General features: G+C 43.7%; 1 protein-coding gene across 1 annotated transcript; it reads left to right on the forward strand.

The window, feature by feature from the left end:
- The first annotated feature begins 20,807 nt into the window (after window positions 1–20,807).
- On the forward strand, window positions 20,808–49,331 carry LOC137374519 (T-cell surface antigen CD2-like). Its single transcript, XM_068040726.1, has 5 exons — window positions 20,808–20,955; window positions 22,207–22,521; window positions 32,483–32,728; window positions 34,344–34,469; window positions 48,549–49,331. Exons 1-5 carry the CDS (start codon window positions 20,895–20,897, stop codon window positions 48,920–48,922), a joined length of 1,122 nt encoding a protein of 373 aa, XP_067896827.1. The 5' UTR covers window positions 20,808–20,894; the 3' UTR covers window positions 48,923–49,331.
- The last annotated feature ends 22,758 nt before the right edge of the window (window positions 49,332–72,089 follow it).

The following is a 72,089-nucleotide window of genomic DNA, read 5'->3' on the forward strand; positions in this document are numbered from 1 at the left end:
TGTGCTGTACTGTTCTATGTTCTATGTTCTATGTTCTAACACCCAGCTCTACCTCACAACCACCTCACTCGACTCCTCCATTGCTGCTAAATTATCAGACTGCTTCCCTGACATCCGTAACTGGATGAGCAGAACTTTCCTTCAATTAAATATTGCGAAGACTGAAGCCATTGTTTTTGCTTCCCCCCTCCAAACTCTGTTCCCTAGCTACTGATTCCATCCCTCTCCCTGGCAACAGTCTGAGACTAAATCAATCTGTTTGCAATCTTGGTGTCATATTTGACCCTGAGCTGAGCTTCCGACCACATATTTATGTCATCACTAAGACAGCTTCTTTCGACCTCCGTAACATTGCCTAACTTCACCCTTCCCCAGCTCATCTGCTGCTGCAACCCTCATTCATGCCTTTGTTACCTCCAGACTTGACTATTCCATTGCACCCCTGGCTGGTCTCCCACATTCTATTCTCCATAAACTTGAGGTCATCCAAAACTCTGCTGCCCATGTCTTAACACATACCAGGTCCTGTTCGCCTGACACCTCTGTGCTCGCTGATTTACATTGGTTCCCAGTCAAGCAACATCTTGATTTTAAAATTCTCATGCTTATTTTCAAATCTCTTCATGGCCTTGCCCCTCCCTATCTCTATAATCTCCTTCAGCTCCATAACCCTCTGAGATATCTGCCCTCGTCTATTTCTGGATTCTTGAGCATTCTTGATCTTAATCGCTCCACTATTGGTGGCTGTGCCTTCAGCTGCCTCGGCCCTAAGCTCTGGAATTTCCTTCCTAAACTTCTCTGCCTCTCCACCTGACTTGCTTCCTTTAAGACATTCATTAAAACCTACCACTTTGTACAAGCTTTTGGACATCTGACCTAAAATCTCCTTATGTGGCTTGGTATCATACTTTGTTTTATAATGCTCATGTGAAGTACCTTGGGAAATTTTATTATGTTCCAGGTGCTATAGAAATCCAAGTTATTGCTACTGTTGTTGCTTGGAGTATCAGTTATGCCCATTTTTATTCTGACGTATTATACTTTATATTTGTTTGTTTAAAGTTTCATCTGCCATTGTCCTTTTTAATTGAACACACAATTTAGGGTGATACTTCAATGCAGTCATGAGGGAGTGTTGCATTGTTTAAGGTGATGTTTTCAGATGAGCCAATGAGCAGATGCCCCTCCATCCTCTTCAAGTGGATGTAAAGGATCCTATGGTACCAGTTAAGGAAGAGTAGGACATTCTGTCAATGTCCTGGACAACAGTCCTCCCTCAACCAGCACCATCAAAAGTAGTTCAATCGGTCACTATTTGCTATTTATACACAAATTGGCTGATTTTTCTATCATTACGCTTCACATCCATTGAATTACATTTTGAAGTGCTTTGGGATCTCCTGCAGATGTCATAAGATGCTACATAAATGCAAATTAGTTTGTCCCAAGGAGTGGATAGCCAAGTATATAATTCTTGTAAATCTATTGTTTGTTCTTGCTATCACTCATCCGTTTTCTCACTGCTCAAAATATCTACCTTGCAGTTTATAGTCTAAGCTAGAGTGTGATTTTCAAGTTGTAGAAGTCACATAGTGACAGGTGATATACTGATAAGACAATATAGAGTGATAAGGATTTTCTATTCAATTCTGGGCTCAGTGCATTTACTTTCCCACCCACTCCCCATATCGCTTGATTCCCCGAGTGAACAAAAATCTGTCTATCTCAGCCTTAAATATATTCAATGATGGAACATCTATAGCCCTGTGGGGTAGAGAATTCCAAAGATTCACAAACCTTTGAGTGAAGAAATTTCTCCTCATCTCAGTCCTAAGTCATTGGCCCCTTATCCCGAGACTGTGCCCCTGTGTTCTAGATTCCTGAGCCAGGGGAAATAACCTCTCAGTGTCTACCCTGCCAAGCCCCCTCAGAATCTTGTATATTTCAATGAGATCACTTCTCATTCTTCTAAACTCCAGAGAATATAAGCCCAATTTACTCAGCCTCTCATCAAAGGACAACCCTTTCATCCCAGCAAACAATCCAGTGAACATTTGCTGTACCGCCTCCAATGCACGTATATTGTTCCTTAGATATGGAAACCAAACCTGCACACAGTACTCAAGGTGTGGTCTCACCAAAGCCCTGTACAATTGTTGCAAGACTTCTTTATTCTTGTACTCCAATTCCCTTTCAATAAAGGCCAACATGCCATTTATCTTCCTCATTCCTTGCTGCGCCTGCATGCTAACTTTCAGTGCTCCTCGTACGAGTACACCTGAGTCCCTCTGAACATCAACATTTACAAGTTTCACGCCTGTTAAAAAAATTCTACTTTTCTATTCTTACCACCAAAGTGAATAACCTCACACTTCCCCACATTATTCTCCATCTGCCACCTTGTTGCCCAGTCACTTACCCTGTCCTTATCTCTTTGCAGCCTCTTTGTGTTCTCCCCACAGCTTACGTTCGCACCTACTTTGTATCATCAGCAAGCTTAGATACATTATTCTCAATCACTTTGTCTAAGTCATTTATATAGATTGTAAATAGCTGAGGTCCCAGCACTGATCCTTGCAGCACTCCACTAGTCACAGTCTGGCAATTTGAAAATGCCCTGTTTATCCCTACTCTCTGCTTCCTGTCCATTAACCAATCCTCCATCCATATTAATATTACCCCCAACTCCATGAGCTCTTATCTTGCGTATTAAACTTTTGTGTGAAACCATATCAAATACCTTCTGAAATCCAAGTATACTACATCTTTATCTACTCTACATCCACAAAAAACTCTAATGAATTTGTCAAATCTGATTTCCCTTTCGTAAAACCATGTTGACTTTCTCTGATCATACTATGATTTTCTAAGTGCATTTGAATCTTAGGAATCCAGGGCTTAACTATGGGAGTGGACTGTCCAAGTAAAATATCTAGTATAAAAACCTCCAGAAAATAATGGTTTAATTTTGGAAAATGGTAATCATTGATTCACGTTTTGCAAAAAATAATTTTATTTCACTGTATTTTTTTTACAGCTATGGATCACAGAAGATTACTTATAAAAGTAGGCATTAAAATGAAATGAGAACAGTGCACCAAAGTGAACAGAGAAACAAAGAGAAGAAAAGAATGACTTGAACAAGCACCCAGCCTGTACGGTTTTCAAGTATCCGGCTACCTGCCATTTTTTCCTTGTGGAGTTAAACACAGCCAAGCCAATAATCCATATTTCATTACAACTGAACAGTACCATCCTCTAGATCAATTTGAGTGATAGAACTTTTGTCTGTTTTGCAAATTAGCTTTATCCTGTTCATTTAATTAAGTTCCTGTTTCCAGAGCTCAGTGGTTTGAAAGATAAATGAAAATCTCTGTATACAGTATGAAATTAATATCGCAGAATTTTCTTTAGCCATTGAACGCTTTCTCTGAGGACATGGCTGTCCCGTACTTTTCCATGTCTAAGTAGCCTGATTTCCCTCTGTGTCCATTTGTATGCACATTTGGCTGTTGATCTGCCCCCAAGCCCATTACTTTGATATCCCTTTTTCCCTCTTCACTTGACCACTCTTAGACCCATTTCTCCCTTCTTGGGTATTTTGCCCCGTCCAATCTCTATCCCAATCTATCACTATGTCTGTGTCTCTTGTGCTGTTATCCTAGGCGTGGATTGAACTTGGATAAACCCTTGGCCACACTTTGTGCCTCTCTCAGCATTCTCCAAAAGTCTCAATGTGGCACCCATCACTGCATCCTTGTAAGTAGCAATCCCAAATGCCTCATCCTCCTCTCTAGTCGATCTTCCTGAAGTCTAACCTCCTCAACCACCATCCCCTCCCAATCACCCAAATCACGAAAGCCTCTTTGGACTCTATAAACAGATCAACAATTGCTGCTCTTCTCTGCATTTCCCTTTTGAACGTTTGTTCAGTAATAAACAAGGACTTTCCATGCACAACCATATAGTGGATAATTGCAATGGCATTATGGCTTTTACGGATACTTGGCTTGAGTGGATCCCTACTGAAACCTTCATTCCTGGTTATACTTTCCACTTCTGGCCCACCCAAACCGTTGGAATGGCAGTGTAGGTTTTGTCAGCAAATTACACCTTAACCTATTCTCCATTCTCCTCCGGTACCTTTGCCTTTTTGAGCATCTTGCCTTGTCCCATATTCTTATCTCTCTTTTACAATGCTATTGCTGCACCGTCCTCCAAGCCCCACCCTGAATTTGAGATATCTTCCCTTCTTTTCTCTCTCGGCCTCTACGCTAAGCAGTTCCTCATCTTCGGTGATTTAAATCTCCATCTCAACTCTCTCTGCACCATTCCAGCCTCACCATCAGCAACAAGTGCGAGGAGCTAATGAACTACTTTGTCACTAAGGTTAATACCATCTGTTCAGTTGCCTCTGCTGCATTCCTTCCTTTTACCACAATGCCAAACCCCAAGGCTCCCTCTGCCTAGAAATGGTCCTGCATATTTTGATTTACTTTGGTATCTCTCCTAATGCCATGTTTAAGCTCATCTGGTCCATAAGACTTGCTGCCAGCTTTCTTGATCCTATTCTCACACTAATCTGATGACCAAACATGCTAGCTGACATTGTAAATTGTCCCTCTCCTCAGATACACCTCTTTTTTAAAACTGCCATCGTCCCCTTTGTTCTTACAAATTACCATCCCATCTCCTATCTCCTCTACTTCTCCAAATTCCTTGAGAATGTTGTCACCTCCAAAATCTGTAGCCATCTTTGTCCGAAACTCTAAGTGGCCGCGACATTCAGATCTATAGTGCCACTGGAGATGGTGCTAAGGAAGCCAATCACACTCCTCGTGGAGCGCGTTGCACCATTGACATTTCTGACATGGCCTATGTGCCGCACCATCTTGATAAGGGAATTCACACAGGTGTACCCTGTGAGCACCAGAAGCAAATAAACTGGTATGATCATGCCAACCCTGTTAGCTGATGTGACACCCATTTTCCAAATTTGGACCATGGAGGTCCATTCAACAAATTTGCAAGTCACTTAATAAAGATCAAGCATTCAGCTGCAAGAGGAGCCCTGCATTAACATTATTTAAAGGGCCACCACTTGAAGGTAAGGTAATTTTGAAGAACCTCTGCTATGCAATGTGTCTGAAAGTACTCTTGAGTGTTTCTGGAGGTGTTGTAGTGGGTTCCTGGATTTAACAGGGAGTGTTGCTGTATCCTGACAGGGAGGGTAGAGTATTTGGTGACCTGTCCACACTAAGGCTGCAACAGTTATTGGGGCTGGAGTTCCAGTGTCTCTGGGTCTGCAACGTGACAGAGAGAGAGAGAGAGAGAGCAAAAGCTGTGGAGAGGGCAAGCTCTACGCAATACCCTCTGCCAACTTGGAGACTGATGCCTCCATGTCCTTTACAGGAGATTGTCTGGAATGCCAGCCAATGCATCCAATATCTCTGTGTGCATGCTCATCAGCATTCTCCTGTATGCGGCCCCATCGAGGTCCTCATCTGATCCCTCTGCAGCAGAACTCATGTGCAATCTCGCCCTCCAGTGAGCTGGCAAACAAGCTTCCTTTACCTCTGACCTGGCTGCAATCATGCCTGGTGACTCATCACATGCTGATCCCAACTCTATATTTGCCTCCAGGTATGTGCAGTGCCAATATCTGAGTTGGTGTCTGGAAGTGTCAGCTCAAGTGATAGGGCCTCTTCATCAGTGCTGTGCAGTTGTTTTCTGTCTTCTTTCTGGCTGTGCTGTTGCTCGGCAGGCAACAGTTCCTGGATGTTTAAAAGCAGAAAATTAGAAGAGGAAGGTTGGGGTGAGGGGGGTGGGATGGGGAAGCACAAGTGTGGGGTGGAAAGCAAGCAGTTTGCTCACCATGCTGAGTATCACAATGAGGGTGAACCGAGTGTTGAGAAGGGGCTTAGGCAAGGTGCATACCATCATTCTGAATGTTCTTAGTGATGCCAGATGCCACGGGCTCTGTCGCAGCCAGCCCCATGATGTAGAGAACTATCTCCTCTATAGAGTTCAGGAGGTGCAGCTGTCCTTGTCCTCTGCCAACTTTGCTCCCTCCTATTGTGTACCACCTTGTCCTGCAAGAGAGAGGGCAGAATATCAGTGATTGTGTTGCACTGTGTTTGGGTGATGTGCCTATCATAGCTGAATAGTTGGAGATATGTGGAGGCAGTGAGAGGTGGGTGTGAGGCTGGCAGCATTGATAGGTTGTGTAGGTGAAGTGGGGTATCTTGATATTATGCGCGAGTCCTGAGTGCCATGGATTGCTGCTGGGTGAGTAATCGGGGCGCGGTACATTGAGCATCATGAGAGACTGGTGGACCATTGAGTATAAGATGCCATGTGAAGATGCATTCACTGGCCTTGACCAGTCGTGTGAGGTCATTTGACCTCTCGTGGCAGGTCCTCGGGAATTGATCTCCCTTGCCAACTGCTCCCAATCGTTTCTGAGGGTTGTCCTTGAGGGCCTCCTGGCCCCCCAGGAACCATGGCATCTCTCCTCCACCACTAATGCCTCCAGCATTGTCTCTGTGACCTTGGAGCGCTCTTTCTGCTCTGGTGTTCTATTTTCTTTGTTTAGAATTGCAGCAATAATGTTCACCAGAAGCTTCCTGTAATTCAGTGCAGCTTCCCTTTAAAAGACAGACTGCCTTTAAGAACTGAGGTTTGGCTGCACCACGTGCTTTCGGTGAAGCTGCTCAACTCCCTGCTGAGTGCAGAGGCAGCTAGGAGTATGACAGACCCTTGGTCCTATTCTACAATCCGGTAAATGTGGTGTCAGCACCAAATTTACATGCTGCCTACTTCCATCAGAACTAATGTGGGGAGGTCGTGAATTGTGATTCCTGGATCTAAAAAATGGCACAAACCAATTTTTATCTGTCCGTGTTTTAATCTTTCCAATCAGCTTTCTTCCCCTACCATAACATTGAAACAACCTTAATTAAAGTTACAAATGTGACCATGGTGCAGTTGCCTCCTTGTCCTCCTCTAACTCAATGCAGCATTTGACATGGTCGACATCGTTCAATGTATCTTCTCCATTGTCCAGCCTATTGGGAGTGCCCTTGCTTTATTCCAGTCTTACCTATCCAATCGTAGGTAGAGCATCAACAGACATGGTTTCTCGCAGACCCTTCACACCATTACGTCTTGACTTCCTTAATGACTTATCCTTGGTCACGTCCTCTTTTCCCACTTAACATTGCCCCTTAGTGACATCATTGGAAGACATGGCAGCAGGTTCCACATGTATGCTGACAACACCCAGCTGTGCTTCTCCACCATGTCTCTCGGCCCTTCCACTGCCTCTGTGATTTCAGAATGCTTGGCTGACATCCAGTCCTGCTACAATTTCCTCCAGTTAAACATTGGAAGACTGATGCCTCTGGTCTTCGACTCCTATCACAAAATCCATTCTCTTGCCACCGATTCAATCCTCCTCCCTTGCTACTGTCTCAGAGTTTGCTGCCTCGGTGTTCTATTTGACTCCGTGTTGAGGTTCTCACCTCATGGATTTGATTTTAACTCCTGGGTGGGAACACAGCAAAGCTCCGCCTGGCGCACAAGGAACCAAATAAAATTTGAAAACTTACCTTGCCATATGAATTTATTCCAACAGGTTTGGCCTGGCAAGGCAGTCAGCACTATTCCCTCCCTGCTCAGACCCTAGGTTAAAATTGCAGCCTTGACCCCAAAGACATTATTGGCATATTTAAAGAGGATCCTGCTGACTTTGGGTTGATGTCTTTGCTACGTACAACTTAAAATTACAGCCAGCAGGAAAGAAGTGGGTAAATCTCTGGCTCCATTTGGAAATGTCACATCACATTTATCATGGGACTCTGCGTTTCTCCGATTTCCTTCATCCCAGCGATGCCTTCACCACTCTAGGCCCTAAGTTATGGAATTACCACCCTGAACCTCTCTGCATCCCTACCTTCCTTCCCTCCTTTAAAACAATATTTGAAATCTATTTCTTTGACCAAGCTCTGATCACCTGTTCTAATACCTCCTTATGTGGCTTGGTGTCAAATTTTGTCCAGTATTGCTCCTGTGAAGCACCTTTTTACAATGCTAATGACACTATATAAGTACAAGTTGCTTTTGTGATGTCATCTTTCAGGACAATAAACTTGCTGTTTTTTCTTTCTCCCCAGATAAACAATTCTTCATGAAAACAATGCCCTTTAGTTACTTGTCCTCTTATAGTGTACATGTGTACATTAATGATATAGATGTGAATATAGGAGGTATGATCAGTAAGTTCGCAGATGACACAAAAATTGGTAGTGTCGTAAATAGTGAGGAGGAAAGCCTTAGATTACAGGATGATATAGATGGGCTGGTAAGATGGGCGGAGCAGTGGCAAATGGAATTTAATCCTGAGAAGTGTGAGGTGATGCGTTTTGGGATGGTAGGACCCTAGGAAGTACAGAGGGTCAGAGGGACCTTGGTGCACTTGTCCCTAGATCACGGAAGGCAGTAACACAGGTAGATAAGGTAGTTAGGAAGACATATGGGATAATTGCCTTTATTAGCCGAGGCATAGAATAGAAGAACAGGGAGGTTATGATGGAGCTGTATAAAACGTTAGTTAGACCACAGCTGGAGTAGTGTACAGTTCGGGGCACCACACTATAGGAAGGATGTGATTGCACTGGAGAGGGTGCAGAGGGGATTCAACAGGATGTTGCCTGGGCTGGGGAATTTCAGCTATGAAGAGAGACTGAAAAGGCTAGGGTTGTTTTCCTTAGAGCAGAGAAGGCTGAGGGGGACCTGATTGAGGTATACAAAATTATGAGGGGCATTGATAGGTTAGGTAGGAAGAAACATTTTCCCTTAGTGGAGGGGTCAACAACCAGGGGGCATAGATTTAATGTAAGGGGCAGGAGGTTTAGAGGGGATTTGAGGAAAAAAAATTTCACCCAGAGGGTGATTGGAATCTGGAACGCACAGTCTGAAGAGGTGGTAGAAGCAGAAACACTCACAACATTTAAGAAGTATTTAGATGAGCACTTGAAACACCATGGCATACAAAGCTGCGGGCCAAGTGCTGGAAAATTGGATGAGCATGGTTCGGTGCTTGATGGCACAGACACAATGGGCCGAAGGGCCTGTTTCTGTCCTGTATAACTCTATGACTCTGATGTCACTGTGAGCCAAAAAAGCTAGAAAGTTACACTTCTATGTCCTGAACATGTCACAAGATGAAACCTCCACTTAATCCAAATTAGGTTGAAAAATATTTTATTAAATATATGTCCTTTGATTAATATTGAATTTATTTGTTCAGTTTATCACTGAACCTTGCCCTGGTTTTACCAGATCTTTGCTATGTAAATAAACCTATTGCTCATTATAATCCACAGCAACGTACCCAATGTAATTTTGAAAGTCTGTAGATGTTACTCATCTGCAACACCCTGCATTTATTTTCTTGATTATTACCTTCTTCATTCTCTTTCATTCTTCATTTTCCAACAATGGATGCACATTAGTTATTAAATAATGTGCACTTTCTGCCTCTAGCAAATAAACATGAGATATATACCAGTTACTTGGTTCTTTCCTCTACTTAAGGTGGTGACCTATGTTGTAGTAAAGCACCATGCCCTCTTGCACCTCATGCGAGTAGACAGTCCTGAAGTGTGAGTCTAGATAATGAGTGTTGGCAGACTATTCAACTGTGAGGACATCACAGTAGAGGCTGGTCCAGTCCTCACCCAATACCAACACATACTCACGTTATTACACAGAAGTAGGGGTTTGTCCAACAGAAAGGAGAACCACAAGAGGTTTCAAGAAGATGCAGAGAAGTCTGAGGTAATACATTACCAACAAAAAAATGGAATGGAAGTACATATTCAATGAAAAGATTCTGAACGCGGTTTTGTGTCCCAGGCTTCATTTGAATTTGGCAGGTGAGCTACAGACACAAAACATACTTCCAGATGTAGCTTACCACTCTTCGATTCAGGATTGTTGGCCTACTGGGAGGCCAGCAGAGGTCTGAGGTAGCTTCTTAGAATGAGGTGAGGTGGGTTGGGGGGGGTGGGGGGTGGGGGAGCGGGTGGTAGTTGGTGGGGAGGCAGGGGCTCGATTCCTGCTCCTTCCAGATCCAAAAAACAAGTTGAAAACAGTTTCTGCTCATTTCCTGATCAGAACTAATTTGCGCATGCGGCCGAAAACGTCATCGCGCACTGCAACGTCTGCTCGCCGCTCTCTCCCCACTTCACCCCTCCCCCACCTACCTGTCGGTCACTCGCTCCCCACCTCACTACTTCTGCCCCCACGGCCGCTCCCTCCCTGCTTCAGCTCCCTGCTCCCTCCCACGATTGCCACCTCTCTTCCTTGCACGTGGGAAGTGGAGGTGTGAGAGAATGACAAGATAGACATGGGAGGGGAAGGAGTGGTGAGCAGAGAAGCGCGATGGCAGGAGGGTGCGGGGTACTGTTGGGGATGGGATGGAGGCAGCAATTGCAGCCACTGTGAGCATTTGGGTTTTATTTGTTTTCGTTTTTGTGATAAATTGAACAGAGCCATCTTTACTACTGGCATTTGCCAAAAATATGCAGGCAGTGACGTTTCAGTGCATGAGGCTGCATTTGCGCATGTGCAAGTACTGTGCCACCATGTGGTTGTGTTGGCAAATGCAGCCTTCGTAACATCTCTTATGGGGAAGTTATTGGCATGTACAATTAAGGATAGAGTGACTGAGCATTTAGAGAAATTTGAGCTGATTTCAGATAGACAACATGGATTTGTAAAGGGTAGGTCATGTCTAATTTTTTGAGGAAGTAACTAAAGTAATAGTCAGGGGACTGACTATGCTTATAATTTACATGGACTATCAGAAGGCATTCGATAAGGTTCCACAGCAAAGACTGGTAGTTAAAATTAAAGCTCATGAAACTGAAGGCAAATTATTGACCTAGTTAGTAGATTGGTTAGGCAGTAGAAGGCAGTAGAAGCGCATCAACACTAGCAGAATTTCTCATCCACAGCTGTTACGCAAGTTTCTAAATTCACTTGAAAAAGCCCTCCAAAACACTCCCACAGGGGATGCAGGGACCAAGTGGGCCCACATCAGAGACTCCATCCATGACTCAGCAATGACCACCGATGGCAATTGTGTGAAGCGGAATGCAGACTGGTTTTATTCTCACATTGAAGAGCTGGAACCTGTCATAGCCGCTAAGCGCATTGCACTGCTGAACTACAAGAAAGCCCCCAGCGAGTTAACATCCGTAGCACTTAAAGCAGCCGGAAGTGCTGCACAAAGAACAGCCAGGTGCTGCGCAAATGACTACTGGCAACACCTATGCAGTCATATCCAGCTGGCCTCTGACACAGGAAATATCAGAGGGATGTATGATGGCATTAAGAGAGCTTTTGGGCCAACCGTCAAGAAGATTGCCCCCCTCAAATCTAAATCAGGGGACACAATCACTGACCAACGCAAACAAATGGACCGCTGGGTGGAACACTACCTAGAACCATACTCCAGGGAAAATTTTGTCACTGAGACCGCCCTCAGTGCAACCCTGTCTCTGCCAGTCATGGATGAGCTGGACGAACAGCCAACAAAATTGGAACTCAGTGATGCCATTGATTCACTAGCCAGCGGAAAAGCCCCTGGGAAGGACGGCATTACCCCTGAAACCATCAAGAGTGCCAAGCCTGCTATACTTTCAGCTCTGCACGAACTGCTTTGCCTGTGCTGGGATGAGGGAGCAGTACCACAGGACATGCGCGATGCCAATATCATCACCCTCTATAAGAACAAGGGTGACCGTGGTGACTGCAACAACTACCGTGGAATCTCCCTACTCAGCATAGTGGGGAAGGTCTTCGCTCGTGTCGCTTTAAACAGACTCCAGAAGCTGGCTGAGCGTGTCTATCCTGAGGCACAGTGTGGCTTTCGAGCAGAGAGATCCACCATTGACATGCTGTTCTCCCTTCGCCAGCTACATGAGAAATGCCGTGAACAACAGATGCCCCTCTACGTTGCTTTCATTGATCTCACCAAAGCCTTTGACCTCGTCAGCAGAAGTGGTCTCTTCAGACTACATTGAAAAGATTGGATGCCCACCAAAGCGACTAAGTATCATCACCTCATTCCATTACAATATGAAAGGCACAATTCAGCATAGCGGCGCCTCATCAGACCCCTTTCCAATCCTGTGGCGTGAAACAGGGCTGTGTTCTCGCACCTACACTGTTTGGGATCTTCTTCTCCCTGCTGCTCTCACATGCGTTCAAGTCTTCAGAAGAAGGAATTTTCCTCCACTCAAGATCAGGTGGCAGGTTATTCAACCTTGCCCGTCTAAAAGCGAAGACCACACATCATGGGACAGGACGTCAGAAATGCCTCATCCATCAATATCAGCGACCACACTCTGGAAGTGGTTCAAGAGTTCACCTACCTAGGCTCAACTATCACCAGTAACCTGTCTCTCGATGCAGAATTAAACAAGCGCATGGGAAAGGCTTCCTCTGCTATGTCCAGACTGGCCAAGAGAGTGTGGGAAAATGGCGCACTGACACAGAACACAAATGTCCAAGTGTATCAAGCCTGTGTCCTCAGTACCTTGCTCTACGGCAGCGAGGCCTGGACAACGTACGTCAGCCAAGAGTGATGTCTCAATTCATTCCATCTTCGCTGCCTCCGGAGAATCCTTGGCATCAGGTGGCAGGACCGTATCCCCAACACAGAAGTCCTCGAGGTGGCCAACATCCCCAGCATATACACCCTACTAAGCCAGCAGCGCCTGAGATGGCTTGGCCATGTGAGCCGCATGGAAGATGGCTGGATCCCCAAGGACACATTGTACAGCGAGCTCGTCACTGGTACCAGACCCACCGGCCGTCCATGGCTCCGCTTTAAAGACGTCTGCAAACGCGACATGAAGTCCTGTGACATTGATCACAAGTCGTGGGAGTCAGTTGCCAGCGATCGCCAGAGCTGGCAGGCAACCATAAAGATGGGGCTAAAGGGTGGCGAGTCGAAGAGACTTAGCAGTTGGCAGGAAAAAAGACAGAAGCGCAAGGAGAGAGCCAACTGTGAAACAGCCCCGACAACCAATTTTATCTGCAGCACCTGTGGAAGAGACTGTCACTCTAGAATTGGCCTTTATAGCCACTCCAGGCGCTGCTCCACAAACCACTGACCACCTCCAGGCACTTACCCATTGTCTCTCGAGACAAGGAGGCCAAAGACAGACAGAAGACAGAGTAGAGATGTACTCAAATTTGAAGGAGATGACTAGTGGTGTACCACAAGGATCAATGCTGGGGCCTCAACTATTCAATATATTTATAGACAGCCATATATCCAAGTTGTCTAACAACACAAAGTTTGGTGGTATCACGGGTAGTGTAGATGGGAACATAAAATTACAATGAAGCATTGACAGGTTAAGTAAGTAGACAAAACTATGGCAGGTGGATTTCAACGCGGTTAAGTGTGAAGTCATCCATTTTGGAGCAAAAAGGATAGATGTGTACGATTTAAATAGTGAAAAGCTAGTATTAGAGGTCCAAAGTGATTTAGGGGTCCATGTAAACAGATCATAAAAATGCATTAGTCAGGTAGAAAAAATAATCAAGAATGCGAATGGAATTTTGACTTTTATAACTCAAGGGCTAGAACATAATAGGGAGAAAGTTTTGCTACAATTATTCAATTCCCTGTTTAGACCACATCTGGAGTACTGTGCATAGTTCTGGGCACCACACCCGAGCAAGGATCTGCTGGTCTTGGAAGGAGTGTAGATTCACCCGAGGGTTAGATTATGAGGAGATAATATATAAACAAAGTTTGTATTCCGTGGTATATTGCAAGTTAGGGGGTAATTTGTGTGAAGTCTTTAGGATTTTGAAAGGAATTGACAGTGGACCAAATGGTTTTCTTCTGTGCTGTAAATACCTGATTAATTAAATAACGATTGAGATGATTTCCTACCTCTTTGACCCAGGAATATTGTGAGGAATATTTGCGTCCCTAATGCCACCTCAGCTGAAATTAACTAACCCCATAGACCCGGGATCGAAATGAATAAAAAAAGAACTTCACATAGAATCTACAGCAAAAGAAACAAGCCATTCAGCCCAATTGGTTTATGCCAGTGTCTGTCCTCCACACAAGCCTCCTCCCATTCTAATTACCCCTTTCCACCCTGCCCCCATATCCTTCTGTTCATTTCTCCCTCATGCAAAGGACCCATTGTTTCTTCATTGTCGAACCTGAAAATATATCAGTTAAGAGAAAGAATTCTTCTGGATTTTAATCACAGCTGCCCAGAGCAGACAGCTGTTATGTTGCAGCAAATAGTTTTCAGCTTGTGTGGTCCTCCTCTGGTCAGAACAATAGGGTTTGCTTCAAAGAAGAGAAACAAGTTCTACTGCTTCACCATCTCCAATCTGCTGAGGAACAGGTTGCCCTTGGATATCCAACGCTCTTTCTTTAAATGAGATGAGATCACATCTTCCTGCTGGGCCAGCTCCACTTGCATTTTTCTCCCTCTAGTTGTCCACTGCTTTTTCCTACAGTGACATTACTACATGGGCAAGGAATGCAGCTACCTAGTGTGTGATGATGAAAACTGGCAGTGTTGCGATGTCTGGCATTTGGAGTATGAGGCATGTCTGGCAGGAAGGATCTAGGCAAGGTATCATTTAGCTGCATGTGATGAAGGAAGGACTGTGTGCTGTGAGACACGATGGATGGTGCACACAGTAGATGATATTAGAATGGGATGGTGGAGAACGTCACAAGAAAAGGTTGTGTATAAAGTGCTATAATATGCTTTTGCTAATAGATGTAGATCATAAATAAAAAACCTTACATCTGCCTATCCTATCATGCTGCCCCCCACCCCCCCCCCCACCGCTCCAACTCGCCAACCCCCTTAAGATCATTGCACTTCTTTTGACACTACAGCCTAATATAATGTACTGTGGCTCTCGCCTGCTGTCATGCCCTTCAAACTGTTGCTCTTGGCTCCTTTTGATCATGCCAAGGGAAAAGGATTTCCCCCTATGATCCACTCCTGAGAGTGCCCTATTCCTTGCTAATTGTTGTTCCAGGCATAGAGGAAATATGCATGAGACTGCCATAGTGACCCCTACCATAAGCTAAGCTGGAACTGAACTATTCTAGAGCCAAAAAGGCAATGCTCTACTAACTCAGGTAATGAATGTAGGCCTGAAACAGGCAGTGAAGGTAACACTGCTCCTTTAAGGTGAAACAAGTCCTGATAACCTACACTACAAACTGCCAATTCCTGTGCCCATGGCTGTGTGCCAAATGCATGTACCAAATTCCCAGTTCATGTAAATCTTGGGGAGGTCAGTAAATAACTATATCCTGCAGTACTTCCCATTAAACGCATCTCTGGCACACAACACTATAGTTGCACTCAATTGTGGTCTCCCAGCAAACCTGGCCATATAATTATAAATGAGAGAATAAAAATTGCTGTATGTTTGTTTGGTATGCTGCCACCTTAGTTTGTCTAGCTTAGAGAGATTCTTTAGTCTAGAGTAATTAGAACATGAACATTTATTACATGATAACTATGTACAGCTTCACACGAGTCTGTGTGATTCCTCCAAAGCCATGCTGCATCTGTCTTGAAGTCTCCCTCACAAGCAATTTCGTACATCATCATGGTAGGGGGTATTCTTTACACTCTCTCAAGATTAACCCTTTCAGACCCTTATCCTACAAAAATGTGTGTAGAAATGTAAAAGATGTTCATCTCTGCTGCGCTTTCTGTTGGGGAGATGTAAACAAGTTCAACATTGGCTGCTTACAGTAAGACTTCATGTTAGTGAATACACAACAGGGACACTGTTTTATCTCAATAAAATATGTATTTCACATTCTCAGGAAGATCATAGCTTGGTTTAAAACCATCAATTATTTGATAACTTTCTTTGAACTACAGATTGTTAATAAGGGTTCACCTTACCTGGTATTGCTCATTGCATAAACAAACACGTTATATCCATTTTGTGTATTAACCTTTTAAAGGCTGCTGATGAGTTGTTCTTTTGAATAAAGGTTAAATCTTGGTCATGTTTCCCTGTTCAGGTTCACGTTAAAAATCACAAGGCACTATCAAAAGAATAGGGAGTTCTTCTGTTTCCTGGCAAAATTCTTCCCTCAACCACCATCAAAATCAAATTAACTGTTTATTTCTCTCATTTTGTGTGACTTTACAGTGTGCAAAACAGCTGCCATTTTTACCTATGCAACTGTTCGTAAGTGGTCCCCTTTCCTTAGGTACCCACCCCTCACCTCAAAAAGCCTTGACAGTTTGTGCAAACTACCACACCATCTCCAATCTCCCCTTCCTCTGCAAAATTGTAGAACCTGTCGCCTCTCAAATCCATTCCCACCTTTCCCACAACCCCATGTCTGTACCTCTCCAAAAAGCTTTTTGCCCATGCCAAAGCACCGAAACACTCGAATCAAAGTCACAGATGACATAATATATGGTCCTATAGTTTCTCCCACCTTTACTTTGAATATGTAACTCAGTGATTATCCTCCTTTCTTTTGGACTTGTTGTGAGCATATGTGTAAAATAACTTCTGGAACTGTCATTGAGTCCCGAATGTTAATGAGGCTGACCTTTGGATACTTGAGGATGAGCAAAAGGGAGAAAATTGCTGGGTGCCCATGGGGGGAAAGATTAGAAAATGTCTTCCGTGCCATGTGGAAGGAAGTGACAGTGGCCACTTCACTCACTCACAGACTGGAGAGCAATGCTACTGGTCAGGCCACATTTAATGGTCATTATTCATAGGAATAGAGGTCTTTTCATCACTGGCATGATTTTATTCCCTGAAACGTTCAGTGAAATTTAAATTTTGAAGGATGACTGTATCATGACAACTTCCAGCATATTTTGCATTCACCTACAGAATAAAGGCCTGCTCAGATCTGCAATTGAAATCCGACCCGAGTCCAACAGAACCACATCCGACCCGAGCCCGACCCGGCCCGAGTCCTTCCATTTTTTCCCGCACCCAACCCAACCTGACCACCGGAATGAAGTTGATTATAGTATATTATAGGGCGGCACAGTGGCGCAGTGGTTAGCACCGCAGCTTCACAGCTCCAGGGACCCGGGTTCAATTCCGGGTACTGCCTGTGTGGAGTTTGCAAGTTCTCCCTGTGTCTGCGTGGGTTTTCTCCGGGTGCTCCGGTTTCCTCCCACAAGCCAAAAGACTTGCAGGTTGATAGGTAAATTGGCCATTATAAAATTGTCACTAGTATAGGTAGGTGGTAGGGAAATATAGGGACAGGTGGGGATGTTTGGTAGGAATATGGGATTAGTGTAGGATTAGTATAAATGGGTGGTTGATGTTCGGCACAGACTCGGTGGGCCGAAGGGCCTGTTTCAGTGCTGTATCTCTAATCTAAAAAAATATTAAAGAGATTGTGCTCTACCTTGGAAGGAATCGCTCACTGCAGACTAGCGTGGAGCCCGGATGCACCTTTCCTGCCTTGACGTCCTGGCTGTCACTGTGTCCGACCTGGCCCGACCCGACACGAGCCCGAATGCCGGACCCGGAAGAGCGGCCCGACCCGACCGGAACCCGACACATGTCGTCGGGCCTGGTCGGGTATCCATGCTCTACTACAAAATCCTTTACAAGTTGCCACACATAATCTGCACGTGCAGGAATGGAACCTCTAACAGTGTGAACAGTCCTGCTACTGCAAGTTTGAAAAAGTAGACATATACAAAAGATATGATAATCGGTTCATATGTCAAAGGGATGAGAATGCATTGTTATAGCCACTGGGTGGTGCTATCATATAGGTAGATATTGGGCAGTGTGCATTAACGCCAGCATGTAAGGGAGATGGGTTTTGGTTATGGGAGTGAACTGTAAAGGTTTTCACACAAATCTGAATTTGGAACAATTAGTAATTGGAAATTTTGTAAAAGTCATATTGACTGATGTGAGTTTACTTTGAAAGTTGTAAAATCCACTCATTAAACAAAGGTTAAACCATAAAGGATTGATCAGATGCAAGTCAAAATATTTTTGCAGAAGTTGAGCACAGCTGAAAATATCAGTCAGTGTGTCATTGGGGCTTCACTGATTGGTTGGAGTTTATTTTTAATTCAATTATGTGTTATGGTTGTCACTGGCAAAGCCTGCATTTATTGCTCATCCATATTGCCCTTGAGAAGGTGGTGGGGAACCAACTGAGGGACTTGCTCGGCAATTTCAGAAGGCAGTTATGAATCAATGACATTGCTATGGGTCAGGAGTCACACATAGATCAGACCAGTTAAGGATGGCAGATTTTCTCCCCGAAGGAACATAAATGAACCACATGGATTTTAATGACTATCTGTTAGTCATTTGGTCACCACTGTTGACACTAGCTTTTCAGTCCAGATTTATTTAATTAATTAAATTTAAATTTCCCCAATAATAGGGTGGGATTTGAACTCTTATCTCCAAATCACTAGGCCAGGCCTGGCTGAATTACTAGCCCCAGAACATAACATAACCACTACACAACTGTTCCCATATCAAATTGATTAACCAATGCGATGATGATCATCTATGTTTTTGCAGCTTTTGAGGCTTTTATGGAAATCAGAAGAGTAAATATCCAGACCAAGAGCCTGCCAGCCTGGCCTCAGACACTGTGACTCAGCTTGTGGTGAGACGCAGGTAATCAGAGTAGCTACAAAAGTGTGCTGAGTTTGCAAGTTCTCCCTGTGACCGCGTGGGCTTCCGCCGGGTGCTCCGGTTTCCTCCCATAGCCAATGGTAAATTGGCCATTGTAAATTGCTCCGAGTGTAGGTAGGTGGTAGGAGAATTGAGGAAATTAATAAAATTATACAGTATACCAACAAATGCGACAAGTGACATATATTCCTTTAGATTCAACACATGCACACGCATTCTTTTTAAAAGAATAAAAATATTTTTTTGCCTCAACTGTAATATTCCCTTGTTAGGTATTCATTTCCACCACTACCTTTACCTATGTAAATGTTTCCTTTCCAGAGGTTTTTAATAGATCTATTTTAAAATGTAAATTTGTTTTGCAACTTTAACTTACTTAAGTACATGAGACATTAATAAAAGGATGAAGTTTATCTTATGTAGTAGGGAATATGGGATTAATGTAGGATTAGTATAAATGGGTGGTTGATGGTCAGTACGGACTTGGTGGGCCGAAGGGCCTGTTTCAGTGCTGTAACTCTCTATGACTCTAAAAAAAAGGACACATTTGTTTTACTGAAGATAAACTTCATCCTTAATCATAAGGTCTGAAGTGGGGATGTTAATTGATGATTGCACATTGTTCAGCAGCATTCACAACTCCTCAGATACCGAAGTAGTCCGTGTAGAAATACAGCAAGTCCTGGACAATGTTTGGACTGATACCACACAAGTGCTGGGCAATGACCATCTCCAACAAGTGAGAATCCAACCATCTCCCCTTGACATTCAATGGCATTCTGATCACTGAATTCCCCACTATCAACATCCTGGGGGCTACCATTGACCAGAAACTGAACTGGAGTAGCCATATAAATACTGTGGCGATAAGAGCAGGTCAGAGGCGAGGAATCCTGCAGTGAATAACTCACCTTTGGACTTCCCAAAGCCTGTCCACCATCTACAAGGCACAAGTCAGGAGTGTGATGGAATACTCTCCACTTGTCTGGATGGCTGCAGCTTCAACAACACTCAAGAAGCTCGACACCATCCAGGACAAAGTAGCCCACTTGATTGTTTATGGATGGGGTGCCATTCACTCCCTCCACCACCGATGCACAGTGGCAGCAGTGTGTACCATCTACAAAATGCACTGCAACAATGCACCGAGGCTCCTTAGACAGCACCTTCCAAACCCACAACCTCTACCACCTAGAAGGCCAAAGGCAGCAAATGCATGGGAACACTACCATCTGCAAGTTCCCCTCCAAGCCACACACCACCCTGACTTGGAACTATATCACCTTTCCTTCACTGTTACTGAGTCAAAATCCTGGAACACCCTTCCTAACAGCACTGTGGGTGTACCTACCCCACATGGATTACAGCAGTTCAAGAAGTCAGCTCCCCACCACCTTCTAAAGGGCAATTAGGGATGGTCAATAGCGACACCCACATCCACGAATGAATTAAAAAAAATACAGATGCAGTTGAGGGACTTAGCAAAGTATCGGAGAGCTATAGCGGAGTGTCACCAGCATACATGTGAAATCTGATCTATGCCTGTGGATGATGTTGCTAAGTGGCATGAGGAAGAGAAGGGGCCAAGGATTAATCTCTGGGAAACTCAGACTATAGTAAAAGGCTGGTAAGAAAAGCATTGGTGAAATTATTCCCTTCCTTACCTGTCCTAGCTGTCTGCTGCAATCTTCCCTTTCCCTTCTGTTGAGCACTGCTTATCAGAGTTCCCCATCACAATCTTCTCCTCTATCCAGTGCTACCAATCATAAACTATCCCTCCCCACTCCTCCTGCCCAGAACTGCCTGCCAAACTCCACTTCTGCAAAGAACTGTATGCTACAATCCTCCCCTCTTGCCCAATGCTGCTCTGTCACAGTCTATTCCAATATTCCATCCTACCCTGCTGCCTAATGTTCTCTGTATAATTCTTCCTTCTTATACAGAGCTACCAGCCCTTCCCTTCCACTCAGAACTGCCAATCACAGCCATTCCCTTCCACTCAGAGCTGCCTATCATATTCCTTTGTCTACCATTCTCCTCCCACCCAGAGCTGAATTACTTACATCAGCTTCTTCTTTGTAGAAGAACATTTTGTTTAAATACACAGTTTCTGTTCTCAATTACTGCTAAGCAGTCAAAAATCAGTCAAAATGCTTTATCATCAAAAATGTTCACCACAGTTCCACATAATTTTTCTACTAGCTACATCAGGTAAGAATATTTGAATTTAAATACATTTTTAACCTTATGTATTAAATTCTATGGGGGTAATTTTAACTTTGGCTAAGTGGAAAACAAGTGATTTCAGTTCAGTTAAACATTTTACATCCTACCCGATTTTCCTTTCCATTTGAGTCAATGGGCAGCCAATTTGATATGAACTGTTTTATGCAATTACCAAAAAATTAAAATTACCCCCATACATTTAATTTCCAAAGGAAATCTGGAAATAGAAGTCATTAATGAAATTTGGTGCAGTTGTAAAATGGACAGATAAATTTGCTATTGCATTAGCTGTTGCTGTGAATATTGATTATGTCTACTTAAACATTTCTGTTATATCTTTTGTTGTAATTATGTTTTATGATTCATTCTAAGTATGCACTCAATATACAAAGATGTATAAGCTGGACACATAATTATTCATTCCTAATATAAACTCTTTCATATACAATCTTTCATTCAAAAGCTTGGATAAATTACTTCTAAGTCGAGATTATTATAATTACAATTTGTACTTCTCAACAGTAATTAATAAAACATCACTGATTCAGTGCTGCCGACTTATACTGCTTGTAGGTGCCAACTGAGCATCAATTTCAGGATATTATATTGAAAAATTGTCATTTAATTTCTCAGTGTAAATATTATAAATTACATTTGTACATTTCTTGAGAGGGAAGTAACCTAAGTCTCTTTTGGGTCATGTTTTCCACATGACACAGATGACTTAAAGTTTGGAATCATCAGTCCTCTGCGGCAAGTCTAATAACGTGATACTTGATCTCAGCAGATCTGTGGTAATTGTAGGCCACTGTTGATAATTCATCATGGAGGGGTGGAACTGTCAATGGAGTCTGGGAATTTTCTCAATCAGCTCCAGATGAGTCTCCTTAGCCCTAGCTGGAAAAGCATTGGGAACTTACCAGTGCTCTCTGCTGTCTTGACTGTGAGGATTGAGCTGGTTAAAACTCCAGCAGTAATCCTGCGCACATCTGCGTTCTCTAAACCTTGCACCTGCCAACCTATTTCAAAGTCCTTTGGGCATCCTTACATTACCTATGTTTTTCATGTGAACGAGTCTGCACTCCATATCAGGCCAACAGAAACTCCACCCTTGTGGATTTCTCAGTAGCTTGGATTGGGGACTCCATCTTAATGATAGGTTTCTGTGCATGTTAGAGACACAGTTGACCAAAAACATTTTAATACATTCAAACTGTTTTATTCTTTAATCTACAGGACTGTTTCTTACAGAAAGCAGTGATGATACAAAGGATCTTTATGGTGAACTTGGGCATTCAGTAATTTTACACGTTCAGAATCAAGGCTCCAACAATTACCATGAAGTTAAGTGGTATAAAAATGGCACATTAATTGCACGATACAGGAATGGTTTTAAGTCCTATGATAAAGATAATTCTAGATTTGTTTTTCCAAATGGGTCTTTGACATTTAACACCAGCAAAACAACCGACGAAGGAAAGTATAGTTTTGAAATATATAACAAAGAGGGAAAACAGCTATCAAATCAACAATTTAAATTAAATTTACTTGGTGAGTTTATTTCTTTTAAGCTTTTCTTTCTTAGAGTCCAGCCCAAAGCTTTGGACAAAATTCACTGGGTAATGGTAGGGGACTACAAGTCCTTTGGGATAAAGGATTTATTTCCAGTTAGTTAGGGCATTGTAAAATTGGGGACTAACTCTCCGATTCAGAATTAGCCATGCGCTGTGCAAGTTCCAACTCCCTCTGAATCCTGAAGCAACTTCCGTAACATTAGCCTGTCAACATGCATTTGTGCACAGAGTGCATGGTGTTAATGTTTTGCATTATATCAATTGTTCCATGCACATGCATGATGGTGGAGATTTGGTACTACAAGACTTATAGGCAGAAAGAGTGCAGGATAACAGAATTGGCATTGTCTGAATCATGTCCATGGGGTTGCAAATTAACCTAATAAGTAAATATAACACTGTCATTGTAATGCTGATAGATGCTTGTTTGATACTGGTACAGGTTGAGGATTGACATGATATTGTAACAGTTTGATGCTGTTCTGGTAAAGGTCTGGAATTGGCACTGGTACAGATATATGTCTGATATTGAAATCACTCTTGTATTGGTGCTCGACTTGTATTGTAACTGACTTGTTACTGTCCTGATATTGGTTTGGTACTGGTACATTGGTACTGGTGCATACAGCCCCTCTGTAATATTGGACTTGTACTCGTATGTTTTTGTTATATTGGATGGTGAGGCCCTGGAACTGGAGCATTCCAGTTCAGTGTTACAAGCAAAATATGTATTTTGAACCATTTAAACTACACTCTTTAAAAAAAGAGTCTATGCATGCTTTGCATTCACAATACAATGCAGACCGTTGTGATGTTCATCATGTCATTACACAACAAATTATAAGACATTGAATCTTAAACCAGCAAACTTCAGCTGGTTTCAAGGCAAACAAGAACCAAAATTGAAGGAACACGTGTTTCTTTTGAATCGGTTTGCACCAAATTGCAAGCAGTTACTACAAACCAGGAGCAAAAGTTCAAAGCTGCTTTGTCCTGTAATGTAAAATGTAATTGGAAAAATCAGATGCTACACGAGTACCAGTCCAGAACTCATACTAATTACCTGTTGGTGTTCATCTGTTCTATATTATGTTAGCTGACTATCTGAGTGATTCTTTATTGGAATATTTTTTAGTGAATTCTACCAAGACATTTCTTTCAACTCAATGTATGGTTGCCCAGTAGTTTTTAAATCATTGAAAATGTTACAGTTGCATTTCTTTGCACCGTCTCAAAGAACCATATTTTCCCATTTAGCCTAGATATAACAGTAATGAAAATAAAGATGTAAAGTCCTTCAGAAATGCAAGGTGAATGCATCCTTTTTACATTAGTAACATTTCCAGTATGGTCAGTAGGATTTATAGATTGGCTTTTATTATTTTTTTTCTAATTTATTTTTACAACACTGGATTTTGTTCAGAAATCTTTTTACACCGAAAGTTCCCCGCACGCTCATTGGGCTGTTGCCAGCTTCTTCTTGGTCAGATTTCATACCACTTTGCAAGTTTGTCTGTCAGTTAAGATCTATGAAACAAATAAGGGAGACATTTTTCAAGACACCTGCTGTCAGTGGGAACCCGTAGGCTGCAGGTGGTTTATCAGAAAATCACATGTGCACTGCACATTTCCATACATTGATTTCAAGTGCTCACAGTAAACTCTAGAATTAGTAAAAAGAATGCTGGAAATGTGAAATAAAAACAGAAAATGCTTGAATTGAACAGCTTTTGAATCAAAGTCTGAGGAAAAAGGATTGTCTCATGTTCTGATGAAAAGTTATACCTGAAATAAATCCTTATCATTCTCTTTTTTGAGTGTAAAACAGACCTACCTTGTACTTCCAATTTGCAAAGTCTAAAGCTGTAGTTTATATACAACATGGACTTTCAAATTTCCCCTGTATTACCTTCATATGTTAATACATAAATCACAGGAAATGCATACTGCAGACTTACAGTCATCACAAAAAATCTGCAATACTGATGGGAAGCAGCTGTCAGAGAATAAAACCTGGATCAAAGAGTTCATGTTATTTGCTCGAATCACAAAACTGAAATAGTTGATCATGATAAACATAAGAAGCCTGGGAATAAATTAATTCCATTAGCTTACCTTCTATTATTTGCTGTTGTATGTGATATGTACTGCAATATCGGGTGAAGTTTAGCTTATGTTTCCCTATTATATGAATTGATCACCGAGCACTTGTTAGTTTGCTTGCCTCATTCATACTGAAAGCATGAGGATAATAGATGTCATAATTCACTTATTCATTTGTTCTTATAAATTTTATGTATTGACTTAATAGATTATTGATAGTGGAGTTGTAAAATTAGGGATTTTGTCACAAAGACCAACTAAAAGTGTGGAATTCTTCTTGAAGTTCACTTTTAGCTGTAACATGTACGAAGTGATACTGTGACATTTTGTTGAGAATTATGTTTTACATTGTGCTGGGCTTTTGCTTTCATTGTAGAAGTTTTCTGATGACACTGAAATATCGAAACAGCTTCAAGTTATGTAAGCACATGCCTTTTAATTGCCCCACAAACTATAGATTTCTACCATGTCTTCACACTAATGATTCAAAACCTTGACAGATGTGATGCACTTTATATTGTTTTAGTTGTGTTTGGGTTAAAATAATGAAGTTTATTCTAAATAATTTTATTTAGGATATAAGTAACTGAGGTTTACACCTCAGTTCCCCTCCCTCCCAGAACCACAACAGGGTTCCCCTTGTCCTCACTTTCCAACCCACCAGTCTCCAAATCCAAAGGATCATCCTCCGCCATTTCCGCCACATTCAGTGTGATGCCATTACCAAATGCATCTTCCCCTCCCCTCACCTCTGCTGCCAGTATTCCGAAGGGATCATTCCCTCTGCGACACCCTGGTCCACTCTTCCATTACCCCCACCACCTCGTTCCCTTCCCACAGCCCCTTCCTATGCAATCGCAGGAGGTTTAATACCTGCCCATTTACCTCCTCTCTCCTCACTATCCAAGGCCCCAACACTCCTTTCAGGTGAAACAGCGATTTACTTGTACTTCTTTCAATTTAGTATACTGTATTCGCTGCTCACAATGTGGTCTCCTCTACACTGGGGAGACCAAACGCAGATTGGGTGACCGCTTTGCGGAGCACCTCCGTTCAGTCCGAATGCAGGACCCCGAGCTTCTGGTTGCTGGCCATTTCAACACACCCCTGTGCTCTCATGCCCACATCTCTGTCCTGGGATTGCTGCAGTGTTCCAGTGAACATCAACGCAAGCTTGAGGAACAGCATCTTGTTTACCGATTAGGCACGCTACAGCCTGCTGGACTGAACATTGAGTTCAATAATTTCAGAGCATGACAGGTCCCCCCTTTTTATTTTTAGTTATTTTTACTTTTTAAAATTTTTTATTTGTTTATTTTATTTTAGTTTGTTTCTACTGTGCCTATCCACTATTTTTTTCATGTTTGTACTTGGATCCAGGCTGGTTCATTTTTCTGTCAATTAACGCCCTCTCTGCACTAAAGCTTTGTCTTTTACCACACCATTAACATATTGTCTGCCTTTGCTCTATGACCTTCTGGTCAGTTATTCTCTGTGACCTTGTCCTTCCAACACCTCTCTTTTGTTATATCTTGCCGCACCCCTGCTTTATTTGCTTAAAACCTGCTATATTTCTAATATTTGCCAGTTCTGATGAAGGGTCACTGACCTGAAATGCTAACTCTGCTTCTCTCTCCACAGATGCTGCCAGACCTGCTGAGTATTTCCAGCATTTCTTGTTTTTATTTGAGGTTTACCCTAAATGCTATATTATAATAGTTAGCTTCTATAGCTAAAAGTGCCTAGTATCCTTTTGAAACATGTATGATCCTGAGGGGACTTGACAGGGTTGATGTTGAAAGGATGTTTCCTCTTGTGGGAGAGACTAAAACTAGGGGGCATGGTTTAAAAATAAGGGGTCTGCCATTTAAGACTGAGATGAGGAGAAATTTTTTCATTCAGTGGGTTGTGAGTCTGTGGATCTCTCTTCCCCAGAGAGTGGTGGAGGCAGAATCATTGAATGTTTTTAAGGCACAGGTGGACAAATTTTTAGCAAACAAAAGAGTCAAATGGTATTGGGGGTAAGCAGGAAAGTGGAGTTGTGCCCACAAACAGATCAGCCATGATCTTATAGAATGGCGGAGGGGCCGAAGAGCCTGCTCCTGCTTCTAGTTCATATGTTTGTATGTAGAATTTATTGTGCATATAATTATGGAAAGATGAGTTGTTGTGTAATCCAACTCAACAAGACAATATGAGACTATATTTGGAATTACATAGAAATTATGACATAGAAGCATGCTGTTCAGCCCAACCACTCCATATTGGTGTTTATTCTCCACATGAGCAGTAGGACTAATCTCATGTTCCCACATTGTTCCCATAATCACTACATCTCCTTTTCTTCATGTCATCTATCTAATTTACTGTTGAAAGATAACATGGTGTCTGCCATGCTACCTTCCATTTCTGCCTTCTTAGGTACTTCCCCATCCCCTCACCTCCCTAATCTAACCCTTCACTACTCTTCATCTTTCCAACGCTCCTACTATCTTCACAGGGTTGAATCCCTCTTGAATAAGTCCATAGCTACTCTTTGTATTTCTCTTGCCATTCTCAAAGAGCCTGTTGAGGGACCCTGTTGCTAACTCCTTACAAGCGTCCCAAATGCCCATCCTCCTTTCTTGCTGACATTCTACATAACATATCCATTTGGGCAAACTTTGCCAATCTCCTTCCTGTCAAGTTCACCCCATCCCCTCTCTGCCTTTTGGCCTCAACCATAGGAAAAGGAGTAGGCCGTTCAGTCGCTCAAATCTGTTCCACCATTCAATTAGATCATGGAGGATTCAAGAGTCCAATGTAGGTGCACAGTAGCCTCAGTTGATAGTCTAAAAATAATGTGGCACCAGTGGAGACCTAACTGCACTGATCTTCACTTTTCTTCCAGAAAATCCATTCATGTGCAAACGAGGTCCTTGACATTATTGACATTATTTTGAACAATTGCATTGATATCCTGGCTTTCCAACTGAGATATTCTCCCTTCTTTCTTCCCACAGCAAATCCTCAATCTTCATCTCAGCTCCCCTTGCCCTCGCTCCTCTGAATACACTGGCCTCCTATCTTTCCTAAACCTCTCCCTTCATACAAGCTGGCTGACACAGATTTATGGCTACCTCCTCAACCTTGCCATCTCTAGGGTCTGCTCTATTCCCTTGGTCTTGGTCACAGATAGGCCATCTTTGAACACTTCTTCATATCTGTCATGCTCAGTAATGGCATGTCCTATTCATAGCTTTAAACACGGACAGTATTCAGTATAGAATCTTCTGGAACTGAGTTTTCTTTTTTTTTAAATGAACCACAATGGACATTAAAAGGGTACATGAGAAAGCTGACCAGGGTCAGGTGACTTATGCAATTTCAGACCGGACTCAGAAGTATCTCAAGCATCTGGAATGTTCCTAATTGAATGACTATGGGTGGAGTGCCTCCTTCGAATGGACATACCAAGACGAAACAATTTGTGGAATTCCCATCTCCACCTCTGACCCAAAACTCAATATCTATCGACTCCAGACTCACTGCCTCTGAGCTCGAAACTTAACAAAGAGAGCTGTAAGAAAACAGTTGAATCATAAGTAGGTGCGAATGGCCACCATCCATCCCCACTGTATAACAATGGCTTCGACCTTCAAATCATTCTGGGTGGACAATAGAAGTATTGATCAGATGGCCACCTGATTGAAACTAATCACAAATAAAGAATCTTATTAATCCAATGACCAAGGAGAAATTAGTGAGGGTTAGATTTTATGGGTCCCCTGAGAGAAGATCAGAGGCGGAGGGGGCCCATAAAATCATGATGTGTGGCGGGGGTGGAGGGCCTTTTGCTGCCCCGTCACCAAGCAACTTTGCCGGGGGTGGGATAAGCCAACAGAGGCCTTCCTGTCCAGAGGCCAATTGAGGCCCTTAAGTAGCCAATTAATGGCTACTTAAGGGCCTCTTCCCACTGCTGCTGGGACCTAACCAGCAGCTTGGGGGTGCCTTTGCCATGCGGGGAGGGCGCCTTGTAAATGAGGCTCATTCCCTGTGGGCTTGAGAGGTGGGTCCCTCCCCTGTGAGTAATTTGTAGCCCATAGTGGACCACTGCTGGCAAAACCTCCATCTCCATGGACCCCTCTCCCCCTGGACCATGTCCATCTTCCCACCCCCCCTTGTCAGGGCCTTCCGGACTGGTCCCAGCGACTCCGCCTCACTTACTTGAGGTCTGGGGTTCCAGCGCTGGGCCTGGGTCCAAGATGTCTGTAGTACTAGCAATGGCCACTGGTGATGCTGCCTATACTGCTGAGGTGCAGGCCCTGTGGTTGGCTGGCAGCTCTTGGAGGTGGGATCCCCTTCTTTAAAGGGACAGGGATCCTGGCGCGGGACACTTAGGCAGCAAAACGACAGAAGATAACTCCGGGGTGGTGGGGGGAGGCTGGTGTGGGGTGCATGAAAAGGCTGAGGCAGGGTTTCCCCTGCCTTTTTGGCTCAGCGTCGGGAGGCCCACCTCCTCCACAAAATCCAAGTTTTCAAACAACAACTGGAGAGACAGCAATAAAAACAGAATACCTATGCCTTACAACTGGAGACTGTCGCATCCTAAGGTCTCCAAGCCTGTTCCTTTTCAAGCCCATCAGTACTGAAAACTGACTTCCTGGTAATGAGACTACAAGCAACTAACTTTGTGACTTGCTGAAAATCCACCTCTTTGAGAGAATACTGCAACGACTTCAATATACAACTCCGGCTCTCGAATCCATCTAACTACACTTCAGGATTGAAAACACCTTCTTCACTGGGCCCGCAACGCATGCCTTTTCCCCAAAACTTATGAACTATTCCTTTGCTTGTAACTTGTAAAGTGCACTATCCTCCTTAATGCTTTTCTTTCTCGAAACAGTATTCCTCATCACAGGTATTCCCCTATCCCTTTCAACCCCACTTCTATCTGCATATATCACTGGAAAATCTCTCTCCAAGTCACTTCAATTTCATTGAGTATTGTGTACTCTACAGCCTACGATAGAACATGCATGCTAGCAAAGGGAAAGTGAAACTGAAACAGAATAAAGAAGTCTTTATGTTGAACAGCTAGCTACTTCTGTTTCAATATCTGCCTCACATATCTTATACCAATCGCAGCTAAACCTCACTCCAGTCCCGAGGACATCAGACCAACTGCTTAACCTTTGGCCCTCAATTTGGAACGATGCTTCTGTAGCTGTTAACCTGATCCACCACTCAACGACCTCCACTTTTGATGCCCTTATCCCCAGCAAAACCTTTGCTATCTCTCTCTCTCTCTCTCTCTCATTGTGGTCATTTCCCCCAGCCTAGTCCTGAACCCTAGTTCCCTAGTTTCAAAACAATCACCCCTTATAACCTCTCCAAGATTATCTTGTCCATGAGACCTACCTCCATCTCGCTTGGTCCCATTCTGACTAAATCCGAATTCCTCTTCTTGCCCCTATGTTAGTTGACATTGCAAATGATTCCTGTCCCCTTCCTTTGAAACAACCAAATCAAAAAACCCACTTTGTTCTTTCTGTTGTTGCAAACTACTGCCCCATTAACAACCTCCCTTTCCTCTCAAAAGTTCTTGATCATGTTGTTGCCTCCTAAATCTGTGGCTATCTTTCACACATCTCCATGCTTCAATCTCTCCATCAGCTTTCTGACCCTGCCATAGCACCAAAACAACCCTAACTAGTTAGACTTGCTCAGTGACTGTGACCATGTTGCATTATTCCTCTTCATCATCCTTGTTCTATCTGCAGTTTTTACATGATCAACTACACAATCCTCCTCCATTGTCCAGCTCAGTGTGGCTGCCCATGTTTGGTTCCAGTTGAATTATTTCCAACAATAGTTTCCTTGCCTGCCCTGCTCTCTGACTTCCTAAGTCTCCCAAAGATTTTATCCTTGGCCTCCTCATTTACACATTGTTGCTTGGCAGCATCATCTGCAGCCATAGGGTCAGATTCTATAATTTTGCTGATTACACCCAGTTGTACCTCTCTGCACCATATCCCTTTACCCCTTTCTGTGTCCATTGTCAGACGGTTTGTCTGACAATCAGTCTTGATGAGCTGCACTGTTCCTCAGTTAAACATTTGGAAGACTGAAGACATCATCCTCAATCCCTCTCTCCGATCCCACACCTTTGCAATTGATTCCATCCCCATCCATCATTTCAGACATATGAACATAGGAACAGGAGCAGGCCATTCAACCCATTGAGCCTGCCCCGCCATTTAATATGATCATCCACTTCAATGCCTTTTTCCCACACTAGCCCCAAATCCCTTTATGTCATTTGTATTTAGAAATCTGTCAATCTCTGCTTTAAACATACTCAATGACTGAGCTTCCACAGCACACTGGGGTAGAGAATTCCAAAGATTCACCCTCTGAGTAAAGAAATTTCTCCTCATCTCTGTCCTAAGTGGCTTCCCCCTTATTTTGAAATTGTGTCCCCTCATTCTAGACTCCCCAACCAGGGAAACATCCTCTGAACCAGACTGTTCACAACATTGGCATGCTATCATATCGCAAGCTGAGCTTCTGACCTCATATCCTCTATTTCTTTCACCTCCATCGCATTGTCCACTTTCACCCTTACAACAACCCATTTGCCGCTGAAACTCTCATCCTTGCCTTTGCCACCCAATGTTTCCAATGCACGTCTAGCATGCCTCCCCTCCTCCACTCTCGATAACCATTAGATAATTCAAAATGTTGCTGCCTAATTCCTATCCTGGGCCTCTGTGCTTCCTGACCTAAGTTAGTTCTGGTTGCATTTTAAAGTTCTTATCCTTGTGTTTAAATCTCTTCATGCTCTTGTCCCTCCCTATTTACATATCCTACTGCAGCCCTCTAATACCATCCCTGTTCCTCTGACTCTGGCCTTTTATGCAATTCCCCCCAAACTCCATTCACGCCGTCATTGACGGCCATGCCTTTAGTTGTCTCCCTAATTCCCTTAGCCTCTCTACCTCCAATTCCTCCTTTAAGGCTCTCCTCAAAACTCACAAAAAATTTTGGCCACCCTTATAATATCTGCTTCTTTGGCTTCTCATTCATTTATTTCTGATTATGCTTCAGTAAAGGTGTTAAGTAAATGGAACTTATTGCTGCTCTTTCTTTGTAGAAAGTTTACAGATAAGACAAATTAAGACGGAGATAAGTTTAACAGCATTTATATTAACTAAGCACGCGTTACTGTAAACATATTTTCCTTTATTATCCTCCTCCATGAAGAAAAGAGCCAATGCTGGGTTAGCCAGGATACATAATTACACTTTCCATAAACTGAGCCCATCCAAAGCTCTGCTGCCCATATCCTAATTCTCGCCAAGTCCCCTTGACCCATTCCCCTTGTGTTCACTGAAGTACATTGGCTCCTGGTTCGACAACTTCTTTATTTTAAAATTTTCATTCTTGTTTTCAAATCTGTCTAAGGCCTTGATCCCCCCCATAACTCTGTAATCTCCTCCAGCCCTACAACCCTCCGAATTCTTTGTACTCCTCCAATTCTGGCCTCTTGCGCATCCCGATTTTAATTGCTCCACCGTTGGGGAGGTGCTATGCTCTGGAATTCCCTCCCTAAAACTCTTCACCTCTTTACCCTTCTTTAAGACGCTCCTCAAAATCTACCTCTTTGACCAAGCTTGTGGTCACCTGTCCTAATATCTCCTTATGTGTCTCAGTGTCAAACTTTATTTGATAATGCTGCTGTGAAGTGCCTTGAGGTGTTTTACCGCATTACAGGTGCTTTATAAATAAAAGTTAACATTATTCTAGTTGTAGATTACTTGTTTAATATGTAAACTTTCTTTTTCTTTCAGAGAAAGTCTCAGAGCCAGTTTTGGACATTAGATGTAACTCTCCAAAAAAAGTCAATATAACCTGCTATGTGAAGAATGGAACAAGAATCACCTTGAAATTACTTGGTGACTCACTAAATGAAGCAGTCAAAGATCCATATTTCAACATTATACTTCCCTTCAAAAAGGCTGGAAATAGGATGTATTCCTGTAATGCTAGCAACGAGATTAGTAATAGCCATATTTCAAAAATGGCTAACTGTGCAGGTAAATATAGATTAATGCTTTATAGTGACAGCAGTTTTGTTCTCATCTTAATCTTTGTGATTACTGTCTGATAATGGAAAATTGAGGGACCTGATTTCTAAACATTCAACTTCACTTGTTCATCACAGGATTGAGTTAATCTGGGATGGTTCCTGATCAGTAAATCCAGATTAAATTGATTTCATAATCTTCCAAATAAGTAACTCTGGACTAAATTGGAAATGTGATACACCAGATTGAATTGATGTGAAATGTATCTTATTAAATCTAAAATCAATTGATCTGAAACTCCGGATCGATAAATCAGGGTAGATTTTCAATTTACCGCCCGGGTGTAAAATTGACATTGATGATGTGCTCCTCACTGTAGAAACGGCCTGATTTTCATTTCCATTGAGGTGCTCACCACCACCTTCTCAAGAGCAATTAGGGATGGGCAATAAATGCTGACCTTGCCAACAAGCCCACAACCTGTAAAAGAATAAAAAAGCTGGAAATGGAAATCAAGCAGTTTCTGTAATGGGCAGCTGGCTTCATGTCTAAAAAAATCAATCGAAATTCCATTTGAAATCCCTGGTCACATAACCTGTTGTCAGTAAAGACAGGCAGTTCATAATTCTCACATTAGGGTTTGCATCTAATCAATCTGTTAATGTTCGTTTTGCAGCTTTCAATCTACATTGGTTTGATACCAAAATTCATAGAGGATTATTTTGTAAATCGATTTGCTTTCTCAGTCTGTTTCTCCTTAGTTTATTTTCCACCATTCACTATACCTTCCTGATAGAAAGGGCAGGGCTTTCTCCTGTGGTGAATGATGGGCATGCATTCGGGTTCTATCATCACTCACTGGGGTCAATTTTAACTTTATGTGGTTGACCAATCAGCTATTCCAGTGGCAAAGAGTCTGCCACCATTTTATGGCCCGTACCTCATTTGAATTCATGCGCCCTGATGCAGCTTGCCGCTCTTCCACGTCAGGAATGTTAGTCTGTTGTGGCAGTGAATTGGGTGGGGGTGGAGGGGGGCGGCCAGGCATGATTCCAAGGTGGGCGAGGACAGGCCTTTGGTATTTCTGTAGAGCTAGGAGGAGAACTCCTGCTCCTTCCAGCTCTAAAAAAAAAATTCCTCATGGGCAGAGTATTTACATCACAAGCTCCAGGCACATATCCCTTAAAATTATAACCAGGTTCCTAACTACATCATTAGGATCCTGATATGTGTGGGAAAGTAGTCTACAGGCAGGTATTCCAGCTGCCCAGCAGTAGGCCTTTATGAAAGTTACATTGGGCTGATTGTTGGGGTTAACAGGATGCTATGGTTACGAATCCCAGTTTTAGGCCCTTACTACTCCGTTAATACTAATTATCCCATGTCAAAATGGGCCCACTAGTACTAGATGTTCGAATAAAAATAAGCCATTTCATATATTTTTAATGTGGTTTATAACAATAGATATTCCTATATTAACAGTATATTATCTACACTCACTATAATTTCAGATCTTAATCTTATTGCAATTCTGGTATTTCTGTCATGGGATACTTGTTAAATTTTTACTGTGTGGCTTTGCAGACATCACTTATGTTTTCATTCATGCCTTTTTTATTTACAGATGGTAAACTTCTATCCATTGATTATAATACAATTATGATAATAGCGGGAGGAACAGCACTGCTAATCATCCTAATAATCCTAGTGATTTATTGCGTTCGAAGATGTTATCGACAGCAAAGAGAAGGTAAGTAATATTATGGCTCTGTTGAGGACCAAGTATGTACAACTTACCTAGAAAAACAGCAAATATTGGATCAATTTCTTCAAAAAACTACCACATCTCCAAAAAGGCTGATAACTCAAAATTGGCCCTGATTATAACACCTCATCGCACAGGGAATGGAACATGGGCCTGTAATTGAGATGTAAGCAGGCAAGTGATGTATATTCTGTCACACTCTAGATGGTGGAGAAGCTTTAAAAGGTCTGACGGTGAGCCATCCATCTCAGAATACCCAGCCTCTAACCAGAAAACAAGGTACTGGGGTTGTGATGATTGCTATGCAACAGCCACGACCATCACCCTGTTTGTCAGGTGTGATTAAACCAACTCAAGGGCTTTCATTGGACACCATTTTGTCTCATATATGGTGGAATGCTGTCTTGATGTTAAGGGCAGCGAGCTACGTTACTGCCGAATTGAATTGCTTGGCTGCTCCTTCCAGTAGCTGCAGCAATGTGTTGAGTTAATCGGGGAACTTTATGAGTAAAGCTGGTTTTTAATTCTTTTTATGTAATGAGAGAATTAAAGAAGCCCATACTAAACTACGTTACAGATAGACATGCTGCATTTTTTCACGCGCTGATCAGCCAGCTGCTACATATCCTATGCAGCTCCTGCCATATCTCAAAACCATGATCCCTGTATCATTAACACTTTAGGATTCTGTGGGACGTCACAGCTTACCTGAATGTGCAGCCAGGAAGGACAGGAGTGCTCCTCCTGGCTCCATATTCAAACTGAAGGCCGCTGCTGGCCCATGCTTGCCCTACTCCCAATTGCGTCCCACCCTCCTCCCAGACATATCCTCTGTGATCAGCCAGCAATCCAGCAGGCCGAGCTCCCTTCCCTTCATGGCCAGTGATCTTCCTCGGAGGCTGCAGCTGCCTCCTGCTGCTCACTCGTAGTAAATAAATAAGGCCAGAGGATGAATTTTGCATGGTTATGCTATCTTATATTCATTCATGGCATGTGAGTATCGTTGACAAGGCCAGCCCTTATTGCTTATCCCTAATTGCCCTTGGAAAGGTGAAGAGAGCTGCCTTCTTGAACTCTTGAGGTCTATATGGTGTAGGTACATCCAGAGTGCAATTAGGGAGGGAGTTCCAGGTTTTTGACCCAAGACAGTGAAGGAACGGTGATATAATTCCAAGTCAGGATTGTGTGTGGCTTGGAGGGGAACTTGCAGGTGGTGATGTTCCCATGCATCCGCTGCCCTTGTCCTTCTAGACGGTAAAGGTTGTGGATTTGGAAGATGCTGTCGAAGGATGCTTGGCAAGTTGCTGCAATGCATCTTGCAGATGGTATGCACTGCTGCCACTGTGCGCCACTGGTGAAGGGAGTGAATGTTGAAGGATGAGGTGTCAATCAAGCAGGCTGTTTTGTCCTGGATAGTGTCAAGCTTCTTGAGTGTTGTTGGAGCTGTACTCATCCAGGCAAGAGGAGAGTATTCTATCACACTCCTGACTTGTGCCTTGTAGATGGCAGACAGGCATTGGGGAGTCAGCAGGTGAGTTACCTGGTGCGGACATCCCAGCCTCTGACCTGCTCTTGTAGCCACAGTATTTATGTGGCTAGTCCAGTTAGATTTCAGGCTAATGTCCTGCAGCAATGTTCTAGGGCTGAGATGCTTGGCCTCCAACAACCACAACTATCTTCCTTTGTGCTAGGTATGACTCCAAACCAGTGGAGAGTTTTCTGCCCATTTCCATTGTCTTCAATTTCGCTCGGGCTCCTTGATGCCACACTCAGTTAAATGCTGCCTTGATATCACTCCCAGCTCATGTCTGGAATTCAGCTCTTCTGTCTATGTTTGGACCAAGGTAGTAATGAGATCAGGAGCCAAGTGGTCCTGGTGAAACCCAAACTGAGCATCGGTAAGCAGGTCGTTGCTGAGTAAGTGTTGCTTGAAAGCACTGCCAATGATACTCTCTATCACTTTGCTGATGATTGAGAGTAGACTGATGGGATGGTAATTGGCCAGATTGGATTAGTCTTACTTTTTGTAGGCATGACATACCTAGGCAATTTTCCACATTGCCGGGTTGATGATAGTGTTGTAGCTGTACTGGAACAACTTGGCTAGAGGCTCGGCTAGTTCTGGAGCACAAATCTTCAATACTACTGCTGGGATGTTGTCAGGGCACATACCCTTTGCAGTATCCAGTGCCTTCAGATGTTTCTTGATATCACGTGGAGTGAATTAAATTGGCTGAAGACTTTCCTTAAATTCATTCTTGGGATATGAGCACCGCTGGCAAGGCCAGAATTTATTGCCCATTCTTTATTGCCGTTAAACTGAATGGCTTGCTGAGCCATTTGACAGGGAAGTTAAGAGTCAAACACATTGCTGTGGGTCTGGAGTCACAAATCAGCCAGACCAGGTAAGGACAGCAGATTTCCTCCCCTGAAGGACATTAGTGAACTAGATGGGTTTCTTACGACAATCAGGTAGTTTCATGATGAGACAGGCATCTTATTCCCCATTTCTTAATTTTAAAAAATTCCCCTCAGCTGTCATGGTGGGATTTGAACACACACGACCAACCCATGAACTCTTGTCTCTAGATGCCTAGTTGACCAGCATTACCACTATGCTACTGCCCCCAACTACCATCTGCAATGCTGGGGATCTCAGGAGGAGGTCAAAATGGATCATCCACTTGGCACTTCTGGCTGAAGATGGTTGCAACTGTTTCCGCCTTGTCTTTTGCACTGACCTGCTGTACTCTCCCATCATTGAGGATGGGGATATTTGTGGAGCCCCCTTCTCCAGTTAGTTGCTTAATTGTCGACCACTTTTCACAACTGGATGTGGCAGGACTGCAGATCTTTGATCTGATCTATTGGTTGTGGGATCGCTTTGCTGTGTCTATCGCATGCTACTTCCGCTGTTTACCATGCATGTAGCTTCACTTGGTTGACACCTCATTTTTAGGTATGCCTGGTGCTGCTCTTGGCATACTTTCCTATATTCCTCATTGAATCAGATTGTGAATGAATACAATTCTTCTGCTGCTGATGGCTACAGCACCTCATTAATGCCCGGTTTTGAGCTACCAGATCTGTTCTGAATCTATTCCACACAAAGGGCTGGATTTTGTTCTCCTACACCCTCCACCTCCACATTACAGTCCCATGGCAGGGCGGCTTGAAGATGGGTCCAGATCAGGCCTGCCACAGACCCCGCCGCTGGGCAACAGGACCTCAATTAAAATACTCAAATCAATAAAATGAATGAATTAACATGCACTTACCTACGATCTTGAGGGCCTTCTTTGGCACTGCCGCCAGCACTCCCACGCCTTCAAATCCCTGTCTGGATTAATGCAGCATCACACTGGTGGGGAGGGAGGAGTAGGTACGATTTTCAGTGCGGGGGTGGGGGGGTGTGGTGGGGAGGAAGGCTTCAAATAAACGTAGTGAGTGTAGGGGATGGTGGGAATGGTTGAACTTTAAACTTTGTGCAGTTTTGGGAGGAAGGTCAGAAGTAAAAGGTAGTGTTTTGCAGGGGGGAAATGGCAAATAGTTAATGTAATTGTTATGGGGGAGGTGGGAAAGGGGCGTTAGCAATTTATTTATTTAATTTTGAGGGGGTTACTTCTTTAAAAATTTTAATCAGGCACAGGGCTGGCTACCCTTTAAAAATGGCACCAGCACCTGCGCACAGGGAGCTGACGCTATTTCCAGGTACAAACAGCCTGCCCCCTCCACATGACTCGGGGGGAGAGGAGAGGCAGGTCGCCTCGGCTACTTAAATAAGCTGTCGTGTGGGAGATTGTGGCAGCTCTTTGACATGCAGCCCGCATGGGCAGCCACCACTTATTGTGCTCGCAGCTGAGATTGGTGGCAGGCTGTTAAAATCCAGCCCAATATGATGGAGAGTATCCTCAGTGTGAAGACAGGACTTTGTCTTCACAGGACTGTGCAATGGTCACACCTACCAATACTGTCATGGACAGAGACATCTGCAACAGGTAGATTAGTGAGAGCAAGATCAAGTAGATTTTGTCCTCTTGTTGGTTCTCTCACCACCTGCCGTAGGCCCAGTCTGGCATTTATATCCTTAAGGACTTTGCCAATCCAGTAAGTATTGGTGCTACTGAGCCACTCTTGGTGATAGACATTGAAGTCCCCCACCCAGAGTACATTCTGTGCCCTTGTTCCCTTCATTGCTTCCTCCAAGAGCTGATTCATCAGCAGAATGAGGGCAGTAGATGGTAATCAGCATGAGGTTTTCTTGCTCATGTTTTACCTGATGCCATGAGACTTCTGGAATCAATGTTGAGGACTTCCAGGACCATTTCTTCCTGACTGTACACCAGGGAGCTGCCATCTCTCGTGGGTCTATCCTGCTGGTGGGACAGGACATTCCCTGCAATGGTGATGGTGGTTTCTGGGATATTGTCTGTGAGGTATGATTCAGTGAGTATGACTGTATCAGGCTGTTGCTTGACTATTCTGTGGGACAGCTCTCCCAACTTGTCACAAATCCCCAGATGTTAGTAAGGAGGACTTTGGAGGATAGACTGGTCAGGGTGTGCTGTTTTCATTTCCAGTGCCTGGGTTGATATGGGTGGTCTGTCCAGTTTCATTCCTTTTTAACTTTGCTGTAGCAGTTTGATACAATTGAGTGGCTTGTTAGGCCATTTCAGAGGGCAGTTAAGATACATTGAGACCCATTAAGACCCATTTCTGTGGGTCTGGAGTCACATGTAGGCCAGACTAGGTAAGGATGGCATATTCCCTTTCCTAAAGGACATGATTATACCATATGGGTTTTTATGATAATCGTTAATTTCATGGTTCTGCTGTTGGTCTTTTTATTCATGTGCTCCCAGGTCGTGCCCACATCTAATTTCTAAGCCATCTTCTTTATCTCAAGGATCACCTACTTCCACATCTCTAACATCACCTGTCTCTGGCCCTGCCTTGGCCTTTGTTACCTTTAAGCTCAATTATTTCAACGCTCACCGGGCTGACCTTCCATTCTCCACCCTCCATAAGCTACAACTGATTCAAAACTGCTGTCCACATCCATAGACAATCCTGAAGTATGTTTGGGCTTGCTTAATACCTACATTCAGAGCTAATATTGAATGCCTTGAGGATGTATCAGTGGTATGAGGCAGACTGACTACTGATTCACCTTCCTCAAGGGCAATTAGGGATGGGTAATAAATGCTGGTCTAGCCAGCGACGCCCACATCCCATGAATGAAAAAAAAGCACAAGCAGTTGGATAGAAACTGCAATTTATTGAGAAAGAGGAAAAGCAGGTTAGTTATAAACTGTTACAGATCCGGTCACATGCCATAGTGCTGACCACTCAACCCGACCTTACTGAACATCATTTTATTAATCATCCAAACCAGGCTCCACTTTGTGAACAGCCAGATACAGTACATCTAAAATAGGCAGTTGCACATTGCTGAACCTGCTTTTAATTATAAATAGTGTGCAAAGAGACAATAAGCTAGAGGAACAGGTGGGGTAAGTGTGTGTATATGTGTGTGTGTCCCTTTATTGAGGTGTGAAAAAGGGTGCCACAGTGGTTAGCACAGCAGCCTCACAGCTCCAGTGACCTGTGTTCGATTCTGGGTACTGCCTGTGCGGAGTTTGCAAGTTCTCCCTGTGACCGCGTGGGTTTCCGCTGGGTGCTCTAGTTTCCTCCCACAGCCAAAGACTTGCAGGTTGATAGGTAAATTGGCCATTGTAAATTGCCCCTAGTGTAGGTAGGTGGTGGGAATATGGGATTAATGTAGGATTAGTATAAATGGGTGGTTGTTGGTCAGCACAGACTTGGTGGGCTGAAGGGCCTGTTTCAGTGCTGTATCTCTCTATCTATCTTAAAAAAAAGGAAATCATCAGAGAATGAACATTCTTGTTCACCGCAAACAAGAAAGAAATATTGGGGGACTCATCAATAACAATGAGGCAAACCATATCATAAGATATTGAGTAAAGACTATCCCCTATGCCTAATTATCTAGTGTACAAGGGAGCAAGCACATGTACTTACTATGATAGCATTAATACACTCTTTGCCTTTGTCCCAGAACAGCTTTCTTATTACACACCTTCCCTTTTGTTCTCTTCCCCCCAGCAACTTCCACCCCCTTCACTTGCTTAAAACCTAATTATTTTCTAACCTTTGCCAGTTCTGATGAAAGATCACAGACCAGAAACATTAACTCTGCTTCTCTCTCCACAGATGCTTCCCGACCTGCTGAGTATTTCCAGCACTTTCTGTTTTTAGTGTGTGTGTGTCCTAATATGTCTTCCTTTTTCCTCAACCAAGGATTCCCCTCCACTATGGTTGACAGGGTTCTCAACCGCGTCCGGCCCATTTCCCGCACCTCTACCCTCACCCCTTCCCCTCCCAGAACCGTGACAGGATTCCCCTTGTCCTCACTTTCCACCCCATCAGCCTCCACATCCAAAGGATCATCTTCTGCCATGTCCAGCGTGATGCCACTACCAAATGCACCTTCCCCTCCCCTCCCCTGTCAACATTCCGAAGGGATTGCTCCCTCCGCGACACCCTCATACACTCTTCCATTGCCCTCACCATTGCTCCTTCCCACGGCACCTTTCCCTGCAATCGCAGGAGGTGTAATACCTGCCCGTTTACCTCCTCTCTCCTCACTATCCAAGGCCCCAAACACCTCTTTCAGGTGAAGCAGTGATTTACTTGTACTTCTTTCAATTTAGTATATTGTATTCATTGCTCACAATGTGGTCTCCTCTACACTGGGGAGACTAAACGCAGACTGAGTGAACGCTTTGCGGAACGCCTTCGCTCAGTCCGAAAGCATGACTCCGAGCTTCTGGTTGCTGGCCATTTCAACACTCCCCTGATCTCATGCCCACATCTCTGTCCTGGTGATTTCTGCAGTGTTCCAGTGAATATCAACGCAAGCTCAAGGAACAGCCTCTCATTTACTGATTAAGCACGCTGCAGCCTGCTGGACTGAACACTGAGTTCAATAATTTCGGAGCATGATGGGCCCCCTTTTTATTTTTATTTTTAGTTCTTTTTTCTCTTTTATTTGTTTATTTTATTTTAGTTTGTTTAGTTTATTTATACTGTGCCTACCCACTGTTTTTTTTTTCATGTTTGTGCATTGGGCCAGGGCTGTTCATTTTTCTGTCAATTAACACCCTCTCTGCACTAATGCTTTGTATTCCACCACACCATTAACATACAGTTTGTCTTTGCTCCATGACCTTCTGGTCAGTTATCATCTGTCAACACCTGTCCTATCAACACCTTCTCTTTTGTTATCACTTGCCCCACCCCCGCTTTATTTGCTTAAAACCTATTACATTTCTAATATTTGCCAGTTCTGATGAAGGATCACGGACCTGAAACATTAACTCTGCTTCTCTCTCCACAGATGCTGCCAGACCTGCTGAGTATTTCCAGCATTTCTTGTTTTTCTTTCTGTTTTTATGTGCTCACGATGAAACTGGCAGGGATGCTGGTCCAATCATTCAGCTAGCAAAGGTGTTGAGTAGTTGAGCCATATAGGGCAGGAAGTCCGAGGCTTGATTCCCAGTCTGTGCTGAGTTAGATCGTCTGTTTGTGGTTTAGGGAATTGAAAATCAGCTCGAGTTTCTGTTTCTGATTGTCATCTAAAAAGTCTTGCCGAAGTGTAAGCTTGTGGTCACTGAGTGAGAACAGATTGGGCATGGCTGTGTCCGAGTAGCTTTTCAATACTCCTGGTTTAAGTTCACAAACAGTGGCTTCCTCCTATGATGAGAGACTAAGAAAATTGGGCCTATTCTTAGGAGTTTAGAAGTGCCAGAGACTGAATGATGTGGATGGAACCATACCCCCAGAAAGAGTCAATGCTTTCAGGAAAGAAGAGAAGGCAAAAGGAGACCTTTGGTGGAGGGAAACAGAGACTGCTGGAGCTCCTAGACCACGAGTGGGAGGCATTCATCAGATATAAACAAAGTAAAATTGACATACTTTAGATGATTTGGTTAAAGCCACAGACAGGCAGCTGATCATTTTATGTTCACATAGAGAATAACAAACTAATGATGCTGCATCGGAACTGGCTGCTTGCTTGTGCTGGGAGGCATATTGATTCTCTCTGCACATGTGCCAACATTTTTTTAAACAACATACCCATCCTAGCTGGAACCAAATCAATTCACTAACTGCAGTTCAGCTCAGTTTAAATTACTTTGGCTCTTGACAACCTACTTCTGTGCTTATTTCTACACCTAAAGCATTAATTAGCAAACTTCAGTTCTCTTTAGCCTTAAGTTGAAACATTTCTGAGTTTTGACTGCAGCTTTGGCGTGAGGGCGTGTCTAATTATTTTGTGAATGGAGAGCTGAAATTTAGTTTTGTCCTTTGGCATTCAAACACCTATAACAAGGAGGGAATGGGTGAGGGGGAGGGGGTTGTTGGTGGAGATTTGCCTTGTCCTGCCTGTAAAGTTAAAGAAGAAAGCTTTTTTTAACCTGAGGAGTGTAATGAGTTCTTTATGTTGTCGGATCCAACATAAATGAGATGCGTGGAATCCAGTTTGTTGAAGATCTCAAACAGGTTTACTACAGCTAACAAGTATGTACAGTAAAGAGCAAACTATCTACAGTACCTTCTTCTAGATGTTACAGTTGCCAAGTGATTCTGGCTTTGAGTCACATGACTAGGTCCTGGTACTTAGCTCATTAATATACTAAGATCTTAATGAATATGATTTGTTAACTATCACAGAGATGTGGTTACAGGATGACCAGGACTGGAAACTCAATGTTCAAGGATCTACGATGTTCTGGAAGAATAGGTAGAAAGGAAAAGGAGGTGGGGTAGCTTTGTTATTAAAGGAAGGGATCAGTGCAGTTGTGAGTAATGATATAGGTGTAATAGATCAAGATGTAGAATCAGTTTGAGTGGAAATAAGGAATCGCAAGGGAAAGAAATCATGGGTGAGAGTAGTTTATAGGCCCCCGAGGAGTTGCTTCTCTGCAGGACAAAATATTAATCAGCAAATAATGGAGGCGTGTAAAAAGGGCACTGCAATTATCATGGGTGATTTTAATCTGCATATAGACTGGACAAATCAAATTGGCAAGGGTAGCATGGAAGACAAATTTGTCGCGTGTATCAGAGATTGCTTCTTAGAACAATACGTTGCAAAACCTACCCGGGAACAGGCTATTTTAGATTTGGTAATGTATAATGAGGTAGGATTAATAAGAGATATCGTAGTTAAGGATCCGCTCAGGGGAAGCAATCATAACATGGTAGAATTTCAAATTCAGTTTGAGGGTGAGCAACTCAGGACTCAAATCAGTGTCTTCAACTTAAACAAGGGCGATTACAGAGGTATGAAGAAAGAGTTGTCTAAAGCGGGCTGGGAAAATAGACTACAGGGAAAATCAGTAGAGGAGCAGTGGCAGACTTTTAAGCAGATATTTCATAACACTCAGCAAACATTTATTCCGGTCAGAAGGAAGGATTCAATGAGAACAATGAACCACCCGATGGATATCAAAGGAAGTTAAGGAGAGTATCAAATAAAAAAAAAGGCGTACAAATCGGCAAATGCTAGTGGTAGGCCAGAGGATTGGGAATTTTTTAGAAACCAGCAGCAGATGACTAAAAAACTCATAAAGAGGGAGAAAATTGATTATGAGAGTAAATTGGCAAGAAACATAAAAACAAACAGTAAGAGCTTCTACGGGTATAGGAAAAGGAAGAGAGTAGCTGAAGTAGGTGTGGGACCCTTAGAGGATGAGACTAGGGAACTAATAACAGGGAACAGGGAAATGGCAAATCATTTAAACCAATATTTTGCATCGGTCTTCACGGTGGAGGACGCTATAAACATCCCAACAATAATAAATGAGCAAGGTGTAAATGGGAGGGAGAAACTTGTAACAATCTCTATCACGAGGGAAAAGGTGTTGGACAAACTGGTGAGACTAAAGGCCGACAAGTCGCCTGGACCTGATGGCCTGCATCCAAGGGTTTTAAAAGAAGTGGCTGCAGAGATAGTGGAGGCATTGGTCACAATATACCAAAACTCACTGGATTCCAGTAGGGTACCAGCGGATTGGAAAACCGCTAATGTGATGCCCTGATTCAAGAAAGGAGGGAGACAGAAAGCAGGAAACTATAGACCTAACTATAGAAACTATAGCCTAACATCTGTCTATGCGAAAATGCTAGAGTCCTTTATTAAGGAAGAAATAGCAGGACATTTAGAAAAACATAATGCAATCAAACAGAGTCAATACGGTTTAATGAAAGGGAAATCATGTTTGACAAATTTGTTAAAGTTCTTTGAGGATATAACAAGCCGTGTGGATAAAGGGGAACCGGTAGACGTAGTGTATTTGGATTTTCAGAAGGCATTTGATAAGGTGCCACATAAAAGGTTATTGCACAAAATAGGAACTCAAGGTATTGGGGGTAATGTGTTGGCAAGGATTGAAGATTGGCTAACACGCAGAAGGCAGAGAGTCATGATCAATGGGTCTTTTTCAGGTTGGAAAGCCGTAACTAGTGGGGTGCCACAAGGGTCGTTCCTAGGGCCTCAACTATTTACTATCTATATCAATGACTTGGAAGAAGGGACAGAGTGTAGTGTATTCAAAGTTTGCTGATGATACAAAAATAGGTGGGAAGGCATGTTGTGATGAGGACACAAAGAATCTGCAAAGGGATATAGATAGGTTAAGTGAGTGGGCAAAAACTTGGCAGATGGAGTTCAATGTAGGAAAGTGTGAGGTCATCCACTTTGGTAGGAAGAATAAAAAGGCAGATTATTATTTAGATGGAGAAAGACTACAAAATACTGCAGTACAGAGGGATCTGCGTGTTCTTGTGCATGAAACACAAAAGGTTAGCATGCAGGTACAGCAAGTAATTAAGAAGGCAAATGGAAGTTTGGCCTTTGTTGCTAGGGGCTTCGAGTTTAAAAATAGGGAAGTCTTGTTACAACTGTACAGGGTGATGGTGAGGCCACACCTGGAGTACGGCGTACAATTTTGGTCCCCGTATTTAAGGAAGGATATACTAGCATTGGAGGCAGTTCAGAAAAGGTTCACTAGGCTGATTCCTGGGATGAAGGGGTTGTCTTATCAAGAAGGACTAAACAGGTTAGGCCTTTAGTCATTGGAGTTCAGAAGAATGAGGGGTGATCTGATTGAAACATATAAGATTTTAAGGGGGATTGACAGGGCAGATGTTGAGAAGATGTTTCCACTGGTGGGGGAATCTCAAACTAGGGGACATAGTTACAGAATAAGGGGGCACACATTTAAAACTGAGATGCGAAGGAATTTCTTCTCTCAGAGGGTGGTGAATCTCTGGAATTCTCTACCTCAGAGCGTGTTGGAGGCTAGTTCACTAAATGTATTTAAGGAGGAGGTAGATAGATTTTTGAAATCTTGGGGAGTCGAGGGGTATGTGGAGCAGGCCTAAAAGAGGAGTTGGGGCCTGAGACAGATCAGCCATGATCTTATTGAATGGCAGGGAAGGTTGGAGCGGCTGAATGGCCTACTCCTGCTTCTATATCTTATGTTCTTATGTTCTTAAAGGGACATCACTCTTATAGGCAATCATACAACATCTACTTTCTTACCAAAGATGAGTCTTGTATGCTAAAAGTAAAAACACATAACATTAGATAACATCAAAGCTAGTTATACAGGATATAGATCATAACATTTACAGGTATGAAGATAGGGATTGTGAAATTTACAAATGCAGAGGCTTAAAAGTCCATATGTCGCTTTGGTGGTTTGGCAACTCTTGCTCGGAGAATTTGCGTCTCATCTGTTGCTGTTTTTTCTGAAGTTTCTCCCTCTCTGCATTCAGTTTCTGTTGCTCTGCCTTCAGCCTGCTAACATACTCTGTTGCTTTTCTCAAGATGACCACTTTTGAGGCCTTGTCATTCTTGGTAATTTCCACCACCTCATCTTGAAGAGCGATTAGACAATGTTTCAACTCATTCCTCCTCTGCCTCTTCAGGGCATTGCATGTCCTTCGCCTCTCCTCATCCTCTGTATCTGAAGGCCTGGGGCTCAAGGTCAAGGACTTGTTGGGGATGGAGGTACCTGTCCGTTCTGGCTCGTTGTTGTGCTGGAGGTTCTTTAGAGTGTAGAAGTGAAGGCGCGGCATAGTTGTACGGTTGCTGGATTTCCAGATTGCACTGTGTGATGCTGGCCAGAGTCTGCAAGTGGGTTCCGGTCCTCGGACATTTCCCCTTGGCAATGCTCTCGTGGATAGTTATGACGTTGAGATCCTTACACACTAGTAGTTCTGCCACTGCTGGTCCGCTCGTGTCTACCAGGTAGAATATTTGTGGTTTCTATGCCAACTTACCATAACTGCATTGCATTGTTAGTGTGCTACTGCAAGAGATGGGTGACCCACTGTATGCAGATAACTTTGCATTTGTCGGTTGTATCATTGACTTCCAATGACTCTGGTACAATATGCTTCAGGATTTGGACTGGTAGGATATTGGCATGAGCGCTGGTGTCAATCTTAACCCTGAGTGTATGTTTGCCAGCTTTCTTTGGGCACATGATGTTAATAGTGGCAAAAGTTCCCAGTTGTTTGACTTCATCAACATGATGTGTCAGGTTCACAATATGAAACGCCTGTTCATCTTTCAGCGGAGAATTGCTTCTCTCTGGGTCATGTGTCAGGTCTGTTTCGCTATGGAATTCATGTTTTGGCTTGCGTTTACGCAGATCCCTGGAGCTTTCCTTGCTGCTGTTACCCTGTTCCTGTTTGTTTGTGACCTACCATGACTTCTGGCTGTGTCTTTGGAGCCAGATTTCTTGCATAGGTGGGCCCAGTGTCCTTTTGCACCGCACGCCTTGCACAGGTCTTGAAATGCAGGGCGACTTCATGGTGAGTGGGACCAACAAAACTTACTACACAGCTTTCTTGCTCTTTTTACCTGGTTATGGTGCCAATTCTGTTGGCTTCACCTAGTACTCGCAGATACTGTTGTCCAGCTACAATAGCTTCATATTTCCTGTCATCTTCTAGTAGTGCATCAATGCTGTGACCTTTCTTGTTCCCCAAGAGGTTTTTCTGAAATATTTCAATGGGTGTTGATTCAATTGCCAGCTCCATTATTCGGTCTGATGGCTCAGTTTCTGAAAAATTGCATTCATTGCCCTTACTACAGCATCTACCGATGAACTAGTCAATTGATTCCTGTGGCTGTTGCCAGTCATCAATTCCAGGCTGTGAATTTTAAAAGTCACTTGTAATTGGAGCTGATCTTCTTGCACTTTCCATATATTTGCAGGATCTTCTTCAGATAAACTAGAGGTATTTATTCTGTGTAATCCCTCATTTCCAAAAAGCTATTATTATTTTCACAGCCTGTTTCTCTGGTTTGACAATCACTTGGTCGGTGAAGCATAACTGCATTCTCTGTTTGAAAAGTTTAAACTCAGATAGGATATCAGTGGCCTTCCAGTTCATGCTGGGAAATTTGGTATCCATATTTCTGCTGTTCCTTTGCTTAAAACTTGCTTCAAGACTTGTTCTGTGACTCTGCACTGTTTCCCCTTTAAGAAATTATCTGTTTGAACTTTCTCTCTTGTAGCTGTAGGAAGGGTCGTTTTCAATGCTGTTTTACCTGTGGTCTTCAACTTAGACTTTTTTTTAACCACAGCTGTCATGAGTTCTTTATGTTGTCTGATGCAACATAAAGGAGATGCATGGAGTCCAGTTTGATGAAAATCTCAAACAGGTTTAATGCAGCTAACAAGTATATACATTACAGAGCAAACTATTTACAGAACCTTCCTCTAGGTGTTACAGTTGCAGAGTGACCCTGGCTTTGAGTCACATGACTACGTACGGGTACTTAGTTCATTAGCTTACTAAGACCTTAAAGGGAAACCACTGTTAAGGCAACCTTACAACAGGGAAGGTTATAATGACAGTTTAGTGAAAGAATTTTCCTTTATATCCTCGTTTCTTGATTTTTGCTTGTATAAAGAATTCATAACTTTTGAATTAATGATTTTTTTTCTTTCTGTTTAGTTGTGGATCACACACTTCAAACTGAGGTGGAAGTACCCATGGAATTCAGAGAGCAGATGAAACAGCCAAGGCAACCAATACCAAGGCCTGGAAAAGCCAATGAAGAATATAGCATACCACATCCACAACCACAGCCCCGAAAAACAGGGGAGAGAGGAGAGAGAGCAGAGAGAGGAGAGAGGGCACAGAGAGGAGAGAGGGCACAGAGAGGAGAGAGGGCACAGAGAGGAGAGAGGGCACAGAGAGGAGAGAGAGCACAGAGAGGAGAGAGGGCACAGAGAGGAGAGACAGATCAGAGAGGAGATAGAGTGCCAAGAATGGAAAAGAGAGAATTAAGAGTAGACAGAGGGCCTGTGCCTGTCCCACCTGAATGAACTATTGATTCTGACTGACAAAAGTGTTTAAAATGGAAGCATGCATAGGGAAAATGATTTCTATGAATGGGAACATTATCACCGCAAATACTGTCAAACCTCTGGGCTTTTTGCTACAGTAATGGGATGCAATTCCTATAGACAGCTTATAAAAATAAATTATTTATTTGCACAACAGCCTAACAATCATTAGTTTTACAAAATGATTTAAGACCTTTATAACTGTTCTCATAAATGTTAAGACTTTTTTTTAATAAGAGATAGAAATATATATGATAATAAGTTTGAGTTTGCTTTTGCTGAGGAGTATTCACTGCAGTTAGAGATAACAATAATCTGGATATTTGATAGTTACTTCATTTTTATATTTTCTAATATGGAAAAAAACAGATTAAATTATTTAAATGTTCACCTTGCAGTGTTTTTGACTATGATTGTGGTAGAAACACACATATATTACTAGAGATAATGGCAAAAAGTCAGGCCAAATGGGAAAATTGAGATTGGCTTATAGAGTCATTTCTGGCAGAGAAGGAGGCCATTCAGCCCATTGAGTCCATGCCAGCTCTCCATGGTGCAATCCAGTTAGTCCCAATCCCCAGATCAAACCCCATAGCAAGATTTCTTGTTTCAAACAATTTCTCCTTCTGAGCTCAGTAGAGAACTTCAAATTTATCTGAGGGGAGTTAGAACCTTTTTTTTAAACTCAGCAAGGTGGAGTGGTTTTAATTGTGTTGGAGTATTAGAGATAGAAATTGGGACACCATCAGTATATCTGTCCCAACCTCTTGAAAAGAGAAGGTTGAGTGGTAGATCTTTAAGATTATGAAAGGACGTGAAAGTCAAGTCAAAGAGAAGGGCCGGAATTTCATGAGGAGGCGGTAGCCGCTCCCACCGGCTGGAAAGGCCATGGGCATGTCCGCCAGCCCTGGAAGCTATGCTATTTTGCGTGTCTCAGGTAATTAGTTGCCTGCAGTGATGGCTTCTGCCCCTCTGAGGCAGGATGTCCCACCTGCAAGAGCTGCTGGCCAATCAGAGAAGTGGTGGCTACTGCTGGGATTGCATCCAGTGAGAGAAGCCACCGTGGACACTGACCTCAGAACAGGCAAGTGGGGTTAGGGCTCACTGGGGCCAATCGGCCTGGCCCTAACAAGGATGGAAGAGGATTGATCTAGAGGGTGGGAGTGTATTCCACTGGGGGCAGCCTGTGTTGCTGGGGGGGGGGGGGTGCGCCCTCTGTGGGGCACAGGGTGCCCAATCAGAAGGGTGCCTACCTCCAGCTCACAAGAATGTTGCCAGGTATTACTGGGCGGCCTCTCCAGGTGTTGAAGTGCCCCTCTGTCACTGGTAAAATACCAACGGTGGTGGGAAAAGGCCCTTAAGTGGCCATTTCAATTGGCCTAAGGGTGGGCGGGCCACCTGCCACCTCCCCCACCGCTGGTAAGATACCAATGGGAGCAGGCAGACGAAGGGCATGGCACCCTTCGCCATCCCAACTGATTTTATGCCTCCCCTGCCTCCCAGCCCGTTCCCGAGGGATACCAAGATCCAAATTCCAACCAAGATCTTTCCATTAGTGGAGGAGAACCAAAATTAGGAACCATAAGCTCAGGAGAAACTTATTTAGGCACAGACTGATTAAGATGTGGAACCCGCTAACACAGGGAGTAGTTGAGGTGATTAGCTTTGATGTATTTAAGGAGATACTAGATAAACAGATGAGGGAGAAAGGAATAAAAGGGTATGCTAATAGGGTTGGATGAAAAGGGATGGGGGGTGGTTTGTGTGGAGTGTAAACACTAGCATAGACCAGTCAGGCTGAATGGCCTGCTTCTGAGATGTACATTCTATGTAATTATCCTGTTCCATTCTTCTGGAATTACAGGGGCATTGTCTTCCTGAAAAGATGATTGGGTAGAATTTTTTCTTTGCTTAGGAAAGATTAAAGCCAGAATAATAAATCTGTTTTGCTGTACTGTTTGTCGACATGATGCATTGATGTACTTTAATATGATTAGTACCAATTACAAGTTTCAGTCCTGCTGCAGATATTCTCCTGGGTTCAGCGGCACAGTCCTCTCCTTTAAGCAGACTCATGGCTCTTATGTAGCAAAATTAACTCACTCTGCCAAGTACCTAATTATGCTTTGGAGCTTAGGGAGTCTAACAAGCATCACCTTTGTTCTCTGAACTGGATACCAGGTTCTTTGCATTTGTCCTCCTGTGCACTTTTCCGATCTCCCAGTTGGCTGATTGATTAACACTTTAGTGAGTTGAAGCTGAATATAAATCTGTATGATGCGAATGCCTTACAGTCAGCAATTAAATGTATAGATTAACAGATTAACCCTGTCACCAGGTTTCATGGAGACACCCAAGATCATGTCATTGGCACCAGCTAGACCTCACCATCACAAGGCGAGCCTCTATAAACTGTGTCCAAATCACACGCAGCTTCCACAGTGTGGACTGCAACACCGACCACTCCCTGGTGTGCAGCAAAGTTAGACTCAAACCAAAGAAGCTACATCACTCCAAGCAGAAGGGCCGCCCGCGCATCAACACGAGCAGAATTTCTTATCCACAGCTATTACATAAGTTTCTAAATTCACTTGAAAAAGCCTTTCAAAACACTCCTGCAGGGGATGCAGAGACGAAGTGGGCCCACATCGGAGACGCCATCTATGACTCAGCAATGACCAGCTTTGGCAAATGTGAGAAGCAGAATGCAGAGTGGTTTCAATCTCACTTTGAAGAGCTGGAACCTGTCATAGCCGCTAAGCGCACTGCACTGTTGAACTACAAGAAAGCCCCCAGTGAGTTAACATCCATAGCACTTAAAGCCACCAGAAGCACTGCACAAAGAGCAGCCAGGCGCTGTGCAAATGACTACTGGCAACACCTATGCAGTTGTATTCAGCTGGCCTCCGACACCGGAAACATCAGAGGAACGTATGATGGCATTAAGAGAGCTTTTGGGCCAACCATCAAGAAGATTGCCCCCCTCAAGTCTAAATCAGGGGACACGATCACTGACCAATGCAAGCAAATGGACCGCTGGGTGGAGCACTACCTAGAACTGTACTCAAGGGAAAATATTGTCACTGATACCACCCTCAATGCAGCCCAGTCTCTGCCAGTCATGGATGAGCTGGACGAACAGCCAACAAAATCGGAACTCAGTGATGCCATTGATTCTCTAGCCAGTGGAAAAGCCCCTGGGAAGGACAGTATTACCCTGAAATAATCAAGAGTGCCAAGCCTGCTATACTCTCAACACTCCATGTGCTTTGCCTGTGCTGGGATGAGGGAGCAGTACCACAGGACATGAGTGATGCCAATATCATCACCCTCTAGAAGAGCAAGGGTGACCGTGGTGACTGCAAAAACTACTGTGGAATCTCCCTGCTCAGCATAGTGGGGAAAGTCTTCGCTCGAGTCGTTTTAAACAGACTTCAGAAGCTGGCTGAGCATGTCTACCCTGAGGCACGGTGCGGCTTTCGAGCAGAGTGATCTACCATTGACATGCTGTTCTCCCTTCGCCAGCTACAGGAGAAATGCCGTGAACAACAGATGTCCCTCTGCGTTGCTTTCATAGATCACACCAAAGCCTTTGACCTCGTCAGCAGACGTGGTCTCTTCAAACTACTAGCAAAGATCGGATGTCCACCAAAGCTACTAAGTATCATCACCTCATTCCATGACAATATGAAAGGCACAATTCAGCATAGCGGTACCTCATCAGACCCCTTTCCTATCCTGAGTGGCGTGAAACAGGGCTGTGTTCTTGCATCATCTGTTGGGATCATCTTCTCCCTGCTGCTCTCACATGCGTTCAAGTCTTCAGAAGAAGGAATTTTCCTCCACACAAGATCAGATGGCAGGTTGTTCAACCTTGCCTGTCTTAGAGCAAAGACCAAAGTATGGAAAGTCCTCATCAGGGAACTCCTCTTTGCTGACGATGCTGCATTAGCATCCCACACAGAAGAGTATCTGCAGAGGCTCATCAGGATTGCGGCTGCCTGCAATGAATTTGGCCTAACCATCAGCCTCAAGAAAACAAACGTCATGGGACAGAACGTCAGAAATGCTCCATCCATCAATATCAGCGACCACGCTCTGGAAGTGGTTCAAGAGTTCACCTACCTAGGCTCAACTATCACCACTAACCTGTCTCTCGATGCAGAAACCAACCAGCGCATGGGATAGGTGTCCACTGCTATGTCCAGACTGACCAAGTGGGTGTGGGAAAATGGCGCACTGACACGGAACACAAAAGTCCAAGTGTATCAAGCCTGTGTCCTCAGTATCTTGCTCTACGACAGCATATGTCAATCAAGAGCGACGGCTCAACTCATTCCATCTTCGCTGCCTCCGGAGAATCCTTGGCATCGGGTGGCAGGACCGTATCTCCAACACAGAAGTCCTCGAGGCGGCCAACATCCCCAGCATATATATCCTACTGAGCCAGCAGCGCTTCAGATGGCTTGGCCATGTGAGCCGCACGGAAGATGGCAGGATCTGCAAGGACGCATTGTACAGTGAGATCATCACTGGTATCAGACCCACCAGCCGTCCATGTCTCCGCTTTAAAGCCGTCTGCAAACGCGACACGAAGTCCTGTGACATTGATCACAAGTCGTGGGAGTCAGTTGCCAGAGCTGGCAGACAGCCATAAAGGCGGGGCTAAAGAGTGGTGAGTCAAAGAGACTTCAGAGTTGGCAGGAAAAAAAACAGAAGTGCAAGGAGAGAGCCAACTGTGTAACAGCCCCAACAATGAATTTTATCTGCAGCGCCTGTGAAAGAGTCTGTCACTGTAGAATTGGCCTTTATAGCCACTGTCGGCGCTGCTTCACAAACCACTGACCACCTCTCGGCTCTTACCGATTGTCTCTCGAGACAAGGAGGCCAAAGAAGAATCAAATCACTCTTTCCGAAGTAACCTCGGGCCCTCCTTGTAAATAAGAAAAAATAAGTTGCCCTATGCCATCCTGTTCTGGTTATCAGTCTAATTATATTTATTTTTGGCCAGTCTTGGTGAGAATCAGACACTGGGCCAGGTCAATTCTTCTTTTCAGGTAGCCTGCCTGGGGTTTACTTGCCTCTCTCAGCAGACTCATTGACTTCCAGCTCGTTGGTCTTTTCCCTTTTAGTCTCTGTCCCACAGTAAATGTGTACAAAATCATGAGAGGTATAGACAGGGTGGATAGCAAGAGGCTTTTTCCCAGAGTGGGGGATTCAATTACTAGAGGACACGAGTTCAAAGTGAAAGGGGAAAAGTTTAGGGGGGATACGCGTGGAAAGTTCTTTACGCAGAGGGTGGTGGGTGCCTGGAACGCGTTGCCAGCGGAGGTGGTAGATGCGGGCACGATGGAGTCTTTTAAGATGTATCTAGACAGATACATGAATGGGCAGGAAGAAAAGAGATACAGACCCTTAGAAAATAGGCGACATGTTTAGATAGAGGATCTGGATCGGCGCAGGCTTGGAGGGCCGAAGGGCCTGTTCCTGTGCTGTAATTTTCTTTGCTCTTTGCTCTTTGCTCTTTAAATTGGGGTCTCAATTCCCTCCCCAGGGTGTGGCCAGTCTATCTGCCAGCGTAAATGATATTACCTCAGAAAACCCTTCCCCATACCTGCAATGGGGACATGCATTCCACTGAGGAAGAGCTGTAGCATTCTACAGCTCAGCCTCCACAATGGCAGGGACATCAAGCGCCACAGGACCACCAGCTGCAGCATCCAACACCGGAAATGGCATCTGGATGCAGCAGGGGGAATAGGCGAAGGGCTGTATCCAGGAAAAGGTTCTACCCTGTGTATGGGATCTACTGGCCTGGGGTCAGCTTCTTCAACCTGCAACAGCAGCAGTGCCTCTGAAGGCTGCTGCCTATTGTGGCAGGTGGTCACTGACTTGTGCACACTGATGGAGGACAATCTAGTGCCATTAAGAGCAGGAGACCACTCATTGCTCGTAGTAGTGAAAGTGTCCACTGGTTTTCACTTTTATGCGTCCAGCTTATTTCAGGGCTCAGCCGCAGAAATGTCAAGTTTCATATTCAGCAGCCCACAAATTTATTAGCCAGATTATGGATGCCTTGTATTGGAAAACATTCCAAAGTTTGAGACAGATATGGCCAGTAAAGCCCAGAGGGCTATAGGCTTTGTCTCAATGGCCAGATTTCCTCAGGTCCAGGGCATCATCAATTGCATCCATGTGGCAATCAAGTATCCTATGGACCGGCCACATGTACTTGTTAATTGCAAGGTCTTCCACTCATGTGCAGTTGGTATGTGACCAACGCAACAGGATCCTGCAGGTGTGTGAGAAGTTTCCAGGAAGCTGCCAGAACACCTTTATCCTTTGGCAGTCTCAGGTGCCTCAGCTCTTCAGACATCCGTACAGTCTTAGTGATGACAATGAGTACCCCCTGAAGACCTGGTTGCTGACCCCGGTCCATTGACTTGCTCTAAATGTGGTTCAGGTGATTTGGCTGCTCTGGGGGAACCCTTAAATATGGGCTGATAAGGGTTTCACACATCATGGTTGTTTGCTCTGCCCTGCACAAGCTGGCACTTCAAAGAGGAGTGGAACTGGTGGCAGAGGATGTTGGGGATATACAGGCTTTCTTGGAGGAGGAGGATGACAAGGAGGATGTGCCAGCAGAGGATGAACATTCAGAGATGCCTATGTTGCATCCTGGCATAGACCTGCATGCCAGAGAAGCCTATGATGCCCTCATCCAGGCACGCTTCAACTGGGAGCCATGCGCCCATCATTGCCCTCATGCCAGCTGTTGCCCTGGCACTTACACAGATTCCTCATACATCATCCCATCCTGGCTCCAATAAGACATCCCTACATTACATCCTCTGCCCGGCATTAAGAACCTACAGGCTCATGGCCCTCCCATACTTGAACCTACCCATGGTCATTCTGGGATTGGAGATGAGGTCGACCAGGACATATACCAGGGAAGAACAAGACATGGCTCTTTGAAATAAAGTTTATCATTCAACAATAACATTAGAAGTCTGATTGTGATATTTTCACTTTTCAGAGTCACACTCCTAATCCAAGCAAATCATTATTCAATACATAGCATTTGTTGTAAATTTAGTTCCATGTAGATACAATCTTGAGGACAGTGTACTCAATCCACGGCTCCAGTAAGCACTTTGTAGATCTTACTGTTGTGGGAGTTGACTTATGCTGACTTATATCTACCTGTATGGTAGCAGAACCCAGAGGAGAAACGATTAGTAACTGGCATGTGACCAGAACTGTCTTCCTTACTTCTGTTTCTTCAATTTCCCCAAAGTCAGATGATCTAATGATAGGTAAGGATAAATTTGGTTAAAACTGTTAAACTGCTTGGGGAAACTTTGACCTGAGGCATTATCGTAAAATGGGCGATATTAGCCAGAACGGCTATTTCCATGTAAGCCAAAGAGATAACAGGGGAGTTCTGCCCTTCTTCTGGCTGATATTTATCCCTCAACTAGCACAAAAAACAGATTATCATGTATTTTATTGCTGTTTGTGAGGCCTTCCTGTGAACATATAAGCTGCCACATTTCCTTACGCTGTCTACACTTCAAAGGTACTTCATTGGCAGAGAAGCATTTTGAGACGTCCTGAGATCATGATATACGTGCAAATTTTTTCTTTCTTTGTTTGGCAAATCATTTTGCATCTGTATAATTACTCAATTACTCAACTATATTATAGATTGATGAATTATTTCCCACTTTTACATTCTTTTATGCAGAAATACCCTTGTTGTAATGGTATATCAAACCCACCTACTTATCACCTCTTATCTGTGTTATTTGACTTGACCCTAGTATGATCTAACCTGGAATTTATAGCAAACACTATATTATCAAAGTTTTTTTTCCCCCAGTGGTCTTGCAGGTGCAACTAGAAGAGCTTCCTACATTCCCACAGGTGCACAATAACCAGCTCACAGCCAACTCTGAGATCAGTAAACCCAGCTGTAACATTAACCTTTTTATTGTATCTGAGTTGGAATCTGGAGCTTGGGCTGACACAATAACAAGCAATTGCATTACTGCTGTTTCTTAGTGGCTTCCTTCCAGTTCTCATTCTCCAATGTACATCTCCAAAAACGCTGTAGCCAAAAAGGAAAATGCAGCCATAAATTATGGAAAGGCATAATTAATGGCTTAAGCGACTGTACTTCATCATTTCCTCTTTCTTTTGCCCTGCTCAAAGGTTCCTACACTATAGATGCATCATTAAAATGTGCAAGTCCCCAGGATTATTGAGTCATTAAGTTAGATGAAAATCATTTAGCCAAAAATGACAATAAAAGCATGTAATGTAATATTGATATACTTTAGAACTGTTAAAGCACATATGAAAAGTATGCCTCACACACCCATAAATGACTTGGCCTCTGTCCTCACCATTTATTCCGTGCATGAGAGATGATCAATATCTTGTAAACTAGGAAGCTCTACATATACCACCTAACTAATCTCTAAGAAATTAGCAAATTATTGATCAAACCATTAACAAAGTTATCTTGATTCACTACACTCAAGTTAATTTTCTGACTCATTACTCACTTTGGTTTTTTACTCACATTACCGTTCAGACACATATACCAACATGCTAAAGTCATATTAATCCCCAAATACATATATCACAAACTACTGCCCTATATCCAACCACTCCTTTCTTTCTAGGCTTGACAGTTCTATATCAATAGCTCCCAGAATTTCTTTCTCAAGATCGCCCAATCCAATTTCCTACTAATGCACAGCAGTGTCATTGCATTTGTCAAAGTCACAAATGACAACCTGTTATAATGCAACCCTGGTTCTCTGACCCTCCTTATTATCTTTCACTACCCACCTCCTTTAATACTATCAATCACTGATTCTGTTCTATCATTTCTTTGCTAAGGTCCACCTTTATAGCACTGTTTTCTTCTAGTTTCACTCCATCGGTTTCAAAGTAGACTACATCTCTTCAAAAATAAAAGCAAAATACTGCGGATGCTGGAAATCTGAAAGAAAAACAAGAAATGCTGGAAATACTCAGCAGATCTGGCAGCATCTGTGGGGAGAGAAGCAGAGTTAACATTTCAGGTCAGTAACCTTTCATCAGAACTGGCAAATATTAGAAATGTAATAGGTTTTATAAATAAAGCGGGGTGGGGCAAGAGATATCAAAAGAGAAGGTGTTGATAGGACAGGGTCACAGAGAATAACTGACCAGAAGGTCATGGAGCAAAAGCAAAGGGTGTGTTAATGGTGTGGTGAAAGACAAAGCCTTAGTGCAGAGAGGGTGTTAATGGACAGAAAAATGAACATCCCTGGCCCAAAGCATAAACATGAAAAGCACAGTAGAAACAAACTAAATAAACTAAAATAAAATAAACACATAAAAAAGAAAAAAGAAAAAAAGAAAAATTAACTAAAAATAAAAATAAAAAGGGGGGCCCATCCTGCTCTGAAATTATTGAAATCAATGTTCAGTCCGGCAGGCTGTAGTGTGCTTCATCGGTAAATGAGATGCTGTTCCTCGAGCTTGCGTTGATGTTCACTGGAACACTGCAGCAATCCCAGGACAGCGATGTGAGCATGAGAGCAGGGGGGAGTGTTGAAATGGCAAGCAACCGGAAGCTCTGTGTTATGCTTTCGGACTGAGCGGAGGAATTCCGCAAAGCGGTCACCCAGTCTGTGTTTGGTCTCCCCAATGTAGAGGAGGCCACATTGTGAGCAGCGAATGCAGTATACTAAATTGAAAGAAGTACAAATAAATTGCTGCTTCACCTGAAGGCAGTATTTGGGGCCCAAATATAGGCTGTCTACTAATATTCATTATAAGCCTACTGACTGCCACAGCTACCTCGATTATACTTCCTCACACCCTGCCTCCCGTAAGGACTCCATTCCATTCTCCCAGTTTCTTCATCTCTGACGCATCTGCTCTGATGATGCTACCTTCCATGACAGCACTTCTGATATGTCTTCCTTTTTCCTCAACCGAGGACTCCCCCCACTGTGGTTGACAGGGCCCTCAACCGTGTGCGGCCCATTTCCTGCACCTCTACCCTCATCCCTTCCCCTCCCTCCCAGAACCGCGACATTGAATGAAATGGCCTCGTCCTCACTTTCCAGCCCACCAGCCTCTACATCCAAAGGATCATCCTGCGCCATTTCCGCCACCTCCAGCGTGATGCCACTACCAAATGTATCTTCCCCACACTTCCCCTGTCAGCATTCCAAAGGATCATTCCCTCCGCGACACCCTGGTCCACTCCTCCATTATCCCCACCACTTCGCCGCCATCCCATGGCACCTTCCCCTGCAATCGCTGGAGGTGTGATACCTGCCCATTTACCTCCTCTCTCCTCACTATCCCAGGCCCCAAACACTCCTTTCAGGTGAAACAGTGATTTACTTGTACTTCTTTCAATTTAGTATACAGTACTCGCTGCTGACAATGTGGTCTCCTCTACATTAGGAAGACCAAACGCAGACTGGGTGACTGCTTTGCGGAACACCTCCACTCAGTCCGCAAGCAGGACCCCGAGCTTCCAGTTGCTTGCCATTTCAACGCTCACCCCTGCTCTCATGCCCACATATCTGTCCTGGGATTGCTGCAGTGTTCTAGTGAACATCAACGCAAGCTCGAGGAACAGCACCTCATTTACCAATTAGGCACACTACAGCCTGCCGGACTGAACATTGAGTTCAATAATTTCAGAGCAGGACGAACCCCCCTTTTTATTTTTATTTTTAGTTAATTTTTCTTTTTTCTTTTTTATGTGTTTATTTTATTTTAGCTTGTTTAGTTTATTTCTGCTGTACATACCCATTTACATGTCTTTACCATGTTGTGCTTGGGGCCAGGCAGTTCAGATTTCTGTTCATTAACACCCTCTCTGTACTAACGCTTTGTCTTTCAGCACACAATTAACATGCCGTTTGTCTTTGCTCCATGATCTTCTGATCAGCTATTCTCTGTGATCTTGTCCATTCAACACCCTCTCTTTTGTTATCTCTTGCCCCATCCCTGCTTTACTTGCTTAAAACTTTTTATATTTCTAATATTTGCCAGTTCTGATGAAGGGTCACTGACCTGAAAAGTTAACTTTGCTTCTCTCTCCACAGATGCTGCCAGACCTGCTGAGTATTTCCAGCATTTCTTGTTTTTATTACATCTCCTTAGATAGTTTTCCTCCCATGCCTGATATCTCAGGGTTCCATCTTTGGCTCCTACTTCTTTATCTACAAGCTTTTCCTCAGAAATAACGTCATAGTGTCAGTTTTCCCATGCATACCAAAACTATAAGAACATAAAAACACAATGAATAGGAGCAGGAGTAGACCATACAGCCCATTGAGTCTGCTCCGCCATTCAATATGATCATGGCTGGTCTTGGGCTTCAACTCCACTTTCCTTCCCGCTCCCCATATACCTCGATTCCCTGAGAGACCAAAAATCTGTCTATCTCAGCCTTAAATATATTCAATAATGCAGTATTGACTGTCCTCTGGGGTAGAGAATTCCAAAGATTACAACCCTTTGAGTGGGGAATTTCTCCTCATCGCTGTCCTAAATGATCAACCCCCTATCCTGAGACTGTGCCCCCATGTTTTAGATTCCTTGACCAGTGGAAACAATCTCTATGTCTACCCTGTCAAGCTCATTCAGAATCTTGTTAGTTTCAATGAGTTCACCTCTGGAGAGTATACGCCTAATTTACTCAGCCACTCATCTTAAGGCAATGCTGTCATCCCAGGGACCAATCTAGTGAACTTTCGCTATACTACCTTCAATGCAAGTATATCCTTTCTTAAATGTGAAGAGCTAAACTGCACACAACATTCCAGGTGTGGTCTCACAAAAACCTTGTACAATTGTAGCAAGACTTCTTCATTCTTGTACTCCAATCCCCTTGCAATAAAAGCCAACATGCCATTTGCCTTTCTAATTGCTTACTATACCTGGGTGCTTACTTTCTGTGTTCCTTGTATGAGTACACTCAAGTCTCTCTGAACATCAACATTTACAAGATTCACACCTTTTAAAACTACTCTACTCTTTTACTCTGATGACCAAAGTGAATAACCTCGCATTTCCCCACATCGTACTCCATCTGTCACCTTGTTGCCCACTCACTTAAACTGTTTATATTTCTATGCAGAATCTCTATGTCCTCTTCTCAGCTTACATTTCCATCTACTTTTGTATCATCTAGGTATAAACCTAGATATATTATTCTCTGTCTCTTTGTCGAATTCATTAATATAAATTGTAAATAGCTGAGGCCCAGCACTGATCCTAGCAGCACTCCCCTAGTTATAGCCTGCCAACACAGTTTTGTTGCCCACCACCATCGATTTCAATATTACCCGACACAAATCAAGTCTTGCATGAGCCTAACTATCTGTTATCCATCTGGCTCCAGCTCCATCAGCTTCCCCACTTACCCATTTAGGCTGAATGTATGAAAAAACCTGCAGGGTCTACTGGCCTCCAAAACGGAATTACTAATTTTCTTTCCCTCCTCTGCACCGAAGCATAAACTGTGAAATGTATCCATTTTCTCACCTCTTATGACCGTTAAGCGTTTTAAGTTAAAGTATAATATGAGCGCCATGCAAATAAAGACTCTATCCTGTCAACCATATGTCTTAACACTAATCTCCAGAACGGCACCCACCATTATTTCAATTTTTTCTATTGGTTATGATTTTCCTGAATGAGAACGAGAACTTCAGTGTCAGTTTGCATTGTGGATGTGCAATCATTAAGAATTGAGCTAAAACAACTCAAATTCATTTCAAATAGGACCCAAAGAGCTTACAGAAAGGGGAAACTTTTATTTCAACAGTCTGGGCTAAATTCAAATACATGGCCTTGATATTATGGCAGGGAGCTGGACAAACAACTGTTAATTGTATGTCAATTGTGTTTAATTATATGCAGGTGGAGGACATTAATTAGGGGTCTTATTTGAGCACATAGAAAGAGAAACTGTGTGAGTGTTGAGTTAGGTGCTATATGTTTGTAATGTTTCACTCTGTAAATTGATAGAAGACTGAGTAAAGATTGCTTCCAGTATCATCCTTCTTTGGCTTTCTGGACTGTCACAGTAACAAGTTCTCATGATGAGGCCCAGAAGAGATTTTTAACTCCTGGGCCTCATTTTAATATTCTGGCCCTCACTCCAGCCCTAACTTGGCAGAAATTGCTGGCTGGTTCGTGGGCAATGGTCCCTGGCAGTCAGACAAATGATGGGAGGAATGTGAGGGGGAATTCCAGGGCAAGGGAGGACCAAGGTTTCTTTGTGGGGCCCAATGGGTCATTCCTGCTCCTCCAGGCCCACAAGGAAATAAAATAAAATTTAAACTTACCTAAATTTGACTCTGATCCTTGATCGAGCTCCCAACATCTTTGGCCTTGCAGGAAAGTCATCTGAATCTTCTGGTTAAAATAGCAGATCAATCCCTGATGGACGCCCAGTCTGCATATTTAAAGAGGACCATGCCGACTTGGGGCAGGTGTCCTTGCTGGCTGCAATTTTAAGGAGTGGCAATGTCCCCCATTTTAAGTGCCACATCCCACCTGATTTTCATCAGGTAAGAAGTTAAAATCAGCGGTGAAGGGACAGTGTGCTAAAACATTGCTACAGGTAGTCCTCCTCCTCAATCTTGACTCAGTGCAGTACCCAGCATCTAGGCTGAGCATTGGAAACCGGTTGTCTGGAGAAGCCTGAGCGTGAATCCCAGTGACGGGAAGAAAAACTTAAATAATCACTCACTTCTCTTATTAAAAGGGAATAAAATTAAATGAATAAATGTCAGCAGAAATGATTGTTTCAAATATGCAAATAAACACTGTTAAATTAAAGCTTTACAATGGGCTGGGTTTTACCAGCCCCCCTGATGTCAGGGGTCATGGCGGGGGCCGGAACATATTTCTGAGAGAGGCCCACCACACTCTCTGACGCTGGGAAAGCCCCGGCCCATATTACCGGCAGCAACAGGGCTACCATCCTGCTGCTTGGCAGCAGGAGTCAAATTTAAATATTCAAAGCTCAACTTACGCATTATGCATCCCACTGCCTCCGAGTCCACAGTTCTGCATATTCCGGTGAACGGGCATCTCTTACGTGCTGTCCTGTTCATGACTAGGAAATGCCAGTGGGACAGCAGTAGCAGTCATTGGAGCCTGTGCAGGCTAAGTCTTGCGAGACAGGTCTCAACTCGGCATCTGTGTGTGTGTGTGTGTGTGGGAGGGGGAATGGCATTACTAGGGGCACAACTCTGCCTACGTGTAGGGAGGTGGGAGGGCAGATGGTATTACTGGGGGTATAGCTCTGCATATGTGTAGAGAGGTGGGGGGGGGGGAAATGGTATTACTGGGGGCACAACTCTGCCTATGTGTAGGGAGGTGGGGGGGATGGCATTACTGTGGGCACAACTCTGTAGGCATGAAGGGAGGTGGGAGGGGGGATGGTATTACCAGGGGCACAACTTTGCATACATGTAGGGATCAACTGTGCACCCTCCCTCCATAAAGGGGGGCACTCTGCGCCATTGAACGTTTGTGTGAGTGAAGGAGCAATGGCACTCCAGGAACCCTGTGTGTGGGGAGGGTGCCATAAACGGTAGGCGTGTAAAGGTTCTCTGGCTGCTGGGCCAATCGATGCAGCTACTACAATCTGAATGTGGTCATGCTGTGCCACTCTTAGTGGAAGCTAAAACAGGCAATGCCATGAAACACCACATAGTTGATGCATGATGTACCACTCAACATCAATCTTTGCCCTGTTAGGTACCTTCGAAGAAGTGAAGGAACTGAGTTTAATTGCAACTTGGAGATGGGGATGGTTCACCCTATATTCATTTATCCACTTGTCATCAGGAGCAATATGCGCCGCAGGTAAAACTAAGAGGCAGGTGCAGCCCACGTAGAAACCCCCGGTCATGAGCACCAGCAACCCCCAAGGCGACCTCGCCACTATAGATTGCCATGCATCTACAGGTCCCATATGACATACCTGTAGATGTCTGAGCGCCAGTGTCAGAGGTGACTGCGGATGTCCAGAGAGGCGGTAACACATCTCTGTGCCCTTCTCAATGAGGACCTGCAGCCGATGGGCTTCCACTTGCTCAACGTGCAGCTGGTATGTGATCGCCGTAAGCACTTTATGCAAATCCGAGCCCGCTTTCCAAGCAGCTGCCATGACGCTGTCATCTTGTGCCAGTCCCAAGGGGCCTTTGCTATTCACTGAACTGGCTCAGGGGGTTCTTGGAGGCAAGGGCTACCCCTTGCAGACATGGCTCCTGACACCAGTGAGAAACCCCACCAGTGATGCAGAGGAGAGATACAACGCCAATCACGGAGCTATTAGAGCCACCATTGAGCAAGCGATCGGCATGCTGAAAATGCGCTTCCGCTGCCTGGATAGATCGGATGGTGCCCTTCAGTAGGAGCCGGAAAGGATAGCTCATCTCGTTGCTGTTTGCTGTGCTCTGCACAACTACGTACTCAATAGGGGGTGGCCTTGCAGGATGAGGAGAGACATGAGCAGGACTCCTCCTCGGATGATGAGGACACTTGAGGACTTACAACAGGAAAGGTGCATGGAAGGACAGAAAGCATCCAGGCGCTGCATGCAGGGTGAGCAGCGAGCAAGAGATGAACAGAAACACCTTATTGATGAAAGGTTCTCTGCACCATAGGAACCACCATGGGCTCTGCAAGCCACACCGCAAGGAGGCAGAGATTAAGGATAGCAAGGCAACAACCCGAAACATATCACAAAGAGGAGTGCTGGGCCCAAAGGTGGGGAATGCTTGGTGTACACTACTGAGTGAGCCGCTCATGTAGGTGCCATGCTCTGAGCAGCAGACAAGGGTAAGTTCTTTGATAAGTCACCCATTGATGTCATGTCATTCCACCCTGCCTAACCTCCCTGTCTTTGTCATGGCAGTGGCAAACATGTGCCGCTCAGTTTGGGGACACCCAGGTTCAGTGGCGCCATGATACTAAGTGCCACTTACTTTTGCGGTGCAAAGCAGATCATTCATTCTCTTCCATCATTGGACCCAGTCACGTCGGATGGCCCCACGGCTCCTGACCTTCTCTGCCACCTCCAGTCAAGCTACCTTGGTCAGGTGGAAGGGCCTCTTCTTGCCATCACTGGGGAAAAGGACCTCCTGCCTTACCCGCACAGCCTGGAGGAGGGTGAGCAGGGAGGCATCGCTGAACCGTGGGCCATCCTGGAGTGTCCCTCTGCCATTTTCGGATTTTTGTCTTGTTCTTTAAATGAAAAGGTTATTCCACAGTGTAACTGCTCTAACCTCTGGCTGTAAGATTTCTTTCAGGGTTTAAAACTCGGACAGGACTAGTGAGGAAACCTGTGCTCTTGTACTGGTTTTTCATATATGACAGATAGACACAGATATAGATGTTGATGCACACTTTGCTTCCACACCAGTTCATTATAATTACTGATTTAATATTTCAGGTTTGCAATGCAGCTGGTTCTTTGACAAATAGTTCTAGTTCCAGTTCCCTGTCTTTGCACATACAATTTGAATGAAAAATGAATACAGATTCCTAATGCATATTAGTCTGCAGCTTTTTACATTCAGGAAATGAAAAGCCCATCGTATGGTAACATTATTGAATGACGCTTTTATTTCTGAGAGTATTTTCCTTTTCTGATAGAATTCAATCTCACTTTCGCCTATCTGAAAAATTAAGATTATGCACCAGGTGCAGTAACCCTACAAGAAAAAATGTTGCACTTGAGTGGAAGTAGAGCATCTCGACTGTGGAGTATACTGGGACAAAGCAGAGTAAGTATTCGGCAGTTGTCAGGAAGCAAGTGCTGGGGCGCTTTAAATAGGGCCCCAGCATCTGCTCCTCAGCTGAGCCGACGCCAATACCGGCACCGGAAATCCCGCCCCCTCATGTCATTTGGGGGGTGGGGCGGGGCAGCGCGTCATGTTCATTATAATGAACCACTGCACTGAATATCGCGGCATCTCCGCGATGAGTGCAGACCGCCATTTTTAAAGTGCATCATAAAATTCAGCCTAATATGTTAAAACAACGTGGTTATCTTGTGCCTTGTAATGTTGCTGTATATTAGTATAAGATTACTCATGGTAAAGTAATTTTTTTTTTTGATATTTCACATCTTCCTCCATTATTAAATACAAAATTAATCAGGTTGACTCAAACAATAATTAAAACCAATTCAAAAGCAAAACACTGCTGATGCTGGAAATCTGCAATAAATCAGAAAATGCCAGAAAAACTGACCAGGTCAGGGAATTTTAACAGCCCTCTGGAAATGAGCTGGGAGACAGGAGGGCACATAAAATGGCGGCAGAAGGCATTGGGAGGAAAGCCCAACAGCTTCCTGCTGCCATGGAATATGCCCAGAAGAGAGAACGGTAGCTGCTCAGCCACCTGCTGACCAGAGGCAGGTGGCTAATTATTCCAATTAACTGGTCAATTAACAGACATTTTACACAGTTGTCAGGATTTTACCAGTGTCAGCATGGACCCCCCTTCCCCCTGCTTTGTGGGGAGTCCGCCAGGTAAACCGTGGTGCCCTCCCCTCCCAGCGGGTAACCCAGGAAGGGTGCTTAGGCCTTTCTTTCTGGCCGCTCCATGACCCAGGGAGGGCCCCCTGGTGACAACAGCCGCCTCGATGGATCCAACAACTCCTCCAATCGCGGGGCCTACCTGCCTGGCCCCCACACATGGAAAAAAGGTCCTTACGCGGCCATCAAGGGTGCCTCAACATGAAGGTGCCCTCGACTTCTCCCTGCAGCTTCTGCAGTGGTCATCCTTATCGGTCACACTGCTGAGCTGCCGGCCCTCTGAGCTATAGTTTTTTTTGTCCCCATGAATTAGGACTTCAAAATGGGTAATAAGTAAGCCAGATATTTTTTAAAATGCATAAGCCCAGAGGCTCCGTCAGGACCTGAAGGCCATCAATTTCTTCCTGAGGTGCCAAGTCGTTCTGGGGGATCAAGGAGGTGGCGCTCACTGTCACAGTCACTTCCCTCCACTTAGTGTAAACTGCTGTCTTAAGGTGTCTCCTGCCCCAAACCCTAAGCAAACGTTTCTCCTGTTCTAAATTTCAGGACATTCAGATCTGATTTCAGGAAGTTTGTTGCTGTTTTCTGATCTGATTACCATCCTTGTCCAATGCAGGCAATGCTACGTGCAGGTAACAGCAGTATTTATCCATTACTGGATTGCATGGAGTATCACACAGGATGATTGTTCTCAGGACGGTTCAAGTTGCTGAGATTCAACACGGCTTAAAAACGATGTGTCATGTCTTCCAATATGTGAGGGGAGGTGATAAATGCTCAATTACAATCTGACTGCCAAGGTATTTAGGCTATTTCTCGACACATCCAACTCGTCTGTTCCCATAAATCCAAACCAGTTGTAACTGGTCCACTTGAACCGGTTGACCATGGAAATTTGGACAACTGGACCAGTTGTACTGTTTCCAGTTGACCATTTACATATGACCATACAAATTAGGAGCAGGAGTAAGCCACTGGGTCCTTCGAGCCTGCTTCTCTATTCAATAGGTTCATGGCTGAACTGATTACTCCACATTTCCACCTAACCCTGATAACCTTCCACCCCCTTGCTTATCAAGAATTTATCTACCTGTGCCTTAAAAATATTCAAAGACTCTGCTTCCACTGCCCTTTGAGGAAGAGAATTCCAAAGACTCACGACCCTCATTTCTCCTCATCTCTGTCTTAAATGGGCGATCCCTTATTTTTAAACAGTGACCCCTAGTTCTAGATTCTCCCACAAGTGGAAACATCCTTTCCACATCCACCCTGTCAACAACCCTTAGGATCTTATATGTTTCAACCAAGTTGCCTCTTACTCTTCTAAATTCCAGCAGATACAAGCCTAGCCTGTCCAATCTTTCCTCGTAAGACAGTTCGCCCATTTCAGGTATTAGTCTAGTAAACCTTCTCTGTACTGTTTCCAATGCATTTACATCCTTCCTTAAATAAGGAGACCAGTACTGTACACAGTACTCCAGATGTGGTCTCACCAATGCCCTGCATAGCTGAAGCATAACCTCCCTAATTTTGTATTCAATTCCCCTCGTGTTAAATGATAACATTCCATTAGCTTTCCTAATTACGTTCTGTACCTGCATACTAACCTTTTGCGATTCATGCACTCGGACACCCAGATCCCTCTGCATCTCAGAGCTCTGCAATCTCTCACCATTTAGATAATATGCTTCCTTTTTATTCTTCCTGCCAAACTGGACAATTTCACACTTTCCCACATTACACTCCATTTGCCAGGTCTTTGTCCACTCACTTAACCTATCTATATCCCTTTGCAGCCCCCCTTATGTGTTCTTCACAAGTTACTTTCCTACCTATCTTTACGTCATCAGCAAATTTAGCAACCATACCTTTGGTTCCTTCATCTAAGTCATTTATATAAATTGTAAAAAGTTGAGGTCCAGCACAGATCCTTGTGGCACACCACTCATTACATCTTGCCAACCAGAAAATGATCCATTTATGCCTACTCTCTGTTTTCTGTTAGTTAGCCAATCTTCTATCCATGCCAATATATTACCAGCTACACCATGAGCTTTTATTTTCTGCAATAACCTTTGATGTGGCACCTTATCAAATGCATTCTGGAAATGAACATTTGTACTTGTTCCAGTTTTAAATTATATTGGCTTCAGTTGAAAGTTATATTGCTTACAATTGTGGCCAGTTAGATTGGTTTCTGGCTTAACTCGTTCCATTTGGGACCTATGTGGTGTGTGCTGTAGTCATGCAGTGAAGCTAAAAACACTCTTGACTGTGCTGTTTGTTTCAAATTTTATTGTGACAGTGGAAAACACATAAAACTCAGTTAAATAGCAAAAATCAAATTAAACACAGTGCAGAAATCAATAAATATGTGAATACAGCAGTTAAAAAGCAATAATGTTAAATTACAGCTGTAATCAAAATACAAAACTGAGACCTTAATTACATTTGGATTTTTGATGTTTCACCAGATTTTCTATTGAGGTCTTGCATTTTCTCAATGATTGACAGATTCCTCACTCAGTCCCTTGGTTTAGAGGCGATGTGTGAAGCATGTTGTAAATAAGAGAAAAAGATAAAGTCACAGACTAACAAAACAAGAGGCCTCCCTGCCAAGCTCCTGGAGAGAGAGATTTGTGATGTTTTGAACTCTAATTAACTAACTAATTAATTCCAGACTCCACATTGCAATGGTTTAGCCTCACTGAATGACTTAAGTCATTATGGAGGCAATTTTAAAGCTGCTCCAAATGTCATAATGATCCATCACCTTCTGTTGAAACCAAAAATTATCTAATGTTTTGAAAATTAATTGTAAGAATAATTACCTTGCCGTCAATGAAGTATGCAACTGCTCACTGCATGGCCTCTTCATGCTCTTTAAGAATTGGAGCTTGCTGACTCTGTCTCATTGGTGCTGGTGGTGCAGGCATATCCAACACTGTTTGCTTGTGTGATGAAGGGAGTGCACCACCACTCCTAGGCATGGTCCTATTCTCTTGGTGCAACATGAGGAAAAATAATTAACATCATTCATATATCAGAGTTGGGAGGCCATTTGCGATTTTACTCCATCATCTGTTTCTGATCAGAGAGCACTGACATTAGTCATGTTCTTGGACAAGACAATAAAGGACAACAGACAATGGTTTTGGTGCAACAAGTCAACGGAATAAATGCTTATGCAAAATACTTAACAATAGGCCAGAGTAGAGAAGCCACTTTTGATCCTTGCTCCGCGAAGCTGCCTGCCCTCACCCCTTCCCCTCCATCCCAGAATAGGGTTCCCCTTGTCTTCAGTTTCCACCTCACCAGCCTCCACATCCAAAGGATCATCCTCCTCCATTTCCACCACCTCCATCATGATGCCACCACCAAACATACCTTCCCCTCCCCTCCGCAATAAGCATTCCGAAGGGACTGTTCCCTCCACGACACCCTAGTCCACTCCATCACCCCCAACACTCATCCTCTTCCCACGGCACCTTCCTATGCAATTGCAGGAGGTGTAACACCTGCCATTTACCTCCTCTCTCCTCACCATCCAAGGCCCCAAACACTCCTTCCAGATGAAGCAGTAATTTACTTGTACATCTTTCAATTTAGTATATTGTATTTGCTGCTTACAACGTGATCTCCTCTACATTGGGAAGGCCAAACCCAGATTACGAACATACAAACATATGAATTAGGAGCAGAAGTAGGCCATTTGGCCCCTCAACCCTTCTCCGTCATTCAATAAGATCATGGCTGATCTGTTTGTGTTTCGAATTCCACACTCCCATCCACCCCCGATAACCCTTCATCCCCTTGCCTAACAAGAATCTATCTACCTCCGCCTTAAAAATATTCAATGTCCCTGCCTCCACCACCTTCTCAGGCAGAGAGTTCCAAAGTTGCACAACCCTCTGAGAGAAAGAATTTCTCCTCATCTCTGTCCTAAAAGGGCAACCCCTAATTTTAAAACAGTGACCCCCAGTTCTGGACTCACCCCCAAGAAAAAACATCTTCTCCACATCCACCTTGTCAAGACCGTTCAGGGTCTTATAAACTTCAATCAAGTCTCCCCTCACGCTTCTAAACTGCAGTGAAAACAAGCCCAGTCTATCCAACCTTTCCTCATAAGACAACCTGCTCATTCGAGGTATCAATCTAGTAAACCTCTTCTGAACCGCCTCCATTGCATTTACATCCTTCCTTAAATAAGGAGACCAAAACTGCATACAGTACTCGAGATGTGGTCTCACCAATGCCCTGTATAATTGAAGCATAATATCCTTCCTCTTATTTTCAATTCCTCACATAATAAAGGATAACATTCCATTAGCCTTCTTTATTACCTGCTATACCTACATATTAACTTTATGTGACTCCTGCACTAGAACACCTAGATATGTCTGCACATCGAAATACTGCAGTCGTTCTCCGTTCAAGTAATACTCTGCTTTTTTATTCTTCCTTGCGTAATACCTCCACTCAGTCCACAAGCAAGACCCCGAGCTTCTGGTTGCTTGCCATTTTAATTCACCACCTTGCTCTCACGTCCACATTTCTGTCCTTGACATGTTGCAATGTTTCAGTGAAGCTCAACACAAGCTCGAAGAACAGCACCTCATCTTCCGATTAGGCACTCAACAGCCTTCTGGACTCAATATTGGTTGGAATCTGGAATGCACTGCCTGAAGAGGTGGTAGAGGCAGGAACCCTCACAACAGTTAAAAAGTATTTAGATGAGCACTTGAAACGCAATAGCATACAAGGCGACGGGCCAAATGCTGGAAAATGGGATTAGAATAGTTAGGCGCTTTTTGGCCGGCACAGACATGATGGGCCGAAGGACCTGTTTCTGTGCTGTATAACTCTATGACTCCAATATTGAGTTCAATAATTTCAGACCATGAGCCCCATTATTTATTTATTATTTTTATATATTTTTTTATTTTATTATTTATTTTTTAACCATGTGCTAGTCTTAAACTTGTTTTTGCTTTCAGACAGAGCTGTTCATTATTCTGCCATCTCTGGACACATGCTTCGTCTTTTGCTACAACTATTTAGCATTCCATTTGCATTCTGTTTCATGACATCTGTCATTTAATCTCGTCTGCCCTCCGTCCTATCACAGACCTTCCTTTTTGTTCTTCTTCCCCCCCCCCCCCCCACGCACCCGCCTTTACTTGCTCAAAGACTTACATTTCTAACTTTTGCCAGTCTGATGGAAGGTCACAGACCTGAAACGTTAATTCTGTTTCTCTCTCCACAGATGCTGCCAGACCTGCTGAGTATTTCTGGCACTTTCTGTTCTAATTTCTGAGTTCCAGCATTTGTAGTATTTTGCTCACATTTTTATGGACATAGGTAATGTTGTCAAAGCAAATGCTACATGCAGGGCACAGCAGAATTTATCCATTACTGGATTTGCATAGAGTATATCACACAGGATAATTGTTCTCAGGAGGGTTCAAGTTGCTGAGGTACAACACCACTTAAAAGCAATATGTCATGTTTTCCAATATGTGAGGGGTAGTGATAGACACTCAATAACAATCTGA

This window comes from Heterodontus francisci, chromosome 10 (assembly GCF_036365525.1).
Source record: "Heterodontus francisci isolate sHetFra1 chromosome 10, sHetFra1.hap1, whole genome shotgun sequence".
Taxonomy (NCBI): Eukaryota; Metazoa; Chordata; class Chondrichthyes; order Heterodontiformes; family Heterodontidae; genus Heterodontus; species Heterodontus francisci.

Excerpts from the sequence above, each read along its gene's own strand:
- LOC137374519 (XM_068040726.1), top strand. The coding sequence starts at position 20,895 with ATGCTTTATCATCAAAAATGTTCACCACAGTTCCACATAATTTTTCTA. Across the intron at positions 22,522-32,482 it reads ATTTAAATTAAATTTACTTG|AGAAAGTCTCAGAGCCAGTT; the intron begins GTGAGTTTATTT and ends TTTTTCTTTCAG. Across the intron at positions 32,729-34,343 it reads AAAAATGGCTAACTGTGCAG|ATGGTAAACTTCTATCCATT; the intron begins GTAAATATAGAT and ends TTTTATTTACAG.